This window comes from Phacochoerus africanus, chromosome 7 (genome assembly GCF_016906955.1).
Source record: "Phacochoerus africanus isolate WHEZ1 chromosome 7, ROS_Pafr_v1, whole genome shotgun sequence".
In the NCBI taxonomy this organism is placed as follows: domain Eukaryota; kingdom Metazoa; phylum Chordata; class Mammalia; order Artiodactyla; family Suidae; genus Phacochoerus; species Phacochoerus africanus.
In genome coordinates, this window is record NC_062550.1 from 69391776 (window position 1) to 69457209 (window position 65434).

Below are 65434 nucleotides of genomic sequence, written 5' to 3' on the forward strand. Positions count from 1 at the left end.
GACAAATCGGCTGCCCACTGCCAAGCCCTGAGCCACTGCAGACACTCCCAACTGCGCATCCAGAGGGGAGTTAGGGTGGGAAAAAAGCAGGATACTGGCCCTAGATACTTAAGGTGCATATCAAAGAAACAATTTCAATGATCCCAGACTCTTACCTCTTCTCATACAGAAAAAAAGTACCACATTCATTAACTTGAGATGCCTTGTTTTTTTGTTTTTTTTTTCATTAACAGTAATTCTTTGATGTCCGGCCTACTAACTTTTGTTGCAAAAATTCCTACATATCCTGGCTCCTGCCTTATCTCTTGGGAGTAAAGAGCTCTCTGAGAGGCTGTGTCCCAGGCTAAAGTCCTTAATTCTCTCCACCAAATAAAACAGAAGTCTCAGCCGTTAGGTTGTGCGTGTTTTTCAGGTGACAAAGGAGAATCTGACAGAGCGGGTGATGGGCACGAGGACACCTGCTTGCTGAAGATGAAAGGAATCCGGAGCCTGGGCATACCTCACATGGAGGAGCAATGGCAGCCTTATTGGGGAAGAGAGGGAAGGGTATGGTCCTGTGGGCCACTCAGATCCCCCAGCCCCTGGGATCCTAGCTGGGGGCTGAGGCAGGAGTGGAGATGGATTTGAGAAGCAGGAAAGAACGAGTTGTTTGGGTAACATCTCTGTGACATGCAGGCAGTACAGAGCAACCTGGGCCATGAAGTCCACTCTCCCATTCAGGGTCACTTTGGGAGCATTTTAGGGCAAGGGCTGTCCCAGAAGCTGAAGGAAGATGAGGGATGATCTCGATGTGAGAGAGAGGAGTTCCCATCATGGCGCAGTGGAAATGAATCTGACTAGGAACCATGAGGTTGTGGGTTCGATCCCTGGCCTTGCTCAGTGGCTTAAGGATCTGGCCTTGTGGTGAGCTGTGGTGTAGGTCACAGACATGGCTCAGATCTGGCATTGCTGTGGCTGTGGCGTAGGCCGGCAGCTACAGCTCTGATTCAACACCTAGCCTGGGAACCTCCATATGCTGCTGGTGTAGCCCTAAAAAGAAAAAAAAATTGATGTGAGAAGGAAACAATGGCGGGGACCACACACTGGCAGTCACAGCAGAGTCTGAGAGCACAGGAGGCACTTTGGGGATCCTCGAAATCACGTGGGAGGAATCTTAAAGGAACTGTTTCCTCCCAGAATGTGTCGGAGGCAGGACCCAGGAAATACTGCTATTTGTCTCCAATTGTGAGCTGATGCGTATCCACGTTGGTCTCCAGTCCCAGGGAAATAGGACCGTGCTCATGGCCACCCCATCCCACAAATCCTGCCCAGAACTTCCTCCCTGGGGGCAATTGACAACTTACCCAAAGCTCTGTTTTTTCCTTTACCTCCAGGGCATTGTGAGAATTCAATAGGTTAATGCATGGAAAGTGCTTCGAGTGGAGTCAGCACATTGCGAGGGCTCCCTAAGTATTAGCTGCATCTCCATCACTGCCGTCACTTCCAGAGAGAAGGGGACAGGCTTAGAGGTCCTGTACTCAGACTGTCAGAGTTGGACTGGGGCCCCTCCCCGCTGTTCGCCGTGAGATGCAGGGGGACTTTTCTTACTAGTATTCTTTTTTTTAGGCTGCCCTGGAGGCATAGGGAAGTGCTCAGGCCAGGAATTGAATTAGAGCCGCACCTGCAACCTACACCGCAACTGTGGCAACACCGTGTTCTTCAACCCACTGTGCCAGGTCAGGGATTGAACCCACACTCTGGAGCAACCCAAGCCACTGCAGTCGGATTCTTAACCCATGGTGCCACAGCAGGAACGCCTATTTACTAACCTTCTGTGACCTGGTTTCCTCCTACCCTGGGTCCGTGGTTGCCATGATTTCTTTGCAGATTCACTGGCTCTTTGGCTTGGGAGGGGCACAGAGCCCCTGAGCTCAGGATGCCTCTGTTTCTCCAGGGTACTGGGTATTCAGTATGGGAGTGAGTCCGTGTTACTGATGCGCTGGCAATGGGCCGCTGTCCCCCAGAGCAAGTGTCCCTTATCACCTCGTCCTCACACAGCTGCCCCTGAGGACAGCCCAGTGAGGTGCACGCAGGCCACCCCAAGTGCGAAGAAATCATGGAGATGCAGTCCCGGCCCCCAGTGACCCTTGGTGAGGACACTGGCTCCCCTGGGAACGAGGGGACGTGGTCCCCCATCGCCTCCTGGAAGTAGTATCTCTCCCTGTTGATGTGGGTTTTTCACTGCTTGTGCTCTGGGTTCTGGTGACAGCAGACCTATGAAGATAGGCAGACTTTTCAAGAGCCGCCCAGAACCTGTCAGCTGGCCAGTCCACCACGAGTCCAAGGGAAGTCCTATCCCAAAGAGTCGGGAAGGCACTGGCCCCCTGGCCTGGGAGGGAATAAGAGGCTTTCCTACATTTTGGGGCAGAGAGGGCTGATGGGCACAGGAAGCCCTGGAACCCAGCCTGGAAGTGGGGACCCAGGTCTGCTGCCTGTCACTCACAGGCTGTGTGCCTTTGGGCAAGTTGCCTCACCTCTCTGGGCCTCAGCTCCCTCTTCTGCACAAATGCGGGGCTTAGGTCTGATGTTCAGATGTTCAAATGTTCAGCCCCTTCTCATTGTTATTCCAGGCCTGAAACTGGAGTGTGTGTGTGTCTGTGTCTGTGTGTGTGTGTGTGTGTGTGTGTGTGTGTGTGTTGGGAGGGAGCGGTCCCTACTGAGCCCGCATCACCTCCGCAAGTAGTCCACTGGGAGGATCAGAGAGAAAGCCTCCCCCAGGATGCCTCTCCCAGGCCACATTTTGCTTTTTTAATTAATTCACTGGGTCAGTATATATTCAGTGCTTAAAATATGCCAGCTCTGCTCTAAGCATTGAGGGATTTGCTGGGAACAGAAGAAAGGAAATCCCTGTCCTAATGCAGCTTATGGTAAAGGAGGCACATAATGAGCGAGAGATGGAAGATGCATGATGCGTCAGATGGTGAGAACCAGAAGTTCAGCGAGGAGCGGGGCTGGGGGCGGGGGCGGGGGAGGGAGAGGACGGCAATTTTCACTGGAGGGCAGGGAAGCGCCACTGATGAAGTCAGAGTGAGGGAGAGGAGAAGCCAGGAAGAAGGGTCCTGGCGCTCAGGTGGAGCTGCCCTAACAGGCAGGGAGGGTGCATTGAGACGGCCCTGACTCCAGCCAGGCCATGGTGGGAAAGACACAGAGCACAGGGGCTCTGTAGGGACGCGCAGAGCTCGGCGCATTGCCCTCCCGCTGATGGAAGGGCTGATGGACGGGCTGATGGACCTGGACTGTCCACAGGGCTGGCAGAGCCGAGCTGGGTCACAGCTCCTGCCCCACGAGGGCCACCTGACCCAGGGGTCCTGCCAACTGCAGGTGGACCCACAGCAGCATGGCCGGCTGCACCTGACTGGCATGCCCAAGAGCGGGTGCTAATAAGGTGGCATCAAGGACTCCCTTCTTTTCTTTGCTGATTCCTTCCTCCTTGACCCTTGGTATAGCCAGAGATACTGGGGAAGGCTTGGGGCGGTAGGTACCAAGCACCCAGGTTGTTTCCAGGGTGGTCCCATGGGCGCAGTTCCAGGAGGACAGAGAAAGGAGGGACGCAGAAGGTTCAGGACCTTCTGCGAGGCCGTTCTCCGTCCTTCCCTGCGTGCGGAGCAGAGATGTAGGAGCCTCTGGGTCAGCTGGGGTACGCTTTCTCCAACTCTGTCTGGAATTTTCCACCCCAGCGCCTCTCCCCACCTGCTTTATCCAGGCCACAGGCCTTGCTGTGAGAGGCGAAGTGGCAGGAACGGGAATGGGGAGGCAGGGTCTTCCAGACTCCACCGCACCTCCGCCTGGTCCCCTGTGGCTCTGAACGGAACCTGGCCTTTCCCAGAAGTGGCCCTGCCCCGGTTCCTCCTCCTTTGGTCCCTGTGGAACCTGAGGGGCCCTGGACCCCTGCCCACTGCCTCCTCCACCCCTGGCCACGGTCTGTGGCACCCCCAGCCCCTCTCCTCACCCAGGGCCCACTTCTTGCCTGGCCCATTGTCCCAGACTTTCCACACCCCAGTTTGGCTCCACAAGGTGGGGCTTCGGGAGGGGAGGGAGGGGAGGTGTGAGTGTAGAAGTTCGGGAAAAGGAGGGAAGAAAGCAGTGAATTCAACCAATGGCCCCCTTTAAAGTCAATGTCACTGCACCTGCTGGGGTATGGAGCCAGCTGCCTGGCCTCGGAACCCCACAATTGGAGAGAGCAGCTGGGTGGATGTTATGGGTTCCCCCTGCCTGGGGGCCGGCCTCTGCCAGCCCTCCCCAGGCCTTTCCCGACCACCCTCTCATCACCAGGAAGGCCCCCCACCCTCAGTGCCCTGGTCTTTCCCACCTAACTTCTAAGTCCCTTTGGGGGACACTGGATGATTTGGCCTCTGTAAGGGCTTTAAAAATAGACTGTGGATCCCCTGCAAAAAAAAAAAAAAAAAATCTGTGGCTAAAAATAGCTCTCAGCATCTAAGGGAGGAAAAAAAGAAACTGCAGCAAAATTCAACTGGAGCCATGACTTTCCTGCTTCTGACGTTCCCGGTCAGTGACAGCACTGGGGAAGGCATTGGGGGGAGATGCTGGGGAGGAGATGGGGGTGGTGTGCTGGGGAGGAGATGGGGTCCTTCAAGGACAGGGATCAGAATCTCCGTCCATGAAGAATGCTGCTCTCTGCTCCCTTGCCTGTTGGCCATTGGACCCCATCCTGGTCTCAGCACCCAGGCTGCACTGGAGGTGGCAGCAGGGGGATGCTGCAGCCAGAGTCAGCAATGCAGCTGGGCAGGTGGCAGAGGGGACCGGGGAGCAGGCCCTGCAGTGTCCCCAGGCATATGAGTTCAGGAGCGATTCTAGGTCAGGCTGGGCTGCGATGCCATCCAAACAGCTTCAGGGGGGTGAGAGTGAAGAGCTACTGCCTTTGCACTTACCAAGGGACAAAGAAGCCCCACTGGAAATTGTCACTAGGAAAGTCAGACAAGGAGCCCCATGGTCTTTCACTGAAGATCCTCTGGGCAGCTGGAACTCTGAGGGAGTTCCCTAGTGGCTCAGTGGGTTAAGGATCTGGCATTATCACTGCTGTGGCTCTGGTTGCAGTTGTGGTGTGGTTTGATCCCTGGCCCCAGAACTTCCATATTCCTCAGGCAGGGACCAAAAAAAATAAATAAATAAAGCTATCTAAGGAGTGAGAGCTGTGTAGAGACACAGCTCTGTTTATTAAAGATGCTTTAAGGGGCATGTTTGAGGTGGGGAGCTTGTAGTCCATACTCACACACACACACACACACACACACACGTACATGTACAAGTAGATGTATACATGCATGCACACACACATACGCCTCTTTGTTTATATCTGTGGAATCAGGAGTCTGCCCATCTGCTCAGGTCAAAACACCTTCTCAGTGAGGTGGAGACAATTTCAGGCTACAGCCTGAGAAGAAAGGCTTCTGGAGTTCCTGTTGTGGCTCAGAGGGTTAAGACCATGACTAGTATCCATGAGGATGTGGGTTTGATCCCTGGCCTCGCTCAGTGGGTTAAGGATCCAGCGCTGCCACAAGCTGCAGTGTAGGCTGCAGATGCAGCTCCGATCTGGTGTGGCTGTGGCTGTGGCTGTAGTTTTGGCTGGCAGCTGCAGCTCTGATTTGACCCCTAGCCCAGGAAAAATTCCATATGCCACTAGGGGCACTCGTAAAAAGAAAAGAAAAGAAAGAAGAAAGGCTTCTGGTCCCTCCATCTAGTTGTCACACATAGGGACTCCATCTGAACAACTGCGCTGTATGCGTTGGTCGCCAATGTGGGTGAATGTAAGAAGCTAAGCAGAGGACAATCGGGGGCAGGAAAGGACCCCTTAGGAGAGGTATGGATGCATCCAGCATCTTGTCCCCAAACTAGACTGTCACCATACTCTGCCACAGAGGCAATGCCACACCTGCATGCAACAGGCACACTCACCGCAACAGACACCTCAGAGGCATTAGGGCTCAAAACGTGTATCCAGCCCATCAGTGATCCCACACTTCCCATGGTTACCTGGACCTGAACTTTTTTCCAAAACTACCAGGTGTTTTCAAGCCAAGAAAGAGGAAAAGGGGAGTCTGAAATGCAAATCCCTTCCAGGTAATGTGTGGTGAAGAAGCTATTTCCAAAGCTCATCCACACTGGGGAGAGAAGGGGCTTGGAGAGTGAGGAAGAGGCAAGTGCCACAGGGATGCTGGGGGATGAGTTCCTGGCCAGTGGGCACTGGGGTGGCTTCATTCCTCGGATGAGATGGGTGAACTGGGCAAGAAAGTGGGTGCACCACAGCTCCTGGACCACACTTCTTTGCAAGGGCAGGGCAGCGAAAATACCCTCTGGGTCATTTAGTCTCAGCCTGAGGACAATCTGACTTACTTTTTTTTTCTCTCTAAAGAACTGCTTGGACCTCTCCACCCCAAGGGAGTACAGAAGGTCAGCACCATGATATTGGGGTGGGCAGAGACCTCAGGGCTGGCCAGCATCCCCCAGCCAGCATCTCCCCAACACACCTGGGCAGGAAGCATGCGGGTCCAGCCAGCCCAGCGTCCTTCACTGGCCCAGACACAAGCTCCCTTCTCTCGCCCTCTTGCTCCCTGCACAGCACAGGGAGAGCGAGCTCCTTGCATCTCACACCTCCGTCATCTACCGCACAGCGGGGTAAACGAGGATGCACTTTAGGACAACGGCAGGAAAACCAAACAACTTGAAAAACCGACAGTCCTCCCTCCTCACTAAACCCCAGTTCTGGACCGTGTCCGAGGACACAGAGACTGCAGCGGTGCTGCAGCCGGGCGGCACCTCAGGCTGCAGCATTTTCTGAAAGGCTCTGTTCACCTCTCCTCAGTACTTTTCCTCTCCTCAGCCCATCAGAAGTCATCCTTGCGCCCCCTAGTGGCCAGAAGCTCAGCACACTAACCTGGGATGCTCCCTGCCAAGGTGATCACAAGCCAAGGGCTTAGTTACACCTATAGCTTCGTGAATAACAGAGAGAGGGGACTGTCCCATTTCCTTGGAGACTGAGCACTGCAGGCATCCATTGCAGTGACTGTTCCCCATGAGCTCAACGGTCCCAAGTTAGTATCAGCACAGGGGTCACCACTCCGGGTGTAAGGGACCCATCACCGTGTCCTAGGCCATCGCCTCACACAGCCTGGTGTCCTGACCTGCAGCCTCAGTGCTACCCAGAGCCTGATAAAAATTCATGTTCTTGGGCCCCTTCTTAGACTTACTGAACCAGTGACTCTGGGGTCGGAGCCCAGGAATCTGCATTTTAGCAAGGTCGCCAGATGATTCGCATCCACAGCGAAGGGTGAAAAGTCCTGCCTTGGACCACGCTTGCCCCAGTATCCTGCTCCCATTAATGTCCAGACCCTTTCTTGACTAACAAGGCACTAGACTTAAAACTGAAAAGCACATCTTCCTTATTCCAATCAATGATGTATTAACTGGTTCCCGTCGTGGCTCAGCAGTAACGAACATGAGGACGTGGGTTTGATCCCTGGCCTTGCTCAGTGGGTTAAGCATCGGGCATTGCCGTGAGCTGTGGTGTAGGTCTCAGACATGGCTTGGATCCTGCATGGCTGTGGCTGTGGCGTAGGCTAGTGGCTACAGCTCTGATTCGACGCCTAGCCTGGAAATATCCATTTGCCATGGGGGCAGCCCTAAAAAAAGACCAAAAAAAAAATGTATTAACTGGAATGGAGTATTGATTGGAAGAAATTCCTTCTCCTTGCCTCTAAGGAAACTTTCCCATGCTCTCTCATTGTCATCCACTTTCTTGGTCACCACAACCCAATTTGGAACGGAGTCTTAGTCGCTGAGGCATCTTTGAGAGACTAAGCAGCGCTTGGAAATGAGGAGTAATGAGGGCTCTGTCACAAGGGTGTGAGGCAACATCACAGAGCTCCAGAGAGCTGGCCCCAGCCCATGAGAAGTCAGCAGGACCGAAAAAGAAACCAGACAGCAGGCCAGTGACGGTTGACAGAGAAAATGTAAACCTTCGCCTTGCTTTTGAGCTTTTCCAGCTTATTGCTGTGACATGATCAATTACTGTTGACACTTACGCACAGAGGGCTCAGAACCTTGGTGGTGAGTTGACTAGTTCTAAGAGGTCAATCTAATTTTCTTCGTACTGGTATTTTTAAGAGATGCTTATGCAGGGAAGGGAAATGCCTTTGAACATGCTTTACGCTGCGGAGAGCAGAGTGCTGGTGACAAAGGAGCCACAGTCCAGGGGGACAAACTGAACAGACCACTGCTCCTTGAAGGAGGGGCCCTGGAGATTATTGAGACAGGAACTTTCTGTGTGACACAGGATAAAAAGTTATGCACAAGCCCACCCATCCATCTGCCCCCTCCTAACCCCAGACCCAGGAGCAGGTAGGAGCTCAGGATAAGTCAGCCTGACTCTTAGCCTCGTAGGATTCCAGAAAATCTCTGACCTAGTGGTATTTGAACTGGAAAATCATTTTTCCAAAAGATTCCTGATCGCTTTGCCCCATCATTTCCTGGCCCCCATGGACAATTTCCCGTCACTGACAGCAACTTGGGCAAAAGTCACTGCCAGGGTGTCAGGCCTCCAAGTGCGATTTCCAGGGTGGTTTCCTGCTGCTTCCTGCTGCTCTGTTGCTTCTTGCGGAAGGTTGGGGACTCTCACAGGTAGGCACCCCTCAAGTTGCTCTCTGGACTTCCCAGCCCAAAGATCGGAGAGGCTTTGCAGCCTGGACACCCCCCACCTCACCCCACCCCTGTCCAGCCCCACGTCTTCCCTGAGTCTCTGAGTGGCATCTCCTGGTGGTCCTGCACCGACAAGGGGGTGAATTGTCCCTCAATTTGCTGGACGTCCGCAGGGGAGGGATGCAGACCCGCAGCCCTGAGTGGACTCAGCACATGTGGCTGGACATGCGGGGACCCAGTGGACTGAGAGCTGAGGAGGAGCTCTTCCATCCAGGAGACATCCAGGCAGCCCCAGGGTTTCCCATCCCATCTCTTGAAGAAATAGGAGAGGTAGTGGCTCCCTCTAGTGGTGCAGTCTGCAATGGCATGTGGGGGATCCATCCCTGAGCTGACGAGCCTGGCCCAGATTCTCACGTGTCATCACAAACAATAAGCACAGTGTTTGGAGAAAGTCCATTTGTTCTGTTTTGTTTTTGTTTTTTTAACACCTCCAGCACAGGAGCCTATGGCTGCAGAGACAAGCACTGGTGATCTCTAGCTGCTGGCTTCAGGATCAGCAACAAGGCTGAGTGCTCCAGAGCACTAACCTCCCGGCCAGACATCCCTTCCCACCACTCCCTGCCTTGCCGTGGACAAACCATCTTCGCTTCTCTGGGGATTGTTTTCCTCCATGTGTTGGAGGAAGGAGTGGTACAGGCCAAGTAGCTGATCTCCAACCTTGAGATGCTCTGAAAGGCTCCAACGTGCAAAAGAGCCCAGAGTCTATGGCGCACCCAGGAAGAAGCACAGGCTTGCTCATAACCTCCTGTACCAGGAGGAAGCTTGACAGTCACCACACACTTCCACAAAGAGCACGGCGACCGTCTAACACATCTCATTCTCACCTGGTCCGCCGGTGACGGATTCTGAGGTTGAGCTGAGGCAAAGGACACAGAGCCAAGGACTCCGGGCCAAGGGGTCAGTCAGGCTGCTGGCTTGTGCTTGGAGCCTTGAGAAAAGATGCAGCAATTCCACTCCTTCTTAGCAGGAAGCCATGTCTACGGGACCCATCTCATAATAGTCACAACAGTGAGAGCAGGTAACCCACACACATGCTGCTGACAGCCAGGCTCCGCTATGTATTCACGCCTATCATCAGAGCACCTATATCACTGGTGATCCATCAAAGAACCATCCTTATGTGGACACCAGACCAATGACAGCCCGAGTCACTGGTTATGATAACTGCCTGCCGGCAGGTAGAGATGCTCAATGCGAATTCAACCCACTCGGATCTCCCTAGGTAAGAGGAGAGGGCTCTCTTGCTTTCCATCATGTTCCTGGAAATCAGTTTGCCCTCGGTTATGTGATGGAGTTTAAAATCTCAGAATTATAAGTGGGACGAGACATTGGTCCAATTCTGGATTTCTCAGATGAGGTGGGGACTGGGGAGGAAAGACGTGCCAAGTCTCAATGCGTGTCACCCAGGGAGTTTAGCGGCAGGACCCAGGCTAGGCTTCAGGTCTCCAGACTCTCAGCCCACAGCTCGTGAGCTGAAGGGTGGCCCAAAGACCTCCCCTAGGGCTCCCTGACCTTGGCCAGGGCAACCGAGCTTAGAGAGCAGTGTGGTCCTGACAGCAGCCTGAGGTGCCCACGAGCTGCCTGGTAAATCACCTTTCAGCTGCCTCACCTCAAAACAAAGCAAGTGTCACCCCGGAAGGGTGCATTCCAAAGGCAGACGATGGCAGAGAGCAAGACAGTCTGAGGGCAACCTGCGACATCAGGCCTCCTGTCCCCCACCTGTGCACTCCAGACGAGGCCCCTGTGGCCCCTCTAGGAGCCGGGATCGAGGTGTCCTCAGCCTCCCATTGATGTGTCTTCTTTTCCCAGATCGCTTCCAGCCTCCCTACGGGAACGGCCCACACACCCTGCTTTTCCTTCCCACTGTCTCTGCCTCAGGCTCTTCTGGTCTCCTGCGTCCCCCTCTGGTTGGGCCGCCTGGGATGTGACAACACCTCGCCTGCTGTGTCCCAGCTGGAGCCAAGACTGGCCATGTCCCCAGCCTTCCCAGGAGGAAACGGACTGGACTGCGTGAGGAAGACAGACAGCAGGGGTGACAGCAGCTGACACCTCCCTTGGCTTCTTGGAGGAAAGAAGGCGGGTTAGAGGCAGAGTCACGTGGTATCTGGGGGCGGGGTCTCCGGGTGAGGCCCGCCCTGGGGAGGGGGGTCGCCTGGCCTTGACACAGGGTGGTCCAGGCCCCCAGGCTTCTCTTTCCTCCACACAAGCTGGGAGTCTTCACTCTTTCTCTCTTTTCTTTTTTTTTTGTCTTTTTGCCTTTTCTAGGGCCGCTCCCGCGGCACATGGAGGTTCCCAGGCTAGGGGTCCCATCGGAGCTACAGCTGCCGCTCACACCACAGCCACAGCAACGCAGGATATGAGCTGCGTCTGCCACCTCCACCGCAGCTTGTGGCATCACTGGATGCTTAACCCACTGAATGAGGCCAGGGATCAACCCCTCATCCTCATGGATACTGATCAGGGTTTTTAACCCAAGGAGCCACAGTGGGAACTCATAGACCCCTTTCTCGACGTTCCTCTGGGGAATTTGTACTCATCTAGCAAACAATAGATTTTCGTTATTTACTGTATGGATTGCCTGCTTCCCCCTCCCCCCACCTCAGGCAGAACCTAAGTTTCATGAAAGCCTGGGTTCTTGGTTTTATTCATTGGCCCACAGCAGGCACGCAGCAAACACTTGTTGCATAAAAAAGCAAATGAATCACAGACGATGCTCGGGAAACAGATTTTCACAGGAGATGTTAGAGTTGTGGGGCTTTTTCCGTAAAACAAGAAGCCTGGGGGGGTGGTGTGTGTGTGTGTGTGTGTGTGTGTGTGTGTGTGTGTGTGTGTGTGTGTGTGTGTGTGTGTGTGTGTGTGTGATGCAGGGGTGCCTGACAACCGCCCCCACTTGTAGGGAACAACACGTGAGTGTCAGATGATTTGTGTGTTAACATATATTTTAACCAGAGCCAGCATTCATTCATTCACATCCTCACTCACTTATTCACCAGACACTTTGTGGGCAGCAAGTCCATGTCCTGTGCTCTGCAAGACATCAAGTGGGCAGGTGTTGAGAACATGGGCCCTGCTACTAAGGCTTCTGCAGTTTGGTGACAAAGTCCTGCCCGGCTCTGAGGACATATCCGGGAGGGCCCAGACATTGAAGCCAAGGGTAACCCCAGCAACACCTAATTAAGAAAGTAAATTCGAGGCCAGAAAATCTGTGGCTCATCCATTGTGGCTCAGCAGGTTAAGAACCCGACGCAGTGTCCATGAGGACACGGGTTCGATCCCTGGCCTCCCTCGGTGGGTTAAGGTTCCAGCATTGCTGTGAGCTGCTGTGTAGGTCACAGAAGCGGCTTGGATCTCGAGTTGCTGTGGCCGTGGCATCGGCCGGCAGCTGCAGCTCCAATTCAACCCCTAGCCTGCGAACCTCCATGTGCTGTGGGTGCGGCTCTAAAAAGAAGAAATCAGCATTTTGTCACCAAGAGGAAAAGATACTCGGCTGAGTGGCCACTAGTGGGAAGGTCCCCTCCCCCAGAGCACCCTGGGAGGACTCTGGAGGGAGGGAGGTGGGTGAAGAGGAGGGATTTCCCAGAAGTAGAGCCTGCTCTCTCTTCCCCAGGGACAGGCCAGGCGTGGAGGGAATCACACACTAGAAAGAAGCCCCTGCTGTCCTGAGAGACCCTGCAGATGGCATCCCCCGGGCCGTGGGGAAGCCAGTCTCTTGCCCTTGACATCTGCTGCAGGCAGGTCTATAAGAGGCAGACCATTCCTGGACCACAGGCAACACATCTTACCTCCTGAAAACACATCCCCTTTCCAAGGTGGGGTCATCACAGTGGGTAACCAAGTACCTTATCTGATGAACTGTGGCTGGCACGCGGGAAGCGGGCTGGGTGCCCTGGCACCTTCGATACCTGGCTGTCTTTGTTACAACTAATTGCCATGCCTGCTTAACTTCATGATGGTTCCACACAGCGAAACACAGCGCCTCCAAGACTCCTCATGAATTTATTTGTTCGCACTTCACAGCCATCCTTTTCCTGGATGGGCCTGCAGGATGGCCATGCACTGGCCCGCATCCTTTGACCCCTGGTATCTTTTATCCGCACCATCAGCTTCCACCTCTCTGCCCCCAGCCTCACCCCAACATCCTGGACCCCAACTTTGAAGGCCAGTGGGTCCTGTCCCAGCTTTTTCCAGCCTGGTCCTGGCACGTGGGAGACCACTGGAGAGGGGGCAGGCCAGTTGGCCCAAGGAGCAGGTCTCATCCGTGGAAGTTAAGGGTCCAGGCTCTCCTTGTCCAGCCACTATCAGAAAGGCAAGTGTAGGTCTCCAGGCTTGGACCTCTGCTCCAGCCTCTTCCCTTCTCCCCTGCCACGGATGAATCAGAAGAAAAGGTGGGTTAGCGATGAGAGGCTGGGCTGCCTCAGGAGGGGGCCCGAGACGCCTGGGAAGGACTGGGCCTCCTTCTTTGGCTCCTTTGCATAGTGGCCCCCATCTGGCCCCATTCCTGGGCTCCCTGGTTTCCCCAACCCAGACCCTCTCTCCTTACAGGCCCCATGAGGGTCCCCGCAACCCATCAGCAGCTGCTCAGGCCCTGAAGTGGCTCCTGCAGAAGCTGCTTTTATATCCCTGGTCCTTTAGATATGGTTACCTTTAATGGCCCCTTTGTCCCCCAAGAATCAAGTCCAAGCTCAATCTCCAGGCCCAGCAAAGTGAAGCTTCATACAACTGACCAGCGGGGTCCCCTTCTCTCTGGTGCCTCCCCCGTCTGCCTGGGTCCCAGAGTCCATCTCAACCCTCGGTGTATCGGGCGTACCCTCCCTCCGTGACAGAGTTCTTGCCACCGCCCAGCTCCCCCTTCATCTGCCCACCAGAAGCTCCTGCCTCTCCCCCACCATCCACAGTCCCCCGACTCCTCTAGGTCCAGCCCCAGGGCCCCTGTAAGCCTCTCTGGCCACATCAACATGACTGATTTTTCTCTTCCCTGATTTCCTTCAGCCTTCATGGCCTGTTCCATGTGGCAGTAAGCATCATTGTTTTTATTGGAAAGTATGTGAGATTTGGAGCCCAAAGTTCAAGGTCTGCCTCTACTGTGCCCTGGGCTAGCAAAGCCAAGCCCCTGCTCATCCACACAGATGTGGTGGCATGTCCCCATAACCTACCTGTAAGGTCCTTCAAGAAGGGACTAGGGCTGCAGTTAGACACACTTTTTCAGGTCTCCTGCTCCATCTAACAAAGCCAAACACCTACCCCTCTGCCACTCAGTCAAAAGAGGAGAAGTTAATCGAAGTCAAAAAGATACAGGGTCCCCAGTGTTCACTGCAGCACTATATGCAACAGCCAAGACATGGAAGCAACCTAAATGTCCATCAGCAGAGGACTGGACAAAGAATGTGTGGTACATATACACAGAGAAATACAACTTAGCCATAAAAAATGAATGATTAATGCCATTTGCAGCAACAGCCTAGAAATTATTATATTAAGTGAAGTCAAAGACAAATATCATATGATATCACATATATGTGGAATCTAAAATACGATACAAATGAACTTATTTATAAAACAGAAACAGACTCACGGACATAGAAAACAAATTTATGGTTATCAAAGGGGAAAGGGGGGAGGGATAAAATAGGAGTTTGGGATTAGCAGATACACACTACTATACATAAAATAGAGGAACTCTCTTGTGGTGCACCAGGTTAAGGATCTGGGTTGTCACTGCAGCAGCTTCAGTCACTGCTGTGGTGTGGGTTTGATCCCTGGCCAGGGAACTTCCACAAGCCGTGGGCGGGGCCAAAAAATAAACAAAATAGATAAACAACAAGGACCTACTGTATAATATAGGGAACTATAGGAGCTCCCGTCGTGGCTCAGTGGTTAACGAATCCGACCAGGAACCATGAGGTTTCAGGTTCGATCCCTGGCCTTGCTCAGTGGATTAAGGATCCGGCATTGCCGTGAGCTGTGGTGTAGGTAGCAGATGAGGCTCGGATCCCGCGTTGCTGTGGCTCTGGAGTAGGCCGGCGGCTTCAGTTCTGATTCATCACCTGGGTGGCAACCTCCATATGCCACAGAAGCTGCCCTAGAAATGTCAAAAAGACAAAAAAAAAAAAGAGAGAGAGAGATGAAAAAATTTACTTCCTGGATCACGCTATACCTGAAGGCCGATTTTAAAAAAGGATTTTATTATTTCCAAGTAATATATTATGGACCTTAGACTTAGCTTGAATTTTCCAGCACAGGCAGTGGTTAATTTAATTGATATGAGAATGAAATTAAGTCTAATAGCACTAGCTGAAAACACCATTTATAGGTAAGGGTAGAATTTCAGGGGTAGAAATAACCTAAATCTAAAGAGGAGGGTTGGAGTTCCCTTGGTGGCGCAGTGGTTAACGAATCCAACTAGGAATGAGGTCGCAGGTTCCATCCCTGGCCTTGCTCAGTGGGTTAAGGATCTGGCGTTGCTGTGAGCTGTGGTCTAGTTTGCAGAAGCGGCTCAGATCCTGCGTTGCTGTGGCTGTGGTGTAGGCTGGTGGCTACTGCTCTGATTAGACCCCTGGGAACCTCCATATGCCATGGGAGTGGCCCTAGAAAAGGCAAAAAGATGAAAAAATAAAATAAAATAAAATAAAATAAAAAATAAAGAGGAGGGTTACCAGGCATCCTGTATATATAGGATATGTCCTGTATTTAATGATTTTGTCTCGATTCCTGCATTGGCCTTCTTAGGACAGCCTAAATGTCTCATATTCAGCTTTTTCCAATAAATTAAAAAATTCAAGAGTTGGAGCTATTTAGTAAATTATCTGGGCTTTCTATGCTTTTATTTGCTAACTTTGGTGGCCCTGCTAAGAAGTCATTCAACCCCTAAATCTTCCAAGCTTCGGCCTCCTCTGTGGTATCTCTGTCAGTCAAAGCCCAGTTTTAAACATTTATTTATTGGCTGCACCTGCAGCACAAGAAAGTTTCCCCTCCAGGGATGGAACCCACACCACAGCAGCCAACAGAGCCACTGCAGTGACAACACTGGATCCTTAACTCACCGAGCCACCAGGGAAATCCCTGAAGCCCAATTTTATTTTTATTTTTTTATTATTACTATCTTTTTTTTTTTTCTTTTTAGGGCCACACTTGCAGCATATGAAAATTCCCAGTCTAGGGGTCAAATTGGAGCTACAGCTGGTAGCCTGCGCCACAGCCCCCGCAGCACTGGATCGAAGCCATGTCTGTGACCTACACCACAGCTTATGGCAACACCAGATCCCCACTCACTGAGCAAGGCCAGGAACTGAACTCACATCCTCATGAATACCAGCTGGATTTGTTTCTGCTGTGCCACAACAGGAACTTCTTGAAGCCCAATTTTATTTTATTTATTTATTTATTTTTTGTCTTTTCGCCTTTTCTAGGGCCGCACCTGCGGCATATGGAGGTTCCCAGGCTAGGGGTCCAACCAAGGGGTAGCCACCGGCCTACGTCAGAGCCACAGCAACGTGGGATCCGAGTCGTGTCTGCAACCTACACCACAGCTCCCGGCAACGCCGGATCCTTAACCCACTGAGCAAGGCCAGGGATTGAACCTGCAACCTCATGGTTCCTAGTCGGATTGGTTAACCACTAGCCTCAAGGGGAACTCCTTGAAGGACAATTTTAGACGAAGGTTTAGTAGAGTTCCCTTTTTGATTAAGTGGGATTTTAGCCAGATTTTTAGTCTCTTGTAACCAAAAGAAAGCTAACTGGACACAATTAATTATAGAACCGCCAACACCTAAGTTCTAGCCTTGCTAAAATAATACCTACATTTTATTCATCACTTACCACGTTCAAGTTAAATACATTATTTCCTGAATAAGCCCACTCGTCTTTTTCTGTTTCACAAATGAGGAACCTGAGGCTCCTCAAGTTTATATAACTACCCAAAAATTACACAGCTAGATGGATAGAACTGGGAAACCAAGACACCACCAGGAGTATGCCACTGCGCCGTATTCCTCTCGAGTCTAGACTCAGAATTCTAAATTCTCGTCTGCTATTGCAGACAGAATTCCTTTACCGGGCTTGGGTTCACTACCAGTTGAGCTAAAATAACTCATAGAAAGCTGAACTTCCCACAAATAGCTCTGATTTGAAGCCAAGCACAGGAAAAGCACACAAACAGAGCTTTGTTTAAAGTGAGTGGAGGAAATCCCCTCAATACTACCATTTTTCTCTAATTTCCCAGCAACGATCGAGATCAGAAAGTAAGTTTGGGGCTCACTTGAGTGAGCCCCTCCGTATCACACACTCTGCAAAGCATTAATCGAAGTCAACTCCATCCATGAAATTAACTGGACACCTGGACATTTTCCACTCTATAAAGACGCAGTCTTTTACACCGTCTGAGCTGGATGTGAGCTATGTCCACGTGCAGATCGGAGACAAAGGAATTACCAAGTTTCCAAAACATCGTTGATGCTTCTTTTAAATATGTGAACATTTAGTAAAAGGAGTCATGCGCTCTTACCTATGACCTGACATTCCGTGTGCAGTTCACCTCGTTGGCTATTTCTCTCAGTAACAACATCCCTCCCCAGAAACTGAGGACAACAGAGAGGTGAGACCCTCCAAAGTCAGCCAGGCCAATAGCAAATTGATTAAAAAAAAAAAAAAAGTTCCCCCTTTCCAGAGGTGACCGAGTCACCTGGATCATTGAACCATGGTTCATTTAGACTGCAAAGCAGTCAGAGGTCAAGGGAAGTCCTTTTCCTGTCCTCGGATTCTGCCTCCACCCACCGACAGCGCCCTTAATAATTCCTGCAGCCTCTCACACGCGCGCGGATGCTATGATGCTGAAACTGACAACACTTATGACCTGACCCTACCCAGAACCCAGACTGGGACCTGAACCCACATTCTGGGACTCAAACCCAGCCAAAAGCCAGGCTGGGCCTTGAACCCACGGTTTTCACATTAGAATCACTCACCTGCTGTCTGGACTTATTGAGGTTGAGGTTTTTGTGCCTCAGTGCAGAAGGAATTCACTGAGAGACAAAGGGATCAGCAAGAAATAGATTTATTGAGATAAGACACTGGTGAGAGAGGTGATCAGGCAAGCGAGGAGGCTCTGCCCCCCGGGGATCAGGCAGGCTACAATTTTATAATCCGAGGGGAGTGGGGGTGTGAAAAGACCACCTCTTTCTCTTTCTTCCAGTAGTAGCTCCTCCTTCGTATCTGGTAAGAGAGTTTTTGACCCTATAAGGTCAGACTAGGACTGTCAAGCTGGTTATTCAAATCAGCAGAAGGGCAGTCCTTAAACGCCTGCCCTGGGTCCGAAGGGTAATGACCTGAGGCATGTCTCATGCACATCTCATGCTTTTATTTGCAGTAAGCCTGCTTCGTTCTGATGGCTTTCTTTTTTTTTCCTTTTTTTGTCTTTTTGCCATTTCTTGGGCGGGACCCGAGCCGCGTCTGCGAGCTACACCACAGTTCACGGCAACGCCGGATCCTTAACCCACTGAGCAAGGCCAGGGACCGAACCCGCAACCTCATGGTTCCTAGTCAGATTTGTTAACCACTGCGCCACGACGGGAACTCCTGATGGCTTTCTTGAGCGATTATTCAATTATTAACTTACAGTGGTCTCCCCAAATTCCCTAGGTTTCCCTCTCTACCTGCTTCCGCGACTACCTGTGTAACATCCTACTCAATCCCTATCAATGCGACAGGTGCTCAAGAGAGCAGAGGTGGGAGGTGGGCACTGGCGGAAGCCTGGAGGGATGGAGGCTGGTGGGCAAAGCTTTTCCTCCTGCCTCTCTCTACTTGATCCAGTGTCTCTCCTTGATGATTTCCTGGCAGCCCTGAATATTTGATGCAGGTATTTCTAGGAACGAAAGAGATGCGCTTCCTTTCCACCTGTCCCAGCAGCCTGAAGGAGGGCTTCTCTGGCTCCTGGAGAGGGTCAAGGGAGCCAGCATGGCCAGGAGACATGGGGTGTGGGAATCCCACACGCCTGAGGTCAGCAGGATGGTGATGCCCGCCCCACTCCACCTCCACTCCACATCTTCCCAGCACAGGAGGGCATCTTGCACCTGGGCTAAGCCCAGCCTAAACTGCTGACCTGCTGAACAGGTCATCAAAACTGGAAGCCAAAAATAATGTCTGTTGTTTCAACCCCGGAGGCAAGATATTAACAAGATATTAACTCGGGGAGTCAGTGTAGGAACATGGGCTGGATACATTCTTTGATATGGATATTGATTAACTTTTGTGGCTTAAGGGCTCCAGGGAGTAACACCCCCACTGGCCTTGTTTTATTATAGGCAATGAGCCTTCCCCACAGGCCTTGTTTACTATAGGAACACAACTCTCCAGCCTACTCCTCAACTGATAGAAAAGGAATGAGAGGAATGGTGACTTAGTCTAAGGAAAGAAAAGGACAAAGAAACCATAAAACTTCCACGGGACATTTCCACGCCTAGAACCCCTATTGGACCAGGACTGATGGAGGTAACTGGGCAGGGTCAATGGGAGAAAACCACATTTTTCTGGACCCCACATTGGTACCTCCCCCCACCTTTAAGAGATAAAAACCCCTATAGGACAATAAAGAAGGGGGCGCTTCTCCCCCTCCCAGCAGCCCAGGGAGCTCTTTGCTTTCCTGTAATAAAGACTTTGCTTGCTTGCTGCCTGTGTGTTCACGGAGTTCATTCTTCGACTGCCATGAACAAGAACCCGGATTCTGATAACATCTTTCCGTCATCACCCCTAAGTTTTGAAATTAATGACAGAGAAAGAGCCACCTGATTGCCCAGTCCCCAGAGCCGTCCCTCCTCAAGGCTCCACGTTCTGAGATAATAAATGTTCTTTGGGTTTGGGGTTTTGTTTGCTGGTTGGTTTTTCTTTTTAGGGCCACATGTGCAGCATATGGAAGTTTCCAGGCTAGGGGTCAAATCGGAGCTGCAGCTACCTGTCTACACCACAGCCACAGCAATGCCAGATCTAAGCCACATCTTCGACCCACACCACAGCTCACAGCAACGTCGGATTCTTAACCCTCTGAGGGAGGCCAGGGATCAAACCCACGTCCTCATGGCTACTAGTCTGGTTCTTAACCTGCTGGGCCACAACAGGAGCTCCAAGGTTTTTGGGGGGGGGCGGGGGGGTTACTTTGAAATGCCACTCTTCGATGCCATCACTGTCAGCTCCCAGATAGAGCACTGCTGGGGGCTGAAAAGATGAGATGAGGCCCCTGCCTTCAAGGAAATGACAGGCCCGTTGAACTTAAGACATTTTCAACCAGGCTGTCAACTCTTTGAGGTGAGGGGCTGGCAATATCTGTGTCTGTGGAAAGGATTTGAATCTGAAGCACAGTAATTTGCAGAGCGATACAAGGTCACCCCTCTAGGGACACAGTGAGTGGGCCTGTCCCCCCATATGGAGGCCTCATGAAGCAGGACAGGTGCTAGGTGGTCCTTGAAGGAGGTGTGAGACTCAGAGAGATGGGGGTATGAGGGGAGACAGAGAAAGGCAGCATCCTCTCGGGCCCTGGAAAGATGGCTGCTCCATAGGGATTTGTCCTGGGAACAGGTGAATGGCCGGGAAGTGAGCTCAGATGTGGTGATTCAGGGCATGAAAGACACCTACCAGAAGAAGCGCTCTCTCAAGGCAGCTGGCAAAATTCATTCTACGAGGTCACGAGGCAGACCTGGCACAAGCCACTGTCCCCTGTAGCCAAGCTCCAGAAGCCTCTCAAAGGCTCATTGTCTCAGGGGCCACCAGGCCAATGCCAGTGACCTTGGAAGTGCCCAGGCCAGAAGAATCTCTATCCACTTGTGCATCCCTGTGACCTTCATTTTCTCTTACCCAGCGGGCTTCCTGCCGGCCTGGGGTGGGGTCGCAGAGCAGGCCTTTAATTGGATTGTAGGCTAAATGGACTTCCGAAGCCTGGAAGCAGAGTAAGAGAGGCACCTGCTTCTTCTAGTTGCTACACACTGCCCCATCCCCCGCTCCATCTGTGCTGCCGGGGCCTCAGAGGAATGATGACGGGCTGCAGGGTGACAGCCAAGCTCTGCACAGGGCCGTCCCCCTCAGGGCCTGGAGACCAGGCAAAAGGAAGCCCCTGTCTTCTGCTCCCAGCTCTGAACACAAAGGCACCCGATAATTCCCAAACTAGAACCAAACCAGCTACAGCATTCAAGCACAGAGCAGCTATTGTTCATTTTGTTCAAGGAGCCTTCTTGCTTTTGCTGAGCAATGCTCATGGGCTAAATAGATCCCAGCTCCATTAGAAAACTCAGTGCCATGATCCCTGTGTTGTAGAGAGAAAGGTGTCTGAGGTCTCAACGCTCGTGAGTGAGAGGAGGATTTGAACCGGTTCAGTCCGATAGGGAAGTCCGCGCTCTGTCCACGACGCCCCCACGCGGTGCCGGGAGACTATGATTTCATCAGGGTCCGCGCTGCATGCTTGTTTCACAGGAGCCTAGCTGTAGAGGCGTTGCATCTTAGCCGAGAGCGAGTGGGTGAACATCAGACATCAGACCCAGCCCTGTCATAAAGCAGCCACCAAAGCCATGAGGCCTTGGGCCTATCAAGTGTTAATCAAGTGTTATCGCCAGACTTCAATTTTAGGTATGTAGGTATTGTCTCTTTAGGGCCCCACCCACAGCATATGGAGGTTCCCAGGCAAGGGGGCAAACTGGAGCTGGAGCTGCCAGCCTACACCACAGCCACAGGGGATCTAAGCCATGTCTGCGACCTACACCACACTTCACAGCAACCCACCAAGTGAGGCCAGGGATCAAACCTGCATCCTCATGGATACAAATCGGGATCATTATTGCTGAGCCACAATGGGAACTCCAACGTTTTTCATTCGTAGAATAAGAAAAGGAGGCTGGATGATGGACCAGACCCCCTCCAGCTGCTATGGTTGAGCGGCTTTTCACCTCTTCCGTAGAGAGACTACCCCAGGCTGAAGTAGGACCTTCTGTCCCAACTAACAGCTTCTAGAAAAGCAGCTCACATTGGCCCCTCCAGACGCTTCCGATCCCCACTGTTAGGAAGAGGAGGTTCGATAGCACCAACTTGGCTGCCAGAGGCTCAGCTTGGTGGGTGATGGGGCAGTTAAGGGGGCAACAGTGATGGGTTCTTGGACCCACTAATAACCTTTCAATGGGATGACATTCAATAAGAATGGTAAAGATCCACCAAGCCAGCCATTCCGGGCCCGAGAATGATGGCTTTGCTGCCTATGTTTTGGGAAAGGAGCACCCATTAATGTCATCCACCTTCCTCTCCTTCCCAATCCTCTCCTCCAGCAGAAAAAGCCGCAGAGCTGTGGTATGACACGAGGGGTCGGGGGCGGGGGCCAGCCTTGCTAGCAGAGGACATGCCTTTCCTGAAAGTTGGTCCTGCGGGATCAAAAGTCAGGACATTGATTGACTCTCCACACCAACCCCCCAAATCAATTAACCACACCCAGCGGGCAGGCCCAAGGGAGAAGGGCACTGCAGCAGATGTCTGCCAGGTGGTGAGGAGCGTCACCTGTCCTAAGGCTGCTGCACAGGTGAAGAGAAGCGGGGGACCCACACCTGCACCTCCTCCGGGGCCTGCAGTGCCTTGACGCAAAACCCCGCCCTCCAGTGTCCCAGGGACCGAGGCTGCAGAATTCTGACCCAGACAGAGCCTGCAGTCGCTGGGAGCCGGTCCAGAACACAGCCTGTGCGAGGAAAGAGGTTTGCCCAAGGAGAGGAAGAGTAAAAAGAAACAGAAGCCGTTGCTTCCAGTCGGGGGAAGAGTTTGAGTCAGAGCTGACTGCTGGGTGGAAGACGGGGACGAGGCGTGTACAGGTACCTGCTTCGGATTTCCTCTCCCTCTTCTACCTTGTAAAGCACCAGTCTGGATGTCTGGAGGGGAGGCTCACCCCTGCAGGGGCTACAGGAGGGATTTAGGTGGGCCTGAAGGCTACCCTGGGGGTAGGGTGGGAGGGAGAATTGGGATGGGGGCGACAGCTGGGAGGAAGGGGAGGGAGCCAGGGCAGCCGCTGCTGCTGGAGGCATCTCTGCTGGCTCCTGCTGGACACTAATGCAGAGGGTCAGCGGTGAAGGGCTGGTCTGGGGCCAAGGGTCAGGTAGCTGTGTCCCTCCGGGTCATTATCTGTTACGTGGGGCAGAGCTTGGGGAAGAGATGCGCTGGCACATTTCACAAGGAGGCCCCCTGGGGAGGAAGAGCAGCCTCGGTAGAAGGGATGTGGATGCTGGAGGCTACGCTGATTCCATCCTGGAGGGTCCTTGGGGGAGGGAGGCTGCCCTTCTCCATAGGGCCTGGCACAATGGGGCTGGACTGGGCCGAGAACCTCTGCTGTGACTGACAGAGAAGCTGCGCAACCTTAGGCAACTCATGCAATCTTTCTGGGCCAAGAAAAATCAGAAAAATGCCCACTCTGCTAACTTGGATAGTTGTGAGTTCAGCTGTGAAAGAGCTTTGTGACATGTGAAGGGGACTTAAATGGAAAGGCATCAAATCGTCACCACAGCCTCTTAGACTAGGGGTCCCCAGCTGTGGCGGATGCTACAATCTCTTGAGAAGCTTTTTAAATATGCTGCACCCTCAACTCCACCTTCCATCAGTGATTCAAATTACAGGAGGGAGAGGGGAGGCGTTAAGACAGCACAGGGTATAGGAAGCGGTACTTTTCAAAAACCTTCTCAGGTGACCCCAAAGCCCCGGGAAAGGTGGAGATCCAAGACCTAGGCCCCCCCACTCCCTGTTTCTTGAAGATAGTCAGGTAGTGGACGTGTCTTAGAAAAGCAGATCCCAGGCTTCTCCCAGATCACCTGCATCAGACCTTCTAGGAGGCCAGGCAACCCCTGTATTGAACAGGGAGCAGGGCAGCCTGGACGCATCATTCTGGGACCAGCCCATCAATTCCCTCCTCCCTGCAGGATGAATATCTCACCCGCGGGTGTCACGTGTTCTGGACAGCGCGGGCAAAGCCGCTCAGGGAGGGTATGTGCCCCTCCCTGGGGAACAGGTGCACCCAGGTGCTTCTAGGTCAGGGTCTCGCTGGATGGTATGTCCTATCCCATTCTTGCTCCACCAGGTGACAGCCCAATTATAAAGTGACAAATGTCCCAGCCACAGAGGCTGAGAGCCTTAAGCTCAAGAGGACACTGTGATGCATTATCCATAACAAGCAGCACAGATTAGCAGCATTTGTCATTTGGCCAATAGATCGGCCAGGCTTTTCTGTGTCACATTCTCTCTGCTGGTTCTGTTCCATCATCTGAGATCATAGAAACACGCACACACACTCTCACACACACCAACCTCAGTAAACACACAAAGTGGGGGGGGGCTGAAGAGGACTCAAGGATCCCGGTACCCATGCTACCTGGGAACCTGGCTGGTGTGGTGCTGAATAATGCAGGACCCACCACTGCCCCTGGGAATGTTCTCTTTAGTTCTCTCATCTCACGGGGCAATATTAGCCCTGCATTTAAAAGTGACGATGCTGGAGCCGGACTGCCTGGGGGTGCTATCCCAGCCTCCCATTTGCTGGCCATGGAACCCTGGACCAGCGGTTCCCATGGAGTAGGGATTCGCATAGCACCACCAGGAGAGCAAAGGAGTCAGGACACGTGGCCGCACATGCTATACTGGGGCAGGGTCTGCTGACATTCATTTCTGACGTTAATTTCTGCTGTGTTCATTGTTCTTTTATGATAGGCGAGAAAGCTGAGGCCAAGAAAATAATTTACTCAATTTATTCATGCTCCTTGACTCTCTCTCATAGGAGTACAACCTAAGGGGACAGTCATCAATGTAAACATGTACGTATGTGAAAAATGTTCATGGTAGCATCATTTAGAAGAAGAAAAAGTTAGAAAACAATCTGAATGTCTAATAATACAGGATACATTACCAAAGTGATGGTGCGCCTGCAGGATGGGTAGGTAATAATTGCATGAGAAAATTAGAGACAGGAGTTCCCATCGTGGCGCAACAGAAACGAAACCGCTAGGAACCATGAGGTTTCAGGTTCGATCCCTGGCCTCGCTCAGTGGGTTAAGGATCGAGCATTCCCTCACGTGAGCTGTGGTATAGGTCACAGACATGGCTTGGATCCCGTGTTGCTGTGGCTCTGGCGTAGGTCAGCGGCTACAGTTCTAATTGGACCTCTAGCCTGGGAACCTCCATGTGCCGCAGGTGAGGCCCTTAAAAAAAAAAGGCAAAAAGCCAATTAGAAACATTATATAAAGTTTTTTAGATGAAATACAAGAGGATCTCAATAGAGGTGTAGATGCAGAGACTCAGCTGGTCTGGAAAAAAACTACAACAAAATACTGACACTGAAAGTCCGGTTGTGGGATGACAGGACTCTCATTTTTTTCCTTATACTTTTCTGAATTGTACTTATTTTGCATAATGAGCAGACACTACCTTTAAAGTCAGTAAATAAAACATTTGTTTCAAGTCATTTACTCAAGGTCAAAGAGGGCACCAGGAGCCCACTCAGGCTTTCTCCATCCCTGTCCAGGCTTCTACTGGACAGCCTGCAGCAGTAGGAGGAGAGACGGAATGGGCTGAGGATGATGAATGAATGTCAAAAAGCATGGGATGGAGTTTCCACTGCAGCTCAGCAGTAATGAACCTGACTAGTATCCATGAGGATGGGGGTTTGATCCCTGGCCCCACTCAGTGGGTTAAGGATCCAGCACTGCCATGAGCTGTGGTGTGGGCTGCAGACATGGCTTGGGTCTGGCGTGGCTATGGCTGTGGTGTAGGCTGGCAGCTGCAGCTCTGATTCAACCCTTAGCCTGGGAACTTCCATATGCTGCAGGTGCTGCCCTAAAAAGAAAAAAGGAAAAAAAAAAAGGGCATGGGATTGGTGTAGCCGTGCAGGATCGGGATTCGGCTCAGTGGGGACCCTGGTCTGGATATGCAGCCCCAGCTCCAAGGACTGAGCAGAACGAGCAGTGTTATATGGACTTTGCCATCCAGAGCCACCACATGGCCATCCCATGTGCACAATCCAGAGCCTGCCCTTGGGGTCACTGCCCTTTCCCAGTGATGGAGAGAGCCAGCTTCTACTTTGAGGATCCCAAAGCATTGTACCAACTCTCTTCCCTTTGCCTTTCATCCAGGCTCCCTCTGCAAGTGGGGAGCTAAAGACACAGAGGCTCCTGATCAGCATCCTTGCTGGTCTGCAACCCCTGCTTCTCCTTAATATAGAAGCGCCTTTCTGTGCCAATGCCTTTCCAGTTCTAAAGCCAAGCTGTTGACACAGCCCACACCCAGGAATGGTGATTCTGCTACTTTGAAACAAAAAAAGATCTGGAATCACTTAATAATGAAGATAGACCTCATCTAAGAAAAATAGGGAGGAAGGAAAGGAAGGAGGGAGAGCAGGAGAAAAGCAAAGGGAAGAGATTCCTCGTACTTGGTGTCACATGAAAAACTTGGACATTTTCAAAACGTTGCCATAACTTACTCCGTGTATATTTAACTATTAAGTTCTGATCTTCATACAACAAGAGGCTGGAGGAGATGACCTCTGAAATTCAGTGATTCTATATAAAGTCGAAATTGTAGTTAACTCCCTCCCTCTTTGGAAAAGATCACTCTGGGGGCAAAGGCCAAGCAATAAAGTTGGCCAGGCTGTCGAGGGACTCAGCTGTACATTTAATGAATCGGCTTGAGCAGCCACAGAAGTTGAAGCAAAAGCTCAAAAACTGTCTAATCCAACCACCTCACTGCACAGCTGAAGAGAGACACCTGGATAAAGAATACCACCACCAGCTAGGGTCTGCCCAGTGCCAGGCAGACGACCTACTCAGGGTCACGGCAAGGTAGCGACCAACCCAGAATTAATTAAACGTCACCCTCGCCTTCCCCACAGCCCACTCGTCCTGACTCTGGGTGGATTTAAAGATGAAAGAAGCCTTCAGTGAGCAGAAACTCCTCCTGCCAGCCTAAGAAGTCTGGAAAAGGAGCAGACCAAAGGCATCAACAGTCAAGAGCAAATACATCCTCTCGCCTTCTGTCTCTGAGCACAGAGAAAGCAGGGAAGAAAGAACGTAGTCCCGGACCAGCGGGTTGAGGAGCAGACAAGAGCATCAGGCCTCTCCTGGCTTGGGCAAAGATGAGTCAGAGGTAAGGGCCCTCGGGAACACCAAGAATGTCTCCAGTTCCCGTTGTGGCTCAGCAGGTTAAGAAGCCAGCATAATGTACATGAGGATGCAGGTTCAGTCCCTGACCTCGCTCCGAGGGTTAAGGATCGGGCGTTGCTGTGAGCTGGGGTGTAGGTCGCAGACACGGCTTGGATCCTGACTTGCTGTGGCTGTGGTGTAGGTCGGCAGGTGCAGCTCCGATTTGACCCTTAGCCCCAGAACGTCCATATGCCACTGCAGGGGTGGTTGCAAAAATAAGAAAAAGAAAAAAGAAAGGGCTTCCTGGGGGACTTAATCCCAGCTCCGGAGAAATCAGGACCAACCAGGAGGAGCTGGCACCTGAAGTACCCCCAGAGACAGCCAGAGTGCCACCCTGAAAACGGTATTTAGGAAAACAGGGAAGGAGCCTGAAAACCCTGGTTACTTAGAGCTCACTGCTTGTGCTTCTTTCTGTCCTGCTCAGATGGCAAATAAGATTTTATAAACATGATGATTAGTCAAGGCTCCTTTTTTTTTTTTCTTTTCTTTTCTTTTAGGGCCACACCTGTGGCATATGCAAGTTCCCAGACCAGGGGTCGAATTGGAGCCATAGCCACCAGCCTCCACCACAGCCACAGCAACTCAGGATCCAAGCTTTGTCTGCGACCTACGCCACAGCTCACAGCAACACCGGATCCTTAACCCGCTGAGCGAGGCCAGGGTTCAAACCTGCATCTTCATGTATGCCAGTCAGATTCATTTCCAGCTGAGCCACAAAAGGAATTCCAGTCAAGATTATTCTGGAACGTTTTCAGTCAAAGGCCCGGTTTAGTGGGGAAAGTACCTGTGAAGAGAAAGGCATGTCCTGCAAGAGCTGGGACCTGAACTCATGGCCTCATACTGCAGGCAAAGGCCTTTCCCTCTTCCTGAAAAAAACTCAGGATCTTCCCAGAGTACCTCTCACATGCTGGAAGCAAGCAGAGGCAGAAACATTTTCTGAGTCTTCTCTATGCAGGCATCAAGCCCTGGGTGCAAACTTTGTCTCCTTCCCTTCCTAGCTGTGGGGCTGTAGGCAAGTTGCTTCTCCTTGCTGAGCCTCGGTTTCCTCATCTGTAAAATGGGGATACGTATGGCCACCTCGGAGGGTCAATTGTGCAGTGATGTCATTTGGGGAAAAAAAAAAAAAAAGCCATGCCAGTCCCAGTCTTTGATTTGGTTACCAACAGGCATGGAAATTGGACAGTCAGCAAAGTATATCTGAGGTGTGGACATTTGCAGGCAAAGCAGAACGGAAACTCCATCTCAAACAAATAAGAGCTCTCACAGTTATTTTTTTCTCCAAGACTTCTACTTAAGAAGATTTTAAGGGCCAGCAGGGGAGAGAATGTCTGTCACATCATTCAGAGCCTTATCAAGTCACTAATTCTACAAGCCTCTGCCCAAACTCAAGAGGAGTGTGGAACACTTAGCTACACAACAGTCTATCCAAGAAAAACTCAAAGGGCGGAGGTTTCAAGGACTCAAATCCATCACAAGACGTTTCAAGGCGTTTCCATTGTGGCTTAGCGGTTAATGAACCTGACTAGCATCCATGAGGACGAGGGTCTGACCCTGGCCTCGCTCAGTGGGTTGAGGATCCAGTGTTGCCGTGAGCTGTGGTGTAGGTTGCAGATGAGGCTCAGATCCCTCGTTGCTGTGGCTGTGGCTGTGGCTGTGGCTGTGGTGTAGGCCGGCGGCTACAGCTCCAACTGGACCCCTAGCCTGGAAACCTCCATATGCCTCAGGCGTGGCCCTAACAAAAAAAGACCAAAAAAATGAAGTTTCAGACCTCTTTGGGTTTCTCAAAATGTATTCCCTGGATTCCATTTTTTGTGGGACCTGAATAGAAGTTGCCCCGCCCCCCAAAAAAGAGGTAGAGCATCTGTGGCAAAAAAAATAATGATAATTTGAATAATACTGGTTTAAGACGTGAAATAGGTTTATCTGCTGCAGGACTTCTCAGAGCCTTTAATGCAACATGCATATGAATTGTGTATCTCCAAGAGGAAGCCTTTCTAAAACAAACATGGTGCCTGGGGGGATGTCTTGGAGGACCCGTGCTCTGCAGATCACACTGAAAAACCAGCAGAAGGAGCTATTCTAGGTAATACGGTTGGTTAAGCACCTATTTCAGTAGAAGGCAAAATAGGAGGAAGGAAGTTTAAAGTATCCTGGGAGATGTGTAACCGGGTAGGAGAAAAACATCCTGACAACAAAAACGGTGAGGCTCAAACACATGTCCTTGAAGGGGTCTAGGTTAGGGATTCTCTCTGAGGTCTCAGAGAACAGACCTGGGACAATTAGGCCCTGCAGGGTGGAGAACCCTGACTCCTGGACGTCTCTCCAGGCTCAGTCCAGGCCACCCCATCTTACTCTCTACGGAGTCATCATTACGTGGGTTCAGCTGCCCTCCTCATAAATGAAACACATTCTTGCAATGTTGTGTAAAGAAATACATTCTCTGTAAATTGAGTCATATTTTCCATGAGCTTGTGCTAGAATCGCAAGGAAGGATGTCAACCCCTACACACATCACCAAAGGCACGTTTATGAGTTGCCGGCTACTCAAGGCAGCCTCCCCTGGGTCCCGTGCAGGCTCTTGAGGACTCACTCCCCGATCCCAGGGCAGCCTGGGAGCCAGGCAGTAACGAGCTGCATCAGGGCTTTCCACGTTCACTCACTTCCGAGTGAGCTGGACGGTTCTCACTGCTCCCGGGGATTCTGAAAGGATAAGTTGCCTCATTCCTTATGTTTTGTGATTCTTTTTCTTTTTAGGGCCACACACAGCCTATGGAAGTTCCCAGGCGAGGAGTCGAATCAGAGCTGCAGCTGCAGGCCTCCACCACAGCCACAGCAACATGAGATCCAAGCCACATCTGGACTTATGTTGCAACTCGCAGCAATGCCGGATCCTGATCTTTAACCCACTGAGCGGGGCCAGGAAAAGAACGCGCATCCTCACAGACACTATTTCAGGTCCTTACCCCCTGAGCCAAAACAGGAACTCCAATTGCTTATGTTTTTTTAAAGGAATTTATCAGGATCCTTGGATCATCTCTTCCACTGGTGTTTTTAGCCCAGAAGTAGTTTTCAAATGGGCATTAAGCCCCCTGATATGAGTCACCTCTCTTACAGCCAAGCATCTGATGACTGAATCACTGAATTGTGGTCAGTCTTAGGCCAGGAAATCTAAATTTACAAAGTGAGAGAAACTATGACATACATTTTTGTGTTTGGGTTTGTTTTTTTTTCTTTTTTTTTTTGCCTCACCCTGAGCATGCAGAAATTCCCAGGCCAGGGATCTAATCCTTGCCAGAGCTGTAACCAGAGCCACAGCAGTGATAGCACCAGATCCTAAACCCCCTGAGCCGTCAGGGAACTCCTTTTTTTTTCCAATAAATATTATTTTTATTATTATTGTTTATGCACATATCTCCCAAAAGACTGACTGATGAGCGCTTTGAGTGGTTTCCACTGTTCCTAAAGGCTGGACGGTTTTCAGAGACCCGCTGATGCCTCAGTACCCCACTGAAGCAGGCAAAGAAAGAGACCGTGGAAATGGCAACGCTCTCTCACTGGATACTTACAACACGCCAGGCGGGGGAATGCACCCCGTCAGCATCATCTCATTAAATTCCACCTCTGCAAGGGAGGCTACATTCACGCCCCCTGTCACAGAGAAGAAGACCAAGGCTCAGAGAGGCCCCCAGCATCCTGAGGGCCATACAGTTGCACAGCCGGAGGGGGGCAGCCCTGGGCGCTGACTGCGGCTTGGCTGATGGCACCCCTTCCGCCTGGGTGAACAGAGACAAGGGGCTCTGAACCGTGTCCTCCTCAATCCCATCCTGCCTCACCTGACACGTGACAGGTGGAGGAAAGGCAATGCCACACACGTTCAGATGCATCTCCTAAAGAGTCAAAATGCAGTGAGAAAGGGAGAAAATGGTAAAAGAGTTGCTCAGAGTTCCCACTTTTAGGTCCTTTTTTATTTTTGCCTTTTCTAGGGCTGCTCCTGAGGCATATGGAGGTTCCCAGGCTAGGGGTCTAATCAGAGGTGTAGCCACCAGCCTACACCACAGCCACAGCAACTCGGGATCCGAACCGCGTCTGCAACCCACACCACAGCTCCTTAACCCATGGAGCAAGGCCAGGGATTGAACATGCAACCTCATGGTCCCTAGTTGGATTTGTTAACCACTGAGCCACGATGGGAACTCCAGAGTTCCCACTTTTAAACCTACATTTTGAAAAATATCCTCTACTTGCACAATGAAGAAAAAGGCTCTTTCTCAAATCTAGTCAACAATCCCCCTGGTTTTCTCCTTCTTTTTATTTCCTTTTCAGCTTGTCCCTGGGGCATATGGAAGTTCCCAGGCCAGGGATCACATCTGAGCCACAGCTGCAGCAACCCTGGATCCTTAACCCACTGCACTGGGCTAGGGGATCAAACCCTCACCCCCAGAGAACCCCAGATCCTTAAGCCACTGTGCCACATTGGGAACTGCAGCAAACCCCCTCTCTAATACTAGCTCATTCCTTTTCCTTCCATTGGAGGAAGGAATTTTGACTGTAGGAAGTAAACCACCAATTAGTTGAACTTCATTTCATTACAGACTAGATATGCTCATGAAAGTTTAGCTATATTGTGATTTTTAAATGTGAAAAGGCCCTCTTCTACTGAAAAGCACCTCGGATAGGAAATGAGTCCATTATTTTTACACACACACACACACACACACACACACACATCATTTTTTAGGGCCACACCCAAGGCACATGGAGGTTCCCAGGCTAGGGGTGGAATTGGATCTGTAGCTGCCGGCCTACACCACGGCCACAGCAACACCAGATCCTTTAGCCCACTGAGTGAGGCCAAGGATGGAACCCGCATCCTCATGGATACTAGTCAGATTCATTACCACTGAGCCACCACAGGAACCCCAACTAGCACCTTTTTAGAGGTGCGTCTATTAGAAAAAGTGAGGCAGACAAGCATTAAGGTGAAAGATCCGTGATGCATTTCCTTTAAGCCCGACCTGAATTCATTTCTTCCACACTCCTGGAAGCAGCAAGTATTTGTGGGGGAGGGGAAGGAAAAGGGTTATAGCATCCTTTTTGTTGTTGTTGTTGTTGTTGTTGCTATTTCTTGGGCCGCTCCCGCGGCATATGGAGGTTCCCAGGCTAGGGGTCCAATCGGAGCTGTAGCCACCGGCCTACGCCAGAGCCACAGCAACGCAGGATCCGAGCCGCGTCTGCAACCTACACCACAGCTCACGGCAACGCCGGATCGTTAACCCACTGAGCAAGGGCAGGGACCGAACCCGCAACCTCATGGTTCCTAGTCGGATTCGTTAACCACTGCGCCACGACGGGAACTCCTATAGCATCCTTTTAAATTTGAGTTTTCAGAAGAGAATGCTGTCCCCAGTGTGGGATGACCAGCCTGAACTCTCGCCCATTTCTTGGAATCCTAAGGATTTTGAGCTGACGTTTGCTCAGATGGCTTTTGAGACTCCCTGCTCGAACTCTAGCCCTGAAACACTGTAATGAAATCACACATCAAGCAATGAAAAGAGGAGAGACGTTCTTATTTCTCTCCCAAGGCGATGATGTTGGACATGCTTCTAACTCTACAGTCATGTAACTTTCCGCCAATAAACCTTCCAGACTCGAGGGTCCCCTGAGAGCTGACATTTTGGGGAGGAATCTAGGAAGAGGGGCAAGCAGGGATGTGACATGGACCATGACGTTGTGATGTCCCAGATAGCCCAGAGATGCTGAGCCCGTGCTGGGGGCCAAGCATGGCCCTGGAAAGCCTCGAGGTCCCACTTAGGAACGCCCGATCTCATCTCTCCCCGTCCCAGGCAGCAGGTACAGGTGACATCAATTTACCTGACATCACCGAAGCAGGAAGGCACCCTCAAGTTGGAAATATCCAAACACCGCAACCGGCCTTGTGGTCATTGGCATTGTGTTAGACTGAAACCCTTCACTGCTCACACACCTTCCCTTGTAACTGAACACGCACCTCGGGTCCTTGATTTTGCCAAGAGGCCCCTGATCGCCTGCAGCCACACAACTGCCTCTTGTCTGGAGTGGAGACTATCTCCTCCCCAGGCAGCCAGCGCCAACTACCTCGCTGACAGCACCCTCCTCCCACCCCATCTAACAGTCCCCTGGGACTCAACGCCATCACAGCCACAGAGCAGCCACACAGAGTCCATGGGTCACCAGCTGAAGGAGGCTGGATGTAGCTGTCCCTACATGGTGCAGAAATGCACACACAGGGAGCTGACTTCCTCCTACAAGCAACCCAACGCTGTGGGCACAGTGAAAATGGGAGGAGGCTCCAGCTTCTGCAGGCACAGCAAGAGCACCCACCCTTCCGAAGGGGCAGCCGTGCTCAGCACCTCTGACTGATGATAGAAAACTGAAATGCAAGAGCCAGGAGACCAAACGCAGAAGCCACAGTTTTCCAAAAGAAAACCAAAATCCAGGTCTGCATGTGAAATCTTTCAGCATTTCTTGAATTTTTTTCTTTTTTTTTTTCATTCATTCCCAGCTTTATTGAAATGCAATTGTCTTGTCCAATATTTCTTTGCCTTTTTCTTTTTTTAGGGCCGCACTCATGGTATATGGAAGTCCCCAGGCTAGGGGCTGAACTGGAGCTTTTGTTGCCAGCCTACACCACAGCCACAGCAATGCTGGATCTGAGCTAATGTCACATCGTAGTTGGCCCACATGTCACCGATTCTGGACATCTCATCAGGGGTGACCTGCGAAGTCTCAGGGTATATGCTCTGTGATTGCTATTTGGAATTTTGCACATGTGTAAAACCATGTACCGGGGGGTGCAGAAGCAGAAAAAAATAAAAATTAAAACCGAATAGAATTGAATAAAATAAAGTAAAATAGAATAAAATAAAATGGAGTAGAACAGAATAGAATATAGAATAGAATGAAATAAATTAAAATAAAATAAAATGGAGTAGAATAGAATAGAATAAAATAAAGTAGAAGAGAATAGAATGGAATAGAATGGAATGGAACAGAGCCAACATATTTCCAGATGAGCAGAGCAGAACTACCAGGAAGACTGGGGGTGAGTGAGAACCTGGGCTCCCCACGTGCACACACGCAAGCTGCTCCTGGCCAGCGTGACCCATCCCCTGAAGGACAGAAGGCAGTCCTGTGTGGGCCACAAGCTCTCCCCACAGCACGCCAGACTCTTCCCTCTTCCCAGCGCTGTCAAAGTGCCTTAACGCGGCTGGCGACCCCTGGCCTGATTTAGGGTTCAGCTCCGACGACGGCCTATGGAAACTTCATCCTCCCTGACCCCCGCCCCCTGTGATTTATAAGCTCTCTGGAAGCCAACAGGAACGTCTCTTTTCTCTCCCAGGGCAACCCAATACGGAGAAGAGTCTAGAAGTGGATTTCTGTTCCCCAGGGCACCAGAAGTCCACAGTGCTAGGTAAGGGGCCAAGCTTCCGGTTTTCTTTCTTCCTCTATAACATACAGATGTCTCCAAAAAACCCTCCTGCTTTCCTGGTTTCTAATCTAGGCCAGTTTCCTGCAGCGGATCACTAAATTTCACAGAAAACGTGAAGCCCTAGAAGGTTCGAGCATCTCTGAGTCAGGGAGATTAGATGCCCAGGGCTTGGCTGCATGGGCCAGAGCTGGCCACGAGCCTCTCTTTGTCCAGCACAAACGTACCTCCTGTCCACACGAGAGTAACGCTTACAGGCCCTTCCCTCAAAATCCCAGAGTTGGCTGCCTGATGAAGGATTTCTGAGCTTGGCCTGCTGCCTCTGGCCCCTGGAAAGTCAGAGGAAAGGGTGAAACGAAAAAGCACTAATTCCATTTCCTCCTGGACAGCTCTGCTAAGCAGTTTGGTTGGGTAGGAAATAAATTACGTTTTGTTTTGTTTTGCTTTGGCTGCACCCCCAGCATATGGAAGGTCCCAAGACAGGGATCGAACCATTGCCACAGCAGGGACCTGAGCCACTGCAGTGATAACACGGGATCCTTAACCCACCATGCCACAAGAGAACTCCTAAAGTTGTTTGTTTGGGGTTTTGTTTTGTTTTTCCCTTTTTCTTTTCTTTTTTAGGGCTGCACCCATAGCCTATGGAGGTTCCCAGGCTAGGGGTCAAATCCCAGGCTGCAGCTGCCGGCCTACACCACAGCCTCAGCAACACGGGCTCTGAGCCTTGTCTGCGACCTATAACACGGCTCACAGAAACACCGGATCCTTACCCACTGAGTGAGGCCTGGGATCGAACCCGCAATCTCTCAGATATTATTCGGATTCGTTACCACCCAACCACAACTGGAACTCCTTGGTTTGATTTACTTATTTATTTATTTTTTTGGCTGCACCCACAGCACATGGAAGTTGCCGGGCCAGGGATTGAACTTGTGCTTCAGGTGCAACTTGCACTACAGCTGCAGCAACCCCAGATCCTAAACCCCCCACTGCGCCACAAGGGAACTTCCTAAAGCTGGAGTTTTAAAAGATGTTTTGCATAATCCTTAGGCTTCCATTTTCCATGGGAAAATACACTTGCGTTGGAGTCAGAACATGTGGTCCTGGGCTCAGCTCTGCCTCAACTGCCTGTGTGACCCAGTTAGTCCTGCCTCTCGTCCACATCGGTCCCCTCCTTCACACAAGGGGACACTCACGACCCCTTCCAGCTCTCTCATCTGTCCATCTGTGACCCTGGAGACAGCCCTACCCAATCCTGGGTCTCACAGCAAGGGCTAAGTGACACTCCTCCTTGTTTTCTGGTTGGAAGCAGTGAAAAAAAGACTACAGGTCTATCCATCGTGTTCTTAAAGACATACTCAGATTACCTCCTAGATAACAAATCACATCTTCAGGGCAATTTATTTTTAAAGATTCTCCTGTGAATCCTTCCGGCCAAGGGCCTTCCAGTTCAGAAGCTTGCTATCCTGAGTCTCTTTTTAGGTCATTTTCATTTAAACATTGGTTTCAAAGAACAAAACTGCAGTCAGCTGGAGACACCCCACCCCACCCCGCTGCCACTGCCACCGCATCTTTTGAAGGTACAGGTGGTGCTTTTCCAGCTGCACCCCCAGTGGTGGATCTCTGTCGCTGAGGCCACCCTCGGCTGCCTGGCAAAGGGGAAAGCTGGGCTGTGCTGCTAAACCTTTGAACTTGCAGGCTCAGAACAATTGGGTGGGGTAAGCGGAATTCACCCCCTTATCTTGCAGACGACAAAACTGAAGGCTGGAGGGGTTTAGGTGAGGTGCAGCTAACAAACTGGGTTCAGACCCAAGCTCTCTGACTCCAAAAGCAAGGAAGCCGGGAAGCCTGAAATTTGGAATGGGAAGGGTGGTCCCGTCGCCCCACCCTAGGCTGGGTCCCCCAGAGGATGCCGTGGTGGTGGCGGTGGGAAGGAGCTGAGGGCACCTATAGTGTTCTGGCCTGAGTGGGGGTCCCCGGTGCGGCCCCTGCTCCTCCAGCCACAGTGGAAGCAGACGGAAACCCACAGGAGTCAGGGAGCCGCTTCTTCTGACTCTGGAGCCTCCCGTATCCTCTGCCTGAAAGGAGAAAGGGAAGCTGGCCACACCCGAGGATGCCACAGGTACCCCACCTGCACAGGGACCTGAAGGTGGCCAGGGAGCAATGAGGGATGCTGAGAGCGAGGACCAGGGATGTGGGATCTTGAAAGTCGCTAGAACAGTGTAGGAAAACCCTGATCTGAGTCCAGCTTATGGGTTCTGTTAGCTGTGAGACCCTGCATTTGTCCCAAGGATGAAGGTGCGAGGAAGTGTGTGAGGGAAGCTCTAGCACCTAAGGATGCTAAGATGTGACAGAGTGAAGAAAGGCCTTCTTGAAAGATGTTGGTGCAGTCATGAGCTTTCAGAGCCCGGAAGAAAAAGAGCACAGGCCGCCTACTGGTTTTCTATCAAAAAGACAACGTGGCAGGAAAATAAAAGCCCTGCACACATTCAGGGGCCACGGATTCATTCTCTTGGACTGTGGGTGCCAAGCAGACCCTGTCTGCCCTCTGCTCATCACATCTCCCCTGAGGGTGAGGGGCCACGCGATGCCCGTGAACCTGCCCCCTGAGCTTCAACTGTCCCCTCTGCCAAAGAGGAAAACAATGCCTTGCCTACCTACGGCTCTTGTTGTCCAAGGACACCAACACTGAGCATAATACCAACCTTGTATCCGCCTTAGATGTGGCTACAGAGCACACTGTCACCACAGCGTTAAATGGTGTTGCATGCTGCATAGATGCTGTACCTATATCCACACATCTAATCCTGCAGGCAGCCCTGTGAGATGGCCCCTCTTAGTATGTCCCATTTGACAGAGAAGGAAACTGAGGCCTGGAAGGTTCAAGAATTTGCCCAGGGTCCTCCTGCAGCTCAGTGGCAGAGGTGGGATCTGAACCCAGACAGTCTGGCTCCAGAGTCCAGACGCCTAACCTCTGTTATAGGACACGATGTCTGAAAGCAATGAGGGCGTTTCAGATGCTTTTTGAAATGAATGGTGCCCTTCTTATTCGCGTTAGGACCACTTTCCAGGAGGGGAGGATGGATGTCCCAGTGGGAGCGGTGCCCTAACCTCAGATCCACGACCCCGACGCCCGGGTGCTGGCCTCCTGGAGGAGAGGGAAGGCGGGGTCCCCACCCCTCCCGCCGCCAGACTGTCTTCCTCTGTTCTTTTCCAAAGCAAAGTGGCTCTGCTGCCAAGAGCTGGGTTTGTCTGTCTCCTGGAGACAGCGGTTGTCAAGTCCTGGGAGCGAGCAAGCGTGTCAAAAATAGCATCGCAGCAGACAGTGCGGCTGCAGGCTCCTCGGGGATGTGGGTTTTGCTCTCGCCAAGGAGCCGGGGTCTGTCTGCGCTCCCTGCACCTGTGACAGAGGCCACTTCAGGCTTCACGATGTTTTCTAGGGCCAGGCGAAGAGAGTCTACTGTGGGCATGACAGGCGAAAGGAAAAGCCTCCTCATGGGAACAATGATGAACTCAGAGTTGGGCTCAAAAAAAATCGTAAGCTGCCCCCAGGGAGGCCCTGAGTAGGTTAGGTGACAGCCAAGGTGAGACCAGTAGTGATGACACTTGCTGTGGTGTACCCTCTTTTTTCCCTCTTGTTCTGGGACCGAGCAGTCACTGCCCTGTTCAGAAAACCTTTCCAAAGTGGTCACTGACAGGCTTCTGCTCCCTCCTTAGGGCACCAAGGAGGGTGAAGACCAAGAAGGGACCAAGAGGTGGTGTAAACTCCTTTCTCCAGGAGTTCAGAGCCAAAGAAGGGTAAAGAAATGACCATCTCCGACCCCACAGGGACCTCGAGCCCAGAACAGGCACATGGTTCATTGGGAGACACGGTAACAGGAGAAGGAAGAGCCCATCTGTCCTTGTTCCCAGCAGCCTGCACCTGGGAGGCGCCCTGCCCCTCGAAGCCCCAGTCGCCAGCCTCCCCCCTGCACCAAGAGAGCCATGCAACCTGGCATCCAGTAGTATGGAGAAAGGAAATCCTTCGATTTCAAGAATGGATTTCTTTTTCTTTGCCTAAGTGACCCTGACAAGCTCGAATGAGACCAAACTTGGCTTCCCCAGGCGATAACGCAGTCAAAACCAATCAGAGGCAGCACGGTGGTTCCAGCCAGACTGTCCCAGGAGGACAGCATGCTCTGGAAATCTATCTTGGCATTTACATAGAGATGCTGGTGCGGGTGGGAGGCGCGGAGGGCGGGGGGGGCGGGGGGGGGGGGCGGGTGTGGCGGGGGGGGGGGGGGGAGGAACACAAAATCTGGCCCAAAGCAAAGGCCTAGTCAGGGAAGAGACGGCATGATAAACAGCAGGACTGGAAGGTGTTACGTGAGGAAAAGCACCAAGGTTGGGGGCGAAGGATCAGAGAGCAGAAGGCACCAAAGTGCAGGAGGACAAGCTGAGAGAAGACTCTTAACCTCGCTTCTGTTGACTCAAAGCACCAAAGCCATCAGCTGCTGGAGGGTGGGGACCAGGCCAGGCCAGGCCAAGAGACTAACACCTATGCTGTTTCTTAAGCAATTCTGAGTTTACAGGTGCAGAGGTTGGGGGAGGGGCGGTTTTCAGTTCTGTGAGCTTTTGATTGCTTTTTTCTTTTTTAAGGTTTTTTTTTTTTTGGCGTGGGGGGGGGGCGGGCGGTGTACTTTTTTTGTTTGTTTGTTTGTTTTTGCCAGCAAGGTATAAGCCTCTTGGGCAAGCTCACTGCCGTGGTCTTCTAGTGAGTAACATCCAACATGCTTATCTACGTCAGTCCAGGCTCACCAGGCTCTGCACAGACCAGAAATGGCTCAGCCTATCTACAGAGCACAAAGAAAGGGACACGTCAATCCCACACTGGTTTCATTGTCAAAATGAAAAACAAACCAAAACAAATAGTTCTTGGCATGGGAGGTGAAAAGCAGGAGCAACTGCATGAAAGCTCTAGAGTGCCCCCACGTGGCAGAGAAAAAAACTGTCATTCCATCCCGAATATGCCACGTGCATATTCAGCTTTAGAGAGAGGCTTAACCGCTAGATTTAGAAATCCAAATCATCCCCCAGACAAGACGTGAAACTCTCAAGTTATTAGCTCATGTCACCTATTTTTTAACAAGTCGGTGACTTTTTTGGTTAACGTATAGAGCTGTACAATTATCACTGCAATCCTCTTTTAGAAAATGTCCATCATCCTTCCAAAGTGTCCTGGTGTCTGATGCAGGTGGGACTTCACCTGCACGACTTGCACCAGAGAGAGGCACACGCCTCCTTGTGGACTGGCTGGTGTGAATCTTAATCTTGCCAAGGAGGGTCCCCTGCACCTTGCGCCCCTGGGTTTTGTGTGCCTTGCTTCTTGTTCTGCCTTCAGTGCCCATGAGAGACAGCTGGATGGTATGAGGTCCTTCAAGAGAATGAAGGGCAGTTCAAAGGCCACACCTTGTTTTTTGTTTTTGTTTTTTTTGTCTTTTTACGGCTGCACCTGCGGTATATGGAAGCCAAGGTCAAATCGGAGCTGTAGTTGCCAGCCTATGCCACACCCACAGCCATGCGGGATCCACGCCGCATCTGTGACCTACACCACAGCTCACAGCAACGCCAGATCCCTAACTCACTGAGCAAGGCCAGGGATCGAACCTGCATCCTCATGGATACTAGTCAGGTGTGTTAACCACTGAGCCATGACAGAAACTCCAAAGGCCACCCTTGAATTGAGGCTTTTTCTGTGCTGATTCCACTCCGTGCCTTCCTCTTTCCTGTGGTTATTTCCTAATTTTTGCAGTGCCATTGTCTTGAACCTTTCAGTAAGTTTCTTAGCACTGGGGGACCCAGAGGCACAGAGTCCAGGGCTACGCAAGCAAGGTATTTATCCAAAATGTATCAGGTTCTCCCTCCCCACCCCCATCTCTCTCCTCTTCTCTATTTTATCCTTAGAGATTCAGGACATTTTGTTGGAGACATTTTCTAAACCCACAGCCGTCTCCTCTTGCTAGGGAAGCTCAGGACCCTGCCCACAGAGGGGGGTGCCATAGAAAGGACAGTGTACTGAGATGGCAGGAAAGGCAGGAAGGGTTCCTCCAGCTGGAAAACAGCCTTCTGAGCCTACGCCGTAGGTCACAGCTGTCCTAGAATCCAAAGAGCCATCCCAACAGAAATGCCTCAAGATCCTCCCAACCCCTGAGAAGGTGGGAGGGGGAGAGAGACAGAGAAGGAAGAAGAGGTTAAAACAGCAGATGGGGGGAAAAAAAAAAAAAAAAACCAGAAATGTGAGAAGGGGGAAAAAGCAGAGAAAGTAAGAATGAGGAATTCCCATCGTGGCTCAGCAGAAACAAATCCGACTAGGAACCAGGAGGTTGAGGGTTCGATCCCTGGCCTTCCTCAGTGGGTTAAGGATCCAGCGTTGCCGTGAGCTGCGGTGTAGGTCACAGATTCAGCTGGGATCTAGCGTTGCCGTGCCTATGGCATAGGCCGGTGGCTACAGCTCCAATTTGACCCCTAGCCTGGGAACCTCCATATGCTGCAGGTGCGGCCCTGAAAAGACGAAAGAAAGAAAGAAAGAAAGAAAACAGAAAGAAAAGAAAAAGAAAACGAAAGAAAGAACGAACCGACAAGAAAGAAAGAACGTAAAAGAAAAAAAGAAAATAACGACAGCAAGAATAAAGAGTAGAATAGAATACCAAGAGGAAGGGGAAATGCAGAAAAAAGGGGGTGAGGGGTGGTTAGAACAGGATGCAAGCAAAAAAGAAAGAAAGAAAGAAAGAAAGAAAGAAGAAAGAAAGAGAAGAAGAAAGAAAGAAAGAAAGAAAAGAAGAAAGAACGAAAAGAAAGAAAGAACGAAAGAAAAGAAGGAAAGAAAAAGAAAAGAAAGAAAGAGAGAAAGACTACAAGAAGAAAGGGGAGGAAATGCAGAAAAAGGGGTGAGGGGTGGTTAGACAGGACTGCCAAGCAAGCCGCAAGCAGCACTGAGGGAGCAGAAACCGAGGAGGAGAAAGGAGATGGAGACAAGAATACATGGAAAGAGTTCCTGCTCTGGTGCAGTGGGTTAAGAATCCGACTGTAGCAGCTCTGGTTGCTGCAGAGGCATGGGTTTGATCCCTGGCCCAGGAGCTTCGATTAAAAAAAAAAAGAAAGAAAGAAATGAAGACTACACAGAGAGAAAGTAAGGCGGCCGCTCAGGAAAGGACCTCAAAGCCTTCATCCTCCTCCAGCCACCTCTCCCACCTTCCCCTGCCCCGCCCCTGCTCTCATGTGGCCTGAAAGGACGGAAGCAGAAGGACATTCCCCAGCAGGAGAACCTACCTCAGGTGCAAAGGCGGCCAGCTGTCCCCTCCTCTCCTGGGGCCGATCAGGCAGGAGGCACATCCCGCATCTCAGCTCAGCCTGCCGGATCCAGGAAGACCTCGGGGAGCTCCTGTGGGGCCTGAGCCAGGTGTAACGATGGCCTGAGTTCCTCTGCTGGCAGCTGTGAAGTCACCACCCCAGCTGTCACGGCGGCACTGGGCACAGCTCCCCTTGGTGCTCAGGGAGCAAGATCCACACCAAACGGCTCAGAGGCAGAAGGAGAGCGATGGGCAAAATCTTCCAGAGAAACTAGGTCAGGTCAGCCTGTCCGTTTTCCTTGGACGTCTTAAGGAGAATCACCTCTGGGATTCCTCCCAGGTGCTAGACTGTTCCTTGAAAGGAGAGGAGCTGGCAGGAGCCTCTCTCTGAGGACGCGAGCGCTCCATGGGGCTGTTGTGGACTAAAACTAGTGTGACCCTTGGCGAGACCCCGCTTCCCTCCAGAAGCCCGTTCCCTCCGAGGCCATTTCCAAACAGATCATATCAACAGGGGTTTAACTGGCAGTTGCTTAGTATTCAAGTTTCTGAAGACTCGGTGGTGAGACGAGGCAGCTGCAAGGACCAGGTGGGGAAACCAGGAAGAAAGGTCCAGATGGGAAGTTTTGGGGACCTGCTTCTCCCCCCTCCATGTTCCAAAGGGCATGCATCCCCGTCCTGGCGCCACCGTCCCCTAAACCAATATGGGAGAGGTGTCCCCGATTCAGAAGCTGGGAATAGGTAGACGCATGCTCTTCCTTACTGCCCAAAGCAGAAGATAGAGAGAACAGTCTGGAAGGTTGCTATGGCAACCAGAGTCCCTGGAGAGCCCAGCTCTCCAGAAACCCTTGACTTTCGGGCAGACTCTGACTTGAAAAGGAAACGGTGATGAGGGCGAGCACACGTACACACAGAGACACAAGCATACTCGCTCCAACATTTACCCTCGCTGGGAGCACCCCCTTTTGCCTCTGGGTGGGCCCTTCTCCTCGCCCTGAACAGCCAGGGGTAACTGAAGAGATGGGGAAACTGGCATTTTAGGACCTCAGAGCAGGTGTCTGAATCATGAACATCTCCTACGGCATTTCAGGTTTGGAGACGCCACGCTCCCAACCGAGATGCTGTCTGGCCCTGGAAGGATCCCACTGAATCCATCCAAACAGCCTCCTCTTTGCCGAAGGGTAAGAAGCAAGACTGACGAGCAGTTCCAGAGGCCAGGGAGGGAGTGACAGGGCTAACGTGGCCCAGAATGGCTGGTTGGTGGGCTTTGGATCTGAGGCAGGAAGTCTAGGGGGGAGGCCTTGCCCCGGGGAGCTGGGGAAACAGGGTCTTGAACCAGAAGTCATTAGGAAAAGTCACACATTTGCATAGCATCACCCCTAGGCTCCCTGAGGCGTTCCCGGGACCTGCCCCAGGGGGCATGAGGCAGGGGTGGGGTCAGACGTGAATGTTCCCATTGAATGGATGGGGAAAACTGAGGCACAGAGAGGAACTGCGGCACCCTAGCTACCCTGTAAAGTGTGGTAAAATGCAGACAGAGATCAGGCACCCGCGGGTGCCACAGTGTCACTCAGGAAAACCCTCAAGAGGCCATCCCTCATCAGCGGCTCTTAGAGAAAAGACTGTTTAAAAAAACCCTCATCAAAGAGTCTTCAAGCCTAGATTACAAAATTTAAAAAAAGAAAGAAAAAACAGGTTAATGGTCCTTTCAGTTACCGAACTGCACCCGGGAGAGCTCAGAACAGTACATCACAGTTTATCAAGGCAACACATGAATGACAGTGTGATGAGGACAGAGATGAGGGGACATGGGCGAGTGGGAAGGAGGGGTTCATGACACAAGGAGATGGCTTGGTCCAGGTGGTAACTCCCACCACCCCGGCTCCTTACCAGTTAGAGCCATAGGCTGCAGCCCCAGGGCCTGAGCCGCACAACTGTTTGCTTAACTCAGCCAAAAAAAAAAAACCTCTAACCGTGAAGCTGTCAGCAAAGGACTAAGGCTTCTTCCTTATTCTAAACCACCTCTCGCATCTCCCAGGAAATGGGAGCGGGGGAACCCACGCTAGCATCCAATGACCTGTCTGCAGGTGTAAGGTGGAGTCTCTATAGAAAGCCTTCAACTGCAATCCTAAGTCAAATTTCCAGGAAGGGGGGGGCGGTGGCTAGAGAGGGTTGGGGGATGTGTGAGAGATAAATACGCTATCAGCAGCTAGCTCCTCTGCCCTTCTGACACGGCATCGTCTGAGAGGCACCTCTCTTCTGATAAGCAGTCGAGCCAGGTGCTCGATTCCATTCAGCTGTTTTCTCCCGGCTCTGTGGTTCCCCTTTGCCACTTTCTCTGTGCAGGAAGGCACTTGCACCAAAAGAGTATTTGGCTCTGAGAAGGAGCCTTCCTGGAAGCCAGAGAGAGTCAGGAGATCAGAATGACAGGACCAAAGACTGGTGTCTACTGTGCCAAGTCACATCTGGAAAAATCCATTGGCCCCTTTGATCCAGGACTGACTCTCACAATCTCCAAATGGCCAAGGGTAACTGTAGTTTCTCTAATTCCATTCAAGATTAGGGATGAATCACAGCTTTTGAGGCTGTGCAGCTGAAGGCTCTCCCAAGGGTCCTCTGCAAGAGGGCCAGTCTATGAACAGGGCACTGGAGGAAAACAACTGGATGAGCCATGTTTTGGTCCACCAGCTTCTGCTAGTTACCATGTGGCCGCAAACTAAGACAGGTGCATGCCCCAAAGCCAAGGATGCAGGAGAAATGGGGCCCAGGTATGCCTGGTTTCTGTGCTGTCAACATCACTCTTCCTAGAGATCTTCTAAGTCCCAGACATGAAAAGTCAGAGTCTTGAAGGAAGGTCAGATGGAAATCTCATCCATGTGACAGAAGATGGGCACAAATGGATGGCACCGTTAGAATTTCAAAAATGTCACTTAGATGGATAAACCTTGGATGCTGCAGGGATCAAGTAACAAGGCTGACGGTCCAGGCGTGTGGTCCTGGCACCAACCACCGGGTGTCGGGGAGGGAGTTGGGAAGTCACCTGGAGCTTGAGGGGTGAGCAGTGGAGAGTGAGAAGGAAACCCGAAGGGACTGTTTGCTCCGTGTCTTCCGTGCAGGCATCAGTCAAACCTCGGTGAGCATCCTCTTCTCCGCGTACCCCCGATGCGGAGTGGGAAGGTAGCTGGGTCTCCGCTCCCGGGTGGCCTCAGGGAATTCAGGTTTGCCAAGTCCATTGTCAGCTGCCTTCAGGTCCGGGGTGGGCTGCCCACAAGTGACGTGGGTATACTGGCCCTGCTCCTCTTGCTCCGTCTCCCGGTGGTAGAAGTAGTTGAAGTTGGAGACAATGACGGGCACAGGCAGGGCGATGGTGAGGACCCCGGCGATGGCACACAGCGAGCCCACGATCTTGCCCCCCACTGTCATGGGGTACATGTCCCCATAGCCCACGGTGGTCATGGTAACCACGGCCCACCAGAAGGCATCCGGGATGCTGGGAAAGAGCGAATCGACATCGTCCGCCTCGGCGAAGTAGACGGCGCTGGAGAAGAGGATGACGCCGATGAAGAGGAAGAAGATGAGCAGGCCCAGCTCCCGCATGGAGGCCTGCAGGGTCTTGCCCAGGATCTGCAGCCCCTTGGAGTGGCGGGAGAGCTTGAAGATGCGGAACACGCGGACCAGGCGGATCACTCGGAGGATGGCCAGCGACATGGCCTGCTGCCCGTTCTGGCCCCCCCCTCCACTGGCTGACTGCTGCTCCTGCTGCTGCACCAGCTCGGTGCCCAGGGTGATGAAGTAGGGGAAGATGGCCACCAAGTCGATGATGTTCATGATGTTGCGGAAGAAGGCTGGCTTGCTGGGGCAGGCGGAGAAGCGCACCAGCAGCTCGAAAGTGAACCAGACAATGCACAGCGTCTCCACCAGAAAGAAGGGGTCCGTGAAGAAGGAACCCCCGAAAGTGCTTAGCGGGGATGAGCCCCCTGCCACCATGCCGCCGGGGGTGATGCCTGGGTGGAATGTGTAGGAATCGTCTTCCTCCTCCTCTTCCTCCTGACTGCCCCTGGACACGGGGGAGCCTCTACCCACACCACCTCCATTGCTTCCACCTCGACCATCTGCACGGAACTGGGGCAGCGTCTCCAGGCAAAAGATGACGATGGAGATGAGGATGACCAGGACCGAGACGATGGCGATGCCCCGGGCGGGCCCCGAGCTCTCGGGGTACTCGAAGAGCAGCCACACCTGGCGCTGGAAGGGCTGGGAGGGCAGCGGCTTCTCGTCGACGCCGCCTTCGGGCAGGCAGCCCTCGTCCTCGCGGAAGGCCGCCAGGGCCTCGTCCCCCAGCTGGTAGAAGCGGATCTCCTCCAGAAAGATGTCCAGCGGCACGTTGACCGGCCTCCGCAGCCGGCCCCCGGACTGGTAGTAGTAGAGGATGGCGTCGAAGCTGGGCCGGTTGCGGTCGAAGAAGTACTCGTTTCTCAGCGGGTCGAAGAAGCGGACGCGGCGGCCGGGGTCCCCCAGGAGCGTGTCCGGGAACAGCGAAAGGGTGCGCAGCTGCGTCTCGAAGCGCAGCCCGGAGATGTTGATCACCAGCCTCTCGCTGCTACAGCAGCCGCCGCCGCCACCGCCGCCGCCGGCGGCGGCCTCCGGGAAGTCTCCCGCATCCTGTTGCTCCCCCTCCGGCCCACGGACCTCCCCCGGCGCCGCCAGCGTAAGGGATTTCTCCGACCGCATGTCCCCTCCGCCGTGCGCACCCCGCCACTAGGACGGCGCCCACAACACGACCTCCGGAGCGCGGCGCCGCCTCCTAGCTCTCGGCGGCGCCCTCTTTTCTGGGTGGGGCTCGCAGTCTGACCCGGAGTCCGGTCCCTGCGCCCCGAAGCCCAGGTCTCTGCAGGGCTAGGTCTGGAGAGGTGACCTGGGCGCGGAGGGTTCGGCGCTGCGCCTCCAGTTATCCGCGCCCGATGCTAGATAGAGCTTAGGGTACCTGGAACCGCAGCCTGGAGCGTGTGCAGCTGGACGCCTGAGAAGACGCGTGGCTTCGCTCCCCGCCCTACTCCTGCCGGGGCTCCGGGATGCCGGGGTCCGCCCTCCGGACGGGTCAGCAAGTCTCAGCTCCCGCGGCGCTTCGCCAGCCGCTCCAGACCCCTGGCCGCCGCTGGGACCTGAGCGCCAGATGCTCCCCCCTCCCGCTCGGCCAAGACTCCTGGCTGGACTCGGCCTCCGCCCTATGGCCACCGCGGGCTCCGCTGGCCAAGGTCGCCGTTCCCGCCGCCACCGTAGCCGCCTTCTCCCTCCGAGCCGCGCCGCGGGCCTGCGAGAGGGCCCCGGGGCCGCCCCCGGCGCCGGGCGCGCGGACCCACCTCCCCAGCGCTGAAGCCTTCGCTGCAGCCGCCGCAGCTGCAGCGGCTCGGCTCTCCGCTCTGCCCTTCCTTCCCAACACACTCGCTCCAAGTGACGTGGCAGGCCCCGCCTGCTGCCCCCTCCCACCCCACTCGCGCATCACACCCCTCGCCCGGCCAGGGGCCGCGCGAGCCAGGGCGCTCCCAGCAGACAGACGCACCCCCGCCTCTCCCGGAATCTTTCCCGCGCTCCCCTGGCACGCCTCTCCCTTCTGCAGGTCTACATCCACGGCCCCCTGAACAGGCACAGGTACCTAATACCACACCCCCCCGCCCCCGCAATCCGCTTTTCGGTTTATGGAGTTGACCTGCGCAGTGCATTTCATCAATAAGAAAACACCCCGCCCCGCCCCCCCCCCCCCAGCACAGAGCTCGGTGTCTCCACTCACCCAGAAATTTAATGAAAAAAATCAAATCATATTTTGTCTTGGGTTTACGGGGAAACTCGTTTGCCAGCTTCTCCCATCTCTACTTAAAAAAAAATTTTTAAAGGCGTTTTTGATCTCTTGAGAGTTTCCAATTTAAACTGTACTCCTGTGTCAGTCCGCAGAGAATCCCATGCCTTCCTTTGCAACCTGGGGACGGCGGGGGGACGTCCTTCTCCTAGGATTGCAAAGGGATGGCAGTGAGAAGGGTGGGAAGTCACCGGTCGCTTTTCCCAAGTTTTCCAAAGGGGTCCTGGGAGCTTGGGCGGCAGCCCCAGTGAAGAAAGAACCAGAAAATAGATGGTGGCGTGTCAGAGAAAGCATAGCCCTGGGAAGCACATCCTCGCATTCATCAGCTCCCAGCCTCCCTGGAATTGAATTTGGGGTGTCTGAGCAAGGGGGGAGGGGGGAAAGTAAAGGGCATGTTGATTAAACTAATAGCTGCATTTCCTGAACATCTGATAGGTGCCAGGCCTTCTAGGTGCTTCACCAGCGCTATCTCAGCCCTCCCAGGCCTATGAGAAAGATGGCCTCTGCTCCTCCTAATGTTACAACCAAGATCCAGCTGGCAGTTTTGGGGTAGGGACCCAAGTTTGTTGTAGAGACTCTTCCCCTAAATCTCTGGGAGCGAGGAGGTGAGAATGGTTTTCCATCCATTTCTTCCAGAGACCGTATCTATGGTTTTCCATCACTGGTACAGACAGGCTGGGGTGCGGTGCTGGAGCAGTTGGTCTGATCTTTTCATTCTGCCACTTCCAGGTAGGGTTGACATTTGCTTCTCTGTGCCTCTGTGCACCGCTTCCCCCCCCACACCCCCCCACCCCGCTTTTGGGGTGGTTATGGACAAAAGAAATTGGCTGACAGCCAGAAGGGGTTTTTGTGTAGATCATTAGTAAGATAAGCTTTCATGGATGATAATGATGGGAAGGATACATAGAGGTCCTCTCAAACCACAAGATTCCTGTGAGAGGTCTTCCTGTTGCACAGAGTGTTTTAAAGATACAGTGGTTCATTCCCAGCCAGGCGGGGGGAGTAGGGAACTAAGCGTCCTGCATGTGTAGGGCAGCGGTCAAGGGGTGAGCGTGTAGGAGGCAGGCTCCCACCTTATCATCATCCTCTGGTCTGGTCCCTCACCCTGGCTATCATTTCTGCTTCTTTTCTCTGCTTGTCCTATTTGTTTCTACCCTCCCCTCTCTCCTTGCATGTTGCAGTGAATGGCAGGTGCACTTAGTCACCCAGTCAATACTTTTCTTATTCACCGTCTATGTAATTAAGCCATTTAAACTTTGCACTAGGAAGTTGCTCCATTCAAAGCAACAACAACAACAGAGCATTTTAAGGAAAGAAAAAGAAACCTACAATAAGCACAACATCGAAGATACTCTTTTTTTTTTTACACTCGTCCAATAATCTGTAATTATTTTCTGGGTTGTAAATTGGCTTGCTCATGATTCTTCTTCTTCTTTTTTTTTTTTTTTTTTTTTGTCTTTTACGGTCGCACCCGTGGCAAATGGAGGTTTCCAGGCTAAGGGTCGAATAAGAGCTGTAGATGCAAGCCTACACCACAGCCACAGCGATGCAGGATCCGAGCCACGTCTGTGACCTACACCCCAGTTCATGGCAACGCCGGATCCTTAACCCATTGAGCGAGGCCAGGGATTGAACCCACATCCTCATGGATACTAGTCAGATTCGTTTCTGCTGACCCACGACAGGAACTCCCTTCTCAGGATTCTTTTGGTCTTTGGCGGTCAGTTTTTATATTGAAATAGTCATTTGCATGTTTTCATCTTCGCCATTATTATTCATGAGATTGTCCACTAAGTCAGCAACTCCTCAAAACAAACCTTGGAGAACCGTGGGCAGGAACCTGCATTCTGCCAGAAGGATGCACGATCTAACATGATGGTGGCAACAGCCCTTCGAGTACCACTTGGCTGAAGGCTGCCAGTCCACAAGCAGAGCCGATGCTTATGGTTACCTTCATACCAGGCATAAGGCTGTAGGAACCCAGGAGAGGTTTCACTGTGCAGGGGGAGCTTCCCCTGGAGGGAAAACCCTTTAGCAAGTTCATGAATCGGAGTTCTGTTTTTAGTGCTTTTGTGAAAGAGACTCATTTCTGAGCTTTAGAAAAGCCCTGTGCCTCTAGATCATTCTGCTCAAGCAAATACTAAGGGTGCATTAACTCACAGCTTTAGAGCTGCTGTATAGCACAGGGAACTACATCTAATCACTTGTGATGGAACATGACAGAGGATAATGTGAGAAAAAATGTATATGAGTGTGTGTGTGTGTGAGAGAGAGAGAGAGAGAGAGAGAAAGAGAGAGAGAGACTGGGTCACTTTGCTATACAGCAGAGATTGACAGAACATTGTAAATCAACTATAACAGAAAGAATAAAAATCTTAACGAAAAAAATCACACCTTTAGAAATGCTGGTTCCCACAGGAGGGAAGATAAAAGGAACAGCCCCATCCATAAACTGCAGTGCCCCCCCCCCCAGTGATAGGTGAACATTTCCCCAGGGTTCACTGAACCCCAATTTCATGAGAATGTAAGCTTTTTATTTTTTTGTCTTTTTAGGGCCACACCCATGGCATATGGAAGCTCCCAGGCTAGGGTCTAATCGGAGCTGCAGCCGCCAGCCTTCACCACAGCCACAAGAATGTGGGATCCAAGCCGCATCTGCGACCTACACCACAGCTCACAGCAACACCAGATCCTTAACTCACTGGGCAAGGCCAGGGATCGTACCCGCAACCTCGTGGTTCCTAGTCAGATTCGTTAACCACTGAGCTACGACCGGAACTCCTAGGCTTTTAAAACAGTATCTAAATTCAGACACTCTCACCAATGGTGGGGGTCATTCATTTATTGAACAAGCTTTCATTGGGAAGCTAGTGGGTGCCACCACGTGCCGGGTGCTGGGGATCCCGAAGTGATCTGGACAAACCGTTCTTACGAGATTCCATTTTCCTGCAATAAACACATTTCATTCTAGATAGAAAAATTTAACAGTGAACAATAAAGAAGCTATTTACATATTATAGCACATGTTCTGAAGAAAATAAATGGGATGCTAGGTCAGAAATGAACCTGGGGATTCTGCTTTGAAGAGGGTGGTTGGGCAAGTTCCCTGTGAGGACGTGCTATTTCAGCAGAGAATTCAAAGATGAGAGCAACCAGACTCACGCATGCATGTGCTCGTCACTACCCCGGCGGTAGGACCCTTGTAGTTTTCCTCTGGGGAGACTTAGCCTTGTTTCTTATGAGTAATCTCTGCGAAAGGTTCTTTTCACTGCCCTGTCCCCCACAGGGCCCTGTGGAAGAAAAGGGTGGTAAGTGGGCAGCTCCCTCAGTTCCTACCTGTGCACACGTGTGTATACACACACCCTCCCTAAGAAGAATTACCTCTCTCTCTCTCTCTCTCTCTCTCTCTTTCTCTCGCTTCCACTGTAGACGGTTGGGGACAAGGGTGATGAGTAAGACACTATGTCCCAGGAGCCCTTCCCTTCCTCTAGGCTTTCCCTGAACCAAAGTGACAAAGGGAAGGACAAATGCAAATAGCTGTCTTGTAGATATGCATCATTTATCGTTAGCTGCTTAGCAAAAGTTTTTGATGATGGTGGTGATGGTGGCGGCGGCAGCGGCGGCGATGATGATAATGAAGATGAGGAGGAGGAGGGTGGTGAGAAGGGTAATGCTATCAGCGACAAAGTGGTGATGGAGTTAATGATGCTCTAGAATCCACTAGAGAAAAACTTAAGAGCTTTCAGTTGAGTGAAGCTGTACATTGGAAAAGGCGTGCATTAGACATCTGTGTCGTGCAAATCAGCAGCTAGGAAATGACTAACCACGCCAAGGAATAGATCTATTAAGGATGCCTTATCATTCAGGGAGGATCCCAAGAGACCTTATTAGTATTACGAGTTTGCAGCCTGCTTCTGCATCCCATTCCCCTCCTGTGGCATCATTGGTGCCGTTTTCCAAACATCTCCACCTCCCTATCTTTCAGGGAGGCGGGGAGTTATACACTGTAACTCACCTGTGGTTGGACCAGACAAGTAGTTCTGACCAATGAGTTGGAAGCAGAAGTGATGTGTGTTACTTCTCAACCGAAACATTTAATTACCAACGCAAAAGACTCCAGGGCTTTCTTTCCCCCACCCACAATGGTCAGCATCCCTCATGACGGCAGCTGCTCTGACAGATGAGTGGATTCCAGAGTGAGGTGACATGAGGCAGGACCCCCAGGTAAAGCAACAGGAATGTGGCATGAGTAAGAAAAGAGCATTTGTTGTTCTAATTCTCTGATACTTGGGGATGGATTTGTTACCACCGCCTAATGTAGTCTATCGAAACTGATTCACAATAGAACCCAGCATCAAGAAGCTGCTAGAGGAGTTCCCGTCGTGGCGCAGTGGTTAACGAATCCGACTAGGAACCATGAGGTTGCGGGTTCCATCCCTGGCCTTGTTCAGTGGGTTAACGATCCGGCCTTGCCGTGAGCTGTGGTGCAGGTCACAGACGAGGCTCAGATCTTGCGCTGCTGTGGCTCTGGCGTAGGCTGGCAGCTACAGCTCCGATTAGACCCCTAGCCTGGGAACATCCATATGCCGAGGGAGCGGTCCAAGAAATGGCAAAAAGACATAAATAAATAATTTTTTTTTTTTTTAAAAAAAAGAAGAAGCTGCTAGAACCAAGACCTGAAATTTGTGACATTGGTTCAGGGGCCAAATGAGGGCCAGTGAAGACATTTTACTGGAGGCTGTTATGGACAATCCATGTTATAAGTGGCAAAACATCTGAAAGATTGTTGCCTGTGATAATTTAGATATTTCAGTTAATGTACCTAAAAACGTGCATATCTTTGAAGAGGTTGGAAAACAGGTTGTTGTGTGTGTCTTTTTTTTTTTTTTTTTTGGCCACCCCTCTGCATACAGAGTTTGCATGCTGGGGATCAAACCTGTGTTCCAGTATCCCCAAGACACTGCCGATCCCATCGCACCACAGCAGAAAATCAGAAAAGAGATTGTTAGCCTTTCATGGTGGCTACTCTTGGCGAGCAGAAATGAAATGAACAAGAGAAGGTCCAGAAATGTGACAGTGTTCAGGGCTGGCCCAGGCAACTGCTGATCATCCGCACTCAGGAGTAAACAAAACTTAAAAGACCTCTGTGCAAGAAGGGCTGATTAGGACTCAGGCTTGGGTTCTCATGGAACAAATCCATCATAGGGCAATCATGCCCACTGCTGGTACCTCTGAATGAAATAAGGTGTTTTAGAGCAAAAACCTAATTAAAGCTGTGGCTTCCGAAAAAGATAGTTATGAATTAGAGAAAATGGTTCATGGGAGGAGGGAAGAAAATAGAGGTGTATAACCCCCCACAGAAAGTCAGTAGCCTCAAATTATCCACTGTTAGGTTGGTCTCGAGAAGGACCATGGGTGCGGTTAATGGCACAGAGAACTGCCTGGACAGAGAGGAGAAAGCCTAAGTGATTTACATGAGTCATACTGCCAAAGCAACCCGCACCTGGACCAACCCATTCATGCCTATTCAAGACTTGAAACAGCTTTTGGGCCCCTAAATATCTATCATCAAGAAGCAGGCAGAGAAAGCTGCCCAGTCTCCAAGAAGCATACGCCTGGCAATGCCCATCTCAGATAGGACCAAAGAAGATGGCAGAGAAAAAGGAATATTCCAGGAGGAGAAGCCAGGGGACAGAGCACTGTGGGCTAGGAACCCCTTCCAAACAGCCAGATGAGGGCCTAAATTAGAACCTCCATGGTCCAGTGATGGCTATACTGCTTCCATCTCTCCCCTTTCTGAAAGGGAATATTTATTAGGGTTACCTTATTCCAAATCAACCTTTGTCCATTGTGTTGTAGGAAAGAGAAAAGCATATTATCTGTTTGGTTCCCTGAGTTTCTGATCTAGGACAAGCCATATCCATAATTGATTTAGGGACCAGAATATGTTCCTCTGTGAACAAAGACTGCACACCACTGGAGAGCCTAGACTTTGACCTTGGAAAAGACTTTTGGGTTGTCTCCCTTAGAGAGTAAGTGTATTTGCCTCTGAGGTTCAAACATTTCGTGATCAGGAGGGTGAAGGATGGTCATCATAGCTGCTATTTACCGGATATTTCCAGTTCTCTCCCTCTGAACTCAGGGTAGTATTGCATCCTTCCTGGTTCACGTATTGTCGGGCGGGGTCACATGACTGGTTCCAGCTGACGTGTTATGACCTGGGTGGAATCTGGCCCACAGCACTGACTTAGCCCAACTTTTCTCCTCTGCCATCATGATCCAGAGCACTTGAGAAGGTGGCGGCTCCATCAGTCTGGGCCCCCAGAATACCAGTGATGAACATGGAGTCCGAAAAGTAAATAATCTTTCAACAGAACCCACTGAAATGAATGGGATGTTTCTGACTATAGCTTAACCTTGCCTTTCCTGACCGGTACACTTACTTGTTTTCCTGCTTGGAGATACAACACAGCAGACGTCGTTAATGTTCTATTTTCTGTGACTATAAGAAAAAAAAATGGAACGTACATCATGAAATTCATTTTAATAGCTTAATTTTGACCAACTCTCTGGTTCAATGTATTATTGTTGACCCTTTGTTCTTCATTCCCAAACTGAGCTCTACACAAATCTCTCCCCACCGTATCACTATGCAGAGATGTTCTCATGTGTTTACCTTGAATTGACCTGAGTCTTTGCTCTTCCTTGTCCATTTTCTAACCTACCTTTGTGCCACTGAAGTGGTGACAATCTGGTGTCTGATTCCTGCGCCTTAGCTGACATCTCCAATGGGATCCTAGACTGTGGCTAAATCTTCATGATAAACCTTGTAAGTACCCTTGGTTTAATAACTTTGTAAGAAATATTTACCTAATAAAGTAATCGCTAACTATAAGCATCAAGTGAAAGCTTGCTGTATTCCAAGCCCTTTCCTAAGAGCTGCTTTTCCTCACCTCCCTGTAAACATGAGAACCCTGAGACACAGAAGTGGAATAATTGTCCAGGTTGCAGAACTACCAGGGCGGGCTTCAAATACAAGCTTGGGTCCAGAGCTCATGTTGTTGACCCTTTGTTCTTCATTCCCAAACTGAGCTCTACACAAATCGAGCTTTGCTTTATTTTAATAGGTACTACACACACACACACACACACACACTCATGTTTCCCTCGTAAATGAGTTGGGAATCCAATACTTTGTCTCAAAGAGCTTCACAAACGACACTAGGATAGTAAAGTGGCTGATAACCTTCCTTAACACCATTCAACACGATGTTTCCCAAACGGAGGGACCCATGGAACCCTATTTCTCACCAGACTTTACATATTGAGAGATCTGTGTGCTGTTGAATTTTCAAAAATTTTGAGAAAATTAAATCTTAGAAACCAAAGAGTGACCCTGAACGCTGCCGTCCTTAACTGCATTCTTTTTCAGATGACCCAACAGGACTTTAGAGGAGCCTCTGGGAATTCCCTGGTGGCTCGGCAGCTTAAAGATTGGCATTGTCCCTGCTGTGGCGGGGGTTTGATTCCTGGCCCCGGAACTTCTGTTTGCCACCAGCACGGCTCTCCCCTACTCCCTGAAAAGAAAGAGGAGACGCCACTCCCATCCCCCACTCCCCTCCCCCTTTTGGTGAACACAGACAGATGGAAGCTTCCGCTGAGGCTGGGGCAGCTGGTGCCTGGTCCCGGCCTAAGCATTTGTGTCACCCTCCCCCCCAAGCTTGCCGCAGACAGAGAGCCACTGTCCTTGCCCAGTGAGTCTCAGGGCGGATGTTGCTGAGCCTCCAAGATGCTGCTTCTCTTCCTGAGGAACTAAGAGTGTGGCTTTCACGTTCTGGATCTTCTGCGGTCCTGATGGAATATAAGGGCTGGGGCTAAATAATGCAACACTCCCGTTCCACTGATGGGAACTTCTCTTTTTTAACTACAGTCTCTTATTCACTCAAAGGAATGAATTATGTCTGATGGCCTTTTATAAAATATTCATTCCTCCTCACAGGGCTCTTGGTGGTTCAGGAAGCCTGGAAATGGCCTGGGGTGAGGAGAACCTCAATTCCCTCTGGACATAATTCACAGAGGCGGCCAGGCTCTGATCACAGGGGACGCGATGCTGGATGCCAGGCTCGGATCCCAGCATTCTGCCCAGGACAGCTGGACCTCCTGGAGGTTGGGGGGCCTCGGTGGCGGCTGAAAGGGACATGGGTGGACAGGGACTCACACTTCTCCTCTTAGGGGTTCCGTGCTTTGTTCATTTCTTCTAAGACGTCAAAGGCTCACCAAGGACCCTTCACAAGCTTCCTTCTCCAGACCCTTTTCTGAAAAGTGCGTGTTATTCCCACCCAGGCCAGGGTTCAGGACACCAACAAGGGGACCAGAGTCCAGAGAAGAGGAGGGACATTCTGCAGAGAGTGGGGTGGGAGGGGTGCGGGGGAGAGGAGCCGAGATGCCGGCTGTTTTGTCTCCGTTTCCCTTTCCCATTCAAGGGCCCAAGGGACACGTGTTTGTCATGACACGAATGATGCCCTCACTGGCGCATGGAGCTTCTCACTTTGCAAAGGACGGTCATACCCAGAGCCTCGAGCACCCAAATCAGAGTCAGGGAACCCGACTTCCAGGTCTGGGGTGCCCAGTGTTCAGCCCAGATCCCCTCACTTCCCTGGCCTTGGTTTTCTCGTTTGTGCAGTGAGGGGTTTATACAAGAAGACTCTGGGGTCCAAAGTAAATGATAATCCATATATGTACATGGATATAACATATATGTTAACCATAATACGTATATATATATATATTAACCCTCAGACTCTGGATATGTGCTCCTAATCCTAGGTTTATGCCATTTCAGAGGGTCTCTGGGTGTCTGCTCACTGTGGGCAGAAAGAACTCTATTTTTTCCAAAAGCAACAGCCTCAGCAACTCTTCAGGGGAGCTGTCTTCCAACATCGGTCTCGCAGTGCGATCCCAGGCATCACCCACCAGGTCCTTCCCTGGGCAGGGCTGGGGGGCCAGGGAATGGCCTCTAGGAACCCCTCCTGGTCAGCCCAGGACCTGATTCTTGGAGGTGATGCCGAGGAAGATGTGTGCTACTAGCTGCAGGGCAGGCAGCCACAGAGGCGGAGAGGATACAGATAATCTCACCCCTCAGGTACCACTCCCCATATATTCCCCCGCATCCCTGCCTCACTCCATGTGGGAATGTGCTCGTCTGAGGATAAGGGGAAGATGAAAGATCTCACAGGGACAGCCAGGATCTCGTGAAAATTATATTTTTCACAAGAAGACTTTTCCAGCAGATTTGTCATCTCAAAGTACTCTGTGTCTCTCATTTATTCCCAGAACCTGTTCATCTGAAAAGCTCAGATGAGTTCATGCACACATTTTCTATTAGCCTAGTGTATGGTCCGGTCACTCAAGATGGCTGTTTTTGGAGTTCCCGTTGTGGTTCAGCGAGTTAAGGACCTAATGCTGTCTCCATGAGGATGTGGGTTCGATCCCTAGCCTCACTCAGTGAATTAAGGATCTGCATTTCTGAAAGCATCGGTCACAGATGCAGCGTGGATCTGGTGCTGCCATGACTGTAAGCCTCAGCTGCAGACCCGATTTGACCCCTAGCTTGGGAACGTCCCTATGTGCCGCAGGTGAAGCCATGAAGAAAGAGAGAGAGAGAGAGGGAGAAAGAAGGAAGGAAAGAAAGTGAAAAGAAAGAAAGAAGAAAGGGAAGAAGGAAAGAAGGAATGAAAGAAGGAAGGAAGAGAAGAAAAGAAAAGAAAAAGATGGCTGCGCTTTTGCTCTCTGTACATCCCCTGCTGGACCAGTGCCTGCTTCACCTACACCCTGTGCTCATGACTGACATCCTACGTACTTGCCCCAGGCCCCAGCTCAGAATAGCTTATCAAAGGGGCAAGAGGGGCGTGCTCCTCGCTGGTTTCCCTGGAAACTAATGAGCCAACCTGATGTGACCCCTCACAAGTGGCAATCTCCCCTCCCCCTCCCCACCCCTGGGGTGAAGACTGTCTCCTTGTCCTGATCGTCATCTGCTGCACTGGGGGAGGGGGCAAGGGGGGTGATGTCCGGGACCTTGCTTCAGACAGGTAAGCTCCCCCACCCATTAAACCATTCATGTCTCTGTTGCTGACTCTGGGCTCTTTCTTTTCTTTTCTTTTCTTTTTTTTTTGTCTTTTGGCTTTTTAGGGCTGCACCTGCAGCCTATGGAGATTCCCAGGCTAGGAGTCTAATCAGAGCTGTTGCTGCCAGCCTACACCAGAGCCACAGTAATGTCAGATCCAAGCCACGTCTGTGACCTACACCACAGCTCACAGCAACGCCGGATCCTTAACCCCTTGAGCGAGGCCAGGGCTGGAACCTGCAACCTCATGTTTCCTAGTCGGATTCGTTTCGGCTGCACCATGATGGGAACACCTGGGCTCTTTTTCAGTCCTGAAGCTGGGCAAGCATAGGGCTTATACGCCTGCAGGTGCAGCCCAGTACTGAGGCCACAGTCTAGGTAAGAATCTGCGAGCCCTGGATGCCTCAAGCTATATTTGCTGCAAAAATGGGGTTCTCCACCCAGTCTAGGGTGAGCTGGGCAGTACTCATGTATAAGGAGGGGACAAAAAGAAGGCTCCTTGAGGAGGTTGTCTCTGTGCGGACTCTATCACCGCCTGCTGTCTTGGCCATGACTTGAAAGGAAGTCACTCATCTACTCAACAAATAATCCCTGAGCATCCTCTGTGTACCACGTACTGTGTTAGGTGTTGAGTAGAGCGTGTTGAACGAAATAGTCATGGCAGAGCTCCCTTGTGGCACAGTTGGTTAAGGATGCATCATTGTCCCCAAAGAGGCTTGGGGTGCTGCTGTGGCGTGGGTTCAGTCCCTGATCTGGGACTGAAAAAAAAAAAGGAAAAAAAATAGTCACGTCCCTGACCCCAAGGACGGTCTAATAGGGGACAAAGTATAGACATACAGACGTGTGTGTGCGCACACACACACACACACACACACACACACACACACACAGACTCCCTGAGCAGCCCTAGCTGCTGTTTTCCAGTCTCACCCATTCAAATCATCCCAGCGGATGCCCCAGACATCACAGAGCAGATACAAAACATGAACATTGTGGCTGTGACTTCTCTGAATTCCTGAGCGCCAGAATTGCGAGCTGTAATGAAAGAAAACTGACATTTGAGATACACTGAATGCAGAAATAGAGGACTGAACCCCTCGGAGAAGCCAAGTAAGTTGCAGAGAATTGCTCAGCTACTAAGTTTTCGAGGAGAGGTTCCGACCCAGCTGAGTTGTGAGGCCAGAACACCTCCTGGGAAATGAGGGGGATGTTAGCACTCAGGGGAGCCCAGAATTCTCCTGAATGCAGAATGAACCCTCTGTGCTTTCTCTTCACTCACTCTCTCTCTCTCTCTCTCTCACACACACACACACACACACTCCACAGATAACTGCTGGGCATTGGATCTCACTCTCTCATCGCCAGAAGTGGGTCCTTACAGGAAAAGGACACGCACGAAGTCCCTCCTTTAGGGAGAAGACCTCAGCTTGGCTAATCAGAGTCAGCAGACCTTCGGAATCCGGGTCTGTCCACTGTGGGCCACGCTCTAGCCATGCGCCGCGGTGCAGAGAAACCAGACATAAGGTTCCAATTTGAATTCCATTTTCATGAAAAACGCATCCCGCCAAATCCTTTGGTCCTTCCCAAAGCCAGAAAGGGGCCCTGCACTAGGGAAGAGCCCCACATCCTCACAGAAGCTGTTCTCAATCTCTGGTCCAAAGCAGGGAGACGAAGAATGGAGGGGCTGGGGGCAGGTGGAGGGCGGGCCCCCACGCCCTCTGGAAATTCTGCATTCAGTATTCCTGAGTTGGGCCGCTCAGGAATTGGCAGAGGAGGGGGCAAATCACCGTTTTGGAAACAGGAAAGGGAAGCTGCAAGTTTCGGTACCTTCCATGTGTCCAGATCCTCTTTCCCACTTAGCAGGAAAATCAAACCACGTGAGCACCCAGGCTCCCTTAAAGCCCTGAGAGGAATGGGAGGGAGCGAAGGCGACTTGCACCCCAAATTGTAAAGGGGAAACAAGAGGGGTGTGGAGTGATTGACAAGGTCAGACTGAAGCCCTCAGACATTGTGACCACTGCCCCTGTGCCTAACTGGGTAGTTGGTAAATAACAGACACTCAATGTTTGTTGAATGAATGAAAAAACAACAGCAACAAAAAAAACAACCTGCATATAGCAGGCCCGATGTCAGGTTTCTAAAGTATTAAGAAGTGGGCTGCTTGGGCCCTAGCCAGCACATCCCTCTGATCTTCCGAGGAAGGGTGGGCGCACTGCAAGGGCGGGGCTCCTCTGCCCACTGGTGGAGCACAAGCTCTCGGAGGTTACATGGAAGGAGCATGGGACCCTGCCCCAGATGCCACATTCAGCAGCTACGTGGCCCTGCGTGTAGTTCCTAACCTCTCAGAGCCTCAGTGCTCTCACCTTTGAAAATGAAGCAAAAGTGTCTCTTCTTCCCAAATTAATGTGGAGATATTTGGAACACTTTTCATAAAGTAGAGACAGAATAACTGTAATTAGTTCTCTTTACCTGGGGTTGCCACAACTCCAGGGATAAAATTTTGCCCTAAACATCTAAAGCCTTAGGATTCTCCATTTTTGCTTGGTTTTAGAGTTGCACCTGCAGCATATGGAAGTTCCTAGGCCAGTGGTCGAATTGAAGCTGCAGCTGTCAGCCTATGCCACATCCACAGCAATGCCAAATCCTTAACCCACTGAATGAGTCCAGGGATTGAACCCACATCCTCACAGACACTATGTCAGGTTCTTAACCTGCTGGGCCACAGTGGAAGCTCTGGTTTCTCCATTTTTCTTCATCTTTCTACCTCCTTGCCCTTGCATCCTGGGTGCAAATGGGTACAAAGATTCACTTTGGGGTGTGAGGCTGTACATTGTGTTTAAATCCCATTTCCCCCACTTCAGACAAGTTACTTAACTAATACCAATTGTCAACTTCTCATTTATGAAAAGGGAGACCTGACAGTACCCCTGTCAGCATAAAGGGCTGTCGTCACAAATTGGCAGGTTGTACCCTGTACAGAGAGACCGTGTTCCATAACTTACACTGTGCATCCTGGCCTGGCTGCTCATTTCCAGAAAAAGGGCATCTTTTCCCAATTTGCACAAAGGTACCCTATGGGATAAAGGTGGCTCTGAGCTGGTTTGAGGATTAAATGAGATATAGTAAAAAGAGGTCACCTAACTTGCTCATCATAGGAGGAAGCTTAAAATATATACTGATTACTTTTCTCGCTACTTTACTGCTAAAAGCCACCTGTCAGCAACCTAAATGCCCATCAACAGAGGAATGGATAAAGAAGATGTGATATATATATATATAAAAGAATGAAGTTGTGCCATTCGCAGCAACATAGATGGGCCTAGAGATTATCATACTAAGTGAAGTAAGTCAGACAGGGAAAGATAAATATCGTCTGATATTACCTATATGTGCAGTCTAAAAAATAGCACAAATGAAGTTTGCAAAACAGAAACAGATTCACAGACGTAGAAAAACAATCTTGGAGTTCCCGTCGTGTCTCAGTGGTTAACGAATCCGACTAGGAATCATGAGGTTGCAGGTTCGATCCCTGGCCTTGCTCAGTGGGTTAAGGATCTGGCATTGCCGTCAGCTGTGGTGTAGTTCACAGACACGGCTCAGATCCTGCGTTGATGTGGCTCTGGTGTAGGCCGGTGGCTACAGCTCCGATTAGACTCCTAGCCCGGGAACCTCCGTATGCCATAAGTGCAGCCCTAGAAAAGACAAAAAAGACACACACACACACACAAATCCACTTTAAAAAACAGAAAAAGAAAAACAATCTTATGGTTACTGAAGTGGAGGGGGAAGGGATAAAATAGTAGTATGGGATTAACAGATGCATACTATTATATATAAAATAAATAAACAACAAAGCCCTATTATATAGCACAGTGAACTATATTTGCTATCTTTTTTTGTTTGTTTGTTTGTTTTTCTTTTTAGGGCCACATCTGTGGCATATGGAGGTTCCCAGGAGAGGGGTCAAATAAGAGCTGTAGCGGCCAGCCTATGCCACAGCCACAGCAACGTCAGATCTGAGCTGTGTCTGCAACCTACACCACAGTTCACAGCAGTGCCGGATCCTTACTTCGCATGTGCTTTTGGCTTTTAGGGCCACACCTGCAGCATATGGAGGTTCCCAGGGATCAAACCTGCGTCTTCATGGATACTCGCCAGATTTGTTTCTGCTGAGCCACGATGGGAACTCCTATATTCAGTATCTTGTAATAAACTATAATGAAAAAGAATAGACAAAGGAATATATATTTATCCCACTTTATATAATTTATTTATATATATATATATATACATATAATGGAATCACTTTGCTGTACTCCTGAAACTAACACAATATTGTAAATCAATTATACTTTAATTAAAAAAATAAAATAAGGGGGGCCACACTCTGTGGCTCAGAGAGTTAAGGACCCAGTGTTGTCTCTGCGAGGATGCAGGTTCAGTCCTTGGCCTCACTCAGTGGGTTAAGGATCCAGCCAAGCTAAAGCATGTGTCAGGATCCCATTCCTTTTTGTGGTCAAGTAATATTCCATCACAAGAAAATATCACATTTTTTTTTTATCCTTTCCTCACTTGATGGAAAATTGTGTTGTTTCTATCTTTCGTCTATCATGAATAATACTGCTATGAGCATTTATATATAAGTTTTTTGTGAACATGCTCTCATTTTTTCTGGGTCTATGCCTAGCAGTGGAATTGCTACATATGGTAACTCTATGTTTAACTTTCTGAGGAGCTGCCAGACTGTTTTCCAAAATGCCTGCCCCATCTCACATCCCCACCAGCAGGGTATGAGGGTTCCAGTTTCTTTGTATTCTCACCAACAATTGGTATTTTCTGGGAGTTTTTGTTTTTGTTGTTTTAATTATAACCATCCCAGAGAGTTTGAAGTGGTATCTCAGGTATCTCATTGTAGGTTTTTTTTTTTTTCTTTAATCTGTGCCTGTGGCATGTGGAAATTCCCAGGCTACAGCTGTGACCCACACTGCAGCAGTGACAATGCTGGATCCTTAACCTGCTGAGCCACCAGGGAACTCCCTCATTGTGGTTTTGATTTGCAAGTCCTTGATGGTTAATGATGTTGAGCATCTTTTAATAGGCTAACTGGCCATTTCTATATCATTTTTTTTGAGAAATGTCTGTGTTCCCATTGTGGCTCAGAGGGTTAAGAACTGGACATAGTGTCCTCGTGGATGTGGGTTCAATCCCTGGCTTCCCTCAGTGGGCTAGGGATCTGGCATTGCTGAAAGCTGCAGTGTAGGTGGCAGATGCAGCTTGGATCTGGTGTAGCTGTAGCTGTGGCTGTGACATAGGCTGGCAGCTGCACCTCTGATTAACCTCCTAGCCTGAGAGCTTCCATATGCTTCAGGTCTGGCCCTAAAAAAAAGAAAGAAAAAAAAGAGAGGGAAGGAGGAAGGAAGGGGAGGAAGGAGGGAAATGTCTATTCTGATCCTCTGCTCATTTTTAAAGAATTTATTATATATTCCAGATACAAATCCCTAATCAGATATATGATCTGCAATATTTCCCCCCATTTTATGAGGGGTTTTTTTGTTTGTTTTTAGTAAATAGTTTTTTGGCTTTTTTTTTTTTTTCATTTTAGACCTGCACCTGCGGCATATAGATGTTCCCAGGCTAGGGGTCGAATTGGAGCTATACCTGCCAGCCTACATCACAGCCACAGCAATGTCAAATCCGAGCTGCATCTGCAACCTACACCACAGCTCATGGCAACCTACACCAGCAGCTCAGATTTGATATCGCTGTGGCTGTGGTGTGGGCCGGCAGCTGTAGCTCTGATTTGACCCCTAGCCTGGGAACCTCCATGTGCCACAGATGTGGCCCTAAGAAGACAAAAGACAAAAAAAAAAAAAGATTTGTCAAATAACTAACTCAATAAATGTTACTTATTTCCATCATCACACTTTCAACCCCCATGACCCCGATGGCTGAAGCTCATGTAGCTCAGAGTTCCTAGTAGGGAAGAAGCTGTCCTGTGAATCCTGCCTTCGCTCTTGTTCCTGGACTTTGGTTCTTCCTGGTTCTGACCCTGATCTTCCCACCAACCTAGTGGTAATCTCTATTCCTCCCTCTACTGCCTCAGAGTTTCTAGCCCTTTCTCTCTCACTCTCAGCCCCTTCCTCGCCTCCTCCTCTCCCTCCCTGGTTACCCCAGCCTCCACTTCTGGGGATCACCCACCTGTGGTCCCTCACGTTTGCCTGGACTCTTGCTTCTCGCGAGGTATCTCCAGTTTGCCTGATGGACCCGCAGGGAACCCGGTGCACAGACCCCACCCTCAGCATCATCTCAGTTTCTAACTCAAGGACCTGCTCCTGGAAGGCTCCCTCCAGCTGCCTGCGGGTCCCACAGCTTATGGTGGCACCATGGCCAGGAGCCAGGTCTTCGGACTCCACACAGGGGAGACACTCATGAAAAAATTGCCATCAGTTTGCATTTACATGAGGACAGCTCTATGACATGGTCTTGGTTGCTTTTCCCAGATGTCTAGTCATCCCCTTGATCAAACGAAGCTATTTTTTCACAGCGTCAGTTGACTGTGACAAATGATTGCTGTGAGCTGGGCGCTGCGGGGTTTTACATGTGTTATTCTTTTAATCCTCCGTGTTCTCTGAAGCTCAGAGATGAACAGACTTCTCCAAGTTCACCAAGTTGACACGCAGTGGAGCTGGAAGTCAAACCCAGGTTTTTTACCAACGCACACTGCAACCCTCTTCCCAAAGGAGATCGACCACAAGGAAAAGCCACATAGTCGACGGGAAGGGCAAACGGAGCTCCTCTCTACCCAGCGTCTCCATTGGTCCTCACCCTTCTCCCTTCTGCAACCAGAGCCCAGGGGGCTCCCGCACCAGGATCCTGTGTCCTAGATTCTCTGTACTCACCACCAGGCTCTTTCTTCCGCTCCTTTTCCTCTGGCTCCTGGGCCACGCACTCAACTGCTGTCTCTCCCCGCAGCCTCAGACCAGGCTCCTCTTCATTTTCACATCCTTACTCAGAAGACGAAGCAGCCTACAGCCCTCCCTCCCCCACGCAGAGCAAGAATAGCTCGAGGCTGGATAAAAGCTCTGAGTCCTGAGCCACAGTCATTATTGCGCTTTAATTTGTCACATCCTTTCTTTCAAATGGCTCCCATTCATCGCTCTCTGTAGCCCGTCCCCTAGGCCTCCCGCACACGGGTCGGCAGCTCTCTTTGGCTGACCCTTTCTTGGGCACCTTTAGAGAAGGACTTGCTTCCCAAGCCACCATTCAAGTCCCCTCCCAGCCAGCCCTCCCTGCCCGCCTTCAGATCACAGAGTTCATGACCAAACCTATTGCAGCTTCTCCACAACCGGACACTTAATGCAGATGGCTCTGTCCCCGGGATGGCTCTGAAAGCAGTGCACATCGCTTAACAGTTTCTTCTTGCTGTTTTGTTTTTGTTTCTTCCAAGGTAGGGCTTGAACTGGTGGAGGGGAGAAGAAATAATCTTCCTATGATGTCTTAAAAAAAATAAATACTGTTCTAAAAAAATCACCGGCCCTGAAACATGCAGGAAGGGGAATGGAATGTCTTCCACGCCTAATTAAGTTCCCAGCAGGAGGCGGAGGCAGAGAGGGACAGGGAACTTGGAGAGGATCAGAAAGATGTTGGGGTCCCCACCCTTAGGAGAGACAACGTCTTCCTTCATTACAAGACGTTCCCATGAGCGTTTGTTCCCTCTGCTTTCAGGTCAGG

The 65434-nt window shown here is 51.1% G+C and overlaps 1 protein-coding gene across 1 annotated transcript; it reads right to left on the reverse strand.

The window, feature by feature from the left end:
- Positions 1-12728: 12728 nt before the first annotated feature.
- KCNA6 (potassium voltage-gated channel subfamily A member 6) lies at positions 12729-46986 on the reverse strand. The gene is made up of 2 exons (XM_047787777.1): positions 41710-46986; positions 12729-13110 (listed from the first exon to the last, which is right to left on the reverse strand). The coding sequence occupies exon 1, from the start codon at positions 46455-46457 to the stop codon at positions 44850-44852; it is 1608 nt and encodes a 535-aa protein (XP_047643733.1). The 5' UTR covers positions 46458-46986; the 3' UTR covers positions 12729-13110; positions 41710-44849.
- Between the last annotated feature and the right edge of the window lie 18448 nt (positions 46987-65434).

Coding starts and splice junctions, on each gene's coding strand:
- KCNA6 (XM_047787777.1), bottom strand. CDS start 46,457: ATGCGGTCGGAGAAATCCCTTACGCTGGCGGCGCCGGGGGAGGTCCGT.